We start from the raw sequence: 72,089 nt of genomic DNA on the forward strand, positions 1-72,089 counted from the left end.
AAGTTTTGGATGAAGCTGATATTTGTTTTTTTTCCTTCATTTGTGCCTCTATGACTTAATTAATAGATTGGATGTCAAATAGAAAGTACAGTGGGCCTTAGGATGATTTTAATGGCGGATATCCAATCACTATTGTTTTTCTATAGTGTCGTACACCTGAGATTTATATCCCTCTTAAAATGGATGAATGGAATGGATGAAACAAATACATCATGGTGAGGCTCACAGAGCACCGACCACCAGCGACGGGGCCGGTGGCAGGGGGAGAAGCCGATCCTTTCCCCGGATGGACGGGGAGGATTTCTCATAAACATCAAGGTTGGCCCCACCTGGGTTCTTAGCGCAGGAACTTCCTGCGAAAGGCTTTCGCAGGAAATCCTTCTCCCCGTTTCGATCTCATTTCTCGAAATAAGGGTAGAGCATCCTGTAATCTTCGAGTAAAAATCTCAAATCCCAATTCGAAAATGTGGACGAATTTTGGGGTAAAAAAACCCTTATTTATATAAACCCCACACGGCGCCTCTGATTCTGGCAGAGAGGATAGACGGCAGAGCCGCTACTTCGATTAAAGGCGTGAAACGACATTCCCATAAGGTTTTCTTTTCTTTTATTTCTGTTTGGAGAAAACCCAAATCCACAAATCCCTTTAAATCCACCTACAAATAAAAATCTAATTTTCTTCCCTTTTACATCTAAATTTTTTCAACGGTGTGGATTCTCCATCTTCCCCAAATATACATACATGTATCTATAACGTTTTGCCAGCATTCTGCTGATTTCAATTGTATTTTCTTCCCTTTTCACAGCTGTAATCCGTTGTTGAATTTTCTTCTTCTTCTTCTTCTTCTTCTTCTTCAGTCGATAGAAAGATAGAGAATCATATAATTATGATGGGGGAGGGAAGAGCTCACCCGGAATGTATAAACGCGTCCAATTCTTACCATGAATGCGTTGAATTTTGCTTCAAAAGAATCATCGAAGTAAAGGAGCGGATTGAGAGAGAACAGGTGGAGAGAGGCGAATTGGGTTTGTTCCCATTACTTTGACGCTTCCTTTTGGATCATGCGGTATGTATGTATGTATGGGCCCATTCACAGTTTTTGCTCAAAACTTGAATAACCCAATCAGTTTGACCCTGTTCTAGTACACTTGGCCGAAAATATAATGTAAACACTTTGCTAACCTGAACACCAAATCCTGTGGGATCCATTGGACGCAACTTCTGTGAAAAGGAGTTTCTACAGAAGTCTGTAACATCAACTTGCCAAAAACCAGTCAGATTGGTCTTTGGCTAGCGACCTTTCCAGCGTCTCTTTTGTCAAGCGAGAGATCAAAGGGCGGTTTTGAAAGTGCATCCAAATGCATATCTTGAAAAGAGGTTTGGCTCAAAGTTATGTCTAGGCCTCAAAACCCTCTTTTGGGGGGTGCATCCAAATGGGTCCCTGATGTTGACACGACTAAACCACACCCAATTGAGCAACCGAGCTAACTTCAGTACTAAGCAATGCTACAAGCACATATCATGGCAGGATCCAATTCTAATGAGGCAAGATCTTACTACAAGGCTGGATTACCAAACTCTAATCACTTGCAATGAGAAAGATCTCCACCAATGTTGTATTACTCTCATGGGAATATGGATAAATGTGATGGTTCCCTCTCCTCTCCAAAATGGACTTGGACCTTAGTCTTTAATCTTGATGCAATCAGCTCCCACCATCGCATCTCAGTTCAATAGGGTGGGCCCCATGTGCAATTAGATCAGCTTGGTGGACCCACAGGCAGTCCGATCTTATTGTGGACCCCACGTGTGTATTGTTGATTTGTGTGTTGTTCACATGTGCACTTGTCCATCCATATACACTCATTAGTTGGTTGACTTGTTTGTCTAATTAGTTTCCTATTTAAGTAGTACTTTTCCCTTCATTAGTAGGACTTACTCTCTTATTATTGTCTTTGTTTCTCCTGAACTTGAATTAGAAAATTAATTAGAATGATTTGATTGTAATCAATCTATGTCATAAACTATGAGATAGTGCTTGATTGTAATTAACCTATGTAATAGTGTGCCTGTGGGAGTTTATGCTATCATTGCCACTTCCCAACCTAGATAAAAGAGGAGGGTTGCATCAGATTGTGATGCAAACCCGAAAGGGGAAGCAAATAAATCAATAAGAAAAGAAAGAGATTGCGGGAAAGATCCAACAATCCTCTAGTCGAATGCTAGAGATCACGGATGCAAGACTATGAGCAAGCTCCATAGTCCTCTAGTCTTGAAATAGAGTCCCCACCCTGCAAGCAACTATAGAGAAAATAAGAGAATATCAATCAACTTGTCTTATTCTATAGGCTATAGGCCCTATTTATAATCAAACCTTACAATCTACAATAAAGGCTATGAGATCTAAAAATCTGAGAAAATAGGAAAACACTTAAATAACAAATAATCAAGAAAGTGCTTAAATAAGAAGATACTTAGATAAGAAAAATCTAAATTTATTACATGCCTAATATAAAGATATGAAAGAAAGAGGAAATTTTTTAATCTAGAGATTTAAAAGAAAATGAAAGTAGTGATGGACTAAAAAAGGGAAGATGGTCCTTTTCTTATACACACGTGCGAAGCGTGCACGTGTGGGATGTGGGGTGCTTGCATCAGATCGGTAGCCGGCATTGAACTTATGCCAAAACTTCTAACATGAATCTTCATGCTAGGACGCTCCCTGTAAGCTATTCAAAATCGGTTATGTAATGGGCGTTATGTAAAGGTAACGGTCATAACCGTTACGTGTTACGAGGTTGAAATGGCCATTACAGAAAAAATAGGTCGTAAGGGCCTTGTAACGGTCCTATAACAATTTTTTTTAAAAAATAAAAAAGGGTCGTAACGGATGATATAAGGTTCGTAATAGCCGTTACGGCCCGTATCATAATGGTAACGTTGGTAGCTGTTACGGCCACTGTTACCGTTTTGGAACACCTTGGTTGGATGTTAAAGAGAAGGCATGTTAGCTGGCAGTTGAAGAACATGAAATGAGAGCTATATTAGCCTTGAGATACACAACCGCCTCAAAGAGGAGAAATCAAGTGCAAGCAAAGATCAAGAGCATTGTCGCTTAAAGAATGGGACCAAGAATACACGATTTTTTCATAACATAGCCAACAAATGTGAGGGGCAACAAAATAAGCTGTTTGGTATTGGTGGACAAAAGTACATTGGAAAAGGAGCATATTTGTGATTCAGTTGTTCATTTTTACAAGAACTTGTTATCCTGCAATTAGTGCAAGAGACCACGACTAGATGATTTGGAATTTCTTCAATTATCAAGGAGGTGGCATCTCTTAAAATTTCGATCTATGAAGAAGCTAAAGCATCTCTTAACTCGATGTGCGGAAATAAGGTCCCAGGTCCAAATGGCTTCTTAATGATGTCCTTTCATAAAATTTGCAAGCAGCTAAAGGGGATGTGATGGCATTCATTTCTGAATTCTTTGAGCGAAGTCGTCTTTCAAATGATCTCAAGGAGTCATTCATCTCTCTCATTCCTAAAGTTGAAGGGGCCGAAAGGTTGAAAGACTTTAGGCCCATTAGCCTAATTGGGGGTCCGTATAAAATTCTAACTGAAGTATTTACTTTGAGGTTTTGTACCTTGAGGTTTTGGGGAGTGCTTTCAAAGATCATTTTTGAGACCTAGGGGGCTTTTTTTACGACAAGCGGATTCTGAATAGCATCCTTATCACTCATGAATGCATCAATTCCAGATGTAGGGAAGAGAAACGTGTGCCAATTGGCAATCTTGACATCAAAAAGCCATATGATCATAAACTAGGAGTTCCTAGACTACATGCTTGGGATTTGTTGCGGGCAGAAATGGAGGGGTTGGATGCGTTGTTGTGTGCAATAGTTGCTTTCTCCATTCTAGTAAACAGATCGCCAAAAGGCTTTTTCAAGGCATCTAGGGGCATTAGACAAGATGATCCTCTATCCCCTTACCTTTTTGTAGTGGTTGGGGAGGCACTTAGGGCCCATTTGGATACCACCAAATAAGTTACTTTTTATACTTACAGCAGTAGATAAGTAACTTATTTGAGATAAATAAGTTTGGTTTAATAAGCTACTTGAGGCATAAGTAGCTTATCTTAAGTAACTTTTGATCCAAACGCTCCCTTAGTTAGTTGTTGCATAGAGGGGAGGAGACTGGATCAAATGCCTTAAATTGTTGCTTGATAGGTTGGAAAAGTTGAAAAGAGACTTCTTATGAAGAAGGGGCCGAGGAAAAAAGAAGTTTCATCTTCTCAAATGGGATGTCTGTGCAAGCTGATAGATGAAAGCAGAGTAGGCCTAAGGGATTTTGGAATCATGAACATGGCGTTCCTTGGAAAGTGTGTTTGGAGATTCGGTACTTAAGAGGGTAAATTATAGAGGGAACTTATTGCGAGAAAATATGGTAGGTGGGCGAGGCGCGACGAGCTCCTCCCTCTACCACGCCTTTATTTTATGGAAAGTGGTAGTGTTGACAGGGCATATGTTTCGTAGAGGGATCTCCTTTTCACTTGGTGCTAGAAACTGCATCCGTTTTTGGGGTGGATGTCAGTGTTGAGACTGGGCACTTGAAGAAGTATATCCTAGAGTGGCTCACCTTGCATAAGATAGGAGCATCTCTACGGACTATTGTAACTCCATTTGCGGTGGTTTTGTGGTATGGTCTCTCCCTTATGTAGGGAGGGTTTTCACCTTCGATGATTCCTTAGGTTGCGAGTTGTGAGAACTCAAGTGCTCTTATGACTTCTTCTCTAGCACTCATTTGTAAGAATTTTCGATTTCAAAGGTGAAAATGAAAGAAATTTGGGAGAACACAGGTGCTCCTATGGCCTCACTCTTCTTCTTCTTCTTTTTTCTTTAAATTTTTTTTTTTTGAAAAGAAAATAATATTTGAAAATGTTGAAAATACATTTTAAAAAATGTATATTTAAGTAGTGATACTGATGTAGGACAATTAACCACTTGTTCTAAAAGCTTGAACTAATAGAGCATGGTGAATTAATCCCTTTATCTCATGTCCTAGGCCCCAAATCCATGGGTTAGGACCTCAGTCGAACCCTCCTCGTGAGCTCCAAATCCATGGGTTCCGCCTCACATGAGCCACCCGCCTCACACGGGCCCCAAATTCATGGTGTGGGCCACCCACCCTGAGTGTGCCCTTGCATCCCACCAGCCACCCCACTTGAGCCCAGTGTGAAAATGCCCCGACATTAGATACGCAATGAATAAAGAAGAAAAATGTGCATTTAAATAGAGATGTAAATAAGTGCTTGATTTCTATTAAAATGATTGAACTTTGTATATTGACAAATTGGTGCATTAACAACATACTAGTTAATTAATTTCTTTTCTTTTTTTTTGAAAATTGAAAAAGTAGGCAAATTTTTATTAAATTCTATATAATAAATATGTAATGGGGTACATACATATTTATGTTGTTTAAAACTATTAATTTTTTGGATAGAATTGCATAACTAATGGACACATGGTTTTGTCCCTTAAATAATGGAAAACTAATTGCGTAGTTATTTTTTTTAAAATTATAATGGTTAAGTTCCAAGTGTGTAATTACGTGATACGTGTGATATTTCCTAGGATGCTTCCGTATCCCAAGGGTGCGATCAGTGGTGATGTCAATAGACTCAATACATACATTGCCAAGTTCCTCTTAAGGCATAGTTCTACTCAAACTTCTCCTTAAACATCCTATGTTGGACCATTGCAAGCTCAATTCTCCCAAATTATGCACTAACAAAATCAGTAGTGAGCTTCCTGGCTTATTGGACCAAGGGTAATCACTCCATTGCATATAAACTCGTTATCTTGTCTTTCACGGCGAAGCAATATCTTAAATTATGTTCCAAGACTCTATGTTAGAGGCAGTATCTAGGTTTGCCCATTTTACCTTCTTCTTCAGGCCTTCAACATTTGGGCAGCTCAATCTTACACAGCCAACAGTCAATGGGAAAATGTTCTCCATCTGATCTACTTCAAACTTACATTTCCGCATCATTCATTCATCAATTGGGACCCTTCTATGCATTCCACTTCCCTTGCATTATTTGTTTGAGCTTTAAGCATCCTTGATTGCTTACTCCCTTATGCCTTTTTCCTTGATTTCTTCCTCGCTTGAGCCAACCAAGTCAACAGAGGTTGCTACAGGGTTGCCGGGTTTTGGGTAACCCAACCGGCCAACTGTCTTACATTGTAGTTCCAGTTTCGGGTACCATATGATGTCAGAATCTTGTGAAACTAGTCTTACTTGAAAGCTTATCAAATTAGCTTGCCAACAAGCCCAAGATCACCAGTTTGGATAACAAATGTGAGAGATATGGCCGATACAATGAGAGTGTCAGGCTGGCTGCGGGCCTTCTGGATTCGCAGTTGGTTGCAGGCCTCCTGAGTTAGCAGCCGCTGCACACTTGCCAGGTTTGTAGCTGGTTGCAGGTCTGTCAGGTCCACAGCCAATTGCAGTTCCATATCTTCTGATACATCAGAATGGCTCCAAACCTTACATGTAGCTTCGATGCATTCACTGGATTGTGGTCTTCGATTTGGTATAGTTTTCAGGCAAATCTGATAAGCAGGCCCCACTAGGCCACCCCATGATGGGTACCCATGCTGATTCACTTTCATTCGGTTTTGACATTAGATTGACCTCAAACTATAAAGGTGTCCTTAGCATACTGATATCTTGTCCTGGTGTGTTTTATGGGGCAAATCTGGTGCATGTGGGTCCCACTTGGCTTATGCATGATGAGGAATTGTAAATGGGCTGATCTAGCATGCTCCTACCGCTGATAAGCTTCCAACTTTACACACCTTCAGTGTGTTAATACCTTCATCCATGCACGTTTGTAGGCACAGATCCATAGGTCCACTCCACCAATTAACTTATGGTGGATAGCCGTGGACATGAAGATTTTGCACGATCCAACCATCGGATCAAACTTCGCACGTCTTTGTCATGTTATGGCCTTCAATCTGAAGTGTTCTCTGGAGCAGATCTTTAAGTGAGCCCCATTTGCCACCCAATGATGAGTATCTGTAGCCAGATCATTAAAGCATGATCTTGCCCTAAGCTTACTCCTTGACACAACACAGCGTAGGTCTATAGGTGGGCCCTGGCGAGCATCAAGTCAGTGTACTTAAGTCACAATCTCAGCTTTGTGCTTCTTTTCAATTGGGCCTCATGAGATCTCAATTGCGTCTTTCATTAGTTGTTTCTTATGTGATATCACTTGGGTCTTTCAGGAGTTGTTTCTTGACAACAAGATTCTATCTTCAACAATATGCAGTTCATTGTCAAACGGGTGCTCCTGAACAATAAATCTTTTAGGTTGTATCAAAGTTAATCAACCATGTCCCCTCTCTCTCAATTCAAGCGAATGATGTTTGTTTTTATTTATTTATTTATTATTTATTTATTTATTTTTTTTAGATTGCACGATTTTATACTTTTGGAAATAATATTGAACATAATCTACAATTCCTTGGAGATAATATCTTTTTGGAGGTAGAGAATGTCCTTTTGGCTGGTTTGTGGGCTATTTGGGCCGAAAGGAATAGTGGATGTTTCCGAGATAAATGTGGTTCCTCCAGGAGTGTTTTCTCTTCAGCCCTTGCCGATGTAGTTCTTTGGGTTGGGCTGCAGCCCTCTTAATTTTTCTGCTTTCACTTTCTGTCTTTTTTGTTGTTTGTTGTTCTTTTTCTTTCGGCTTTGCCGTTTTTAATAAAGTTGTCATCTTAAAAAAAAAAAAAAAAAATCTACAATTCCGTCATTGAATTTTGTTGCATCAAACAACTCACAATTGCCTCATGAAGACTGTATGATATTATATTCCAGTATTGTAATGATTCATCCATTTCAATCATTTAATTCTTTCTCAAATTTGACTGTTTTATGTATTGTTATAGAAACCAAAAAGGGGAGTGGTGGAGGCCCATCCTTCTTAGATGGCTCTGATCAAAATGAAGAACAAAAAGTAGGTGCAGCAGAGAACACCGGTGGTGAAGAACATGTTGATGGTGATAATGGACAGCCTGTTGAGAAAAATATCGAAGTAGACTACTCGAATCTTACTGGGAGACAGAAGAAACTGTTTGAATTGAGGCTGAAGATGGTAACTCTCTTCCAACCCATAAAAATAGTAGTATCATTATGTGAAGTTAACATGACTTGTGTCATTTCCTTCAACCTTAAAATAGTAGTATCACTTTGTGAAGTTAACATGACTTTTTTTGGCCATGGTTCTCTACTTGCAGAATGAGGCAAGAAAGGCCAACCAAATTGCAATGCTGGCACGAGTAGAAGCTCCTCCTGAGTCAAGAGGCATTTCCAAACAGAAATGGATTGAAGAGAGGAAAAAGAAAATTGGAAAACTGCTTGACGCAAATGGGTTGGATATGAGTAAGGCATACATGCTTGATACACAGGAGACATCAGAGTCAAAATATAAGAAATGGGATAAGGATCCTGCCCCGTTTGGCTGGGATGGTGAGCTTAAATTGCAGTGCTCTTTTGTGTGCGTGTGTGTGTGCGTGTGTGGTTGTATTAGCAGACTCCTACAATGATGATGATTTCTTAGGTTTTTTTTTTTTAAAAAAAAAAATCTGAGCTACATCCCCAACGATTTCTTAGGTCACTAATCACTAGCTTAATTTTCATATTATTTAAACATTTTCCACTCTCGAATATAGGCCCCATTTAGCCTTTCTGCGCATTTGTATGTAGGTTCCTTTGCCCTGCTTTCTGCTCCAAATGGTAACTGGGATAAGAATAGCACTGAGCGGTTCTGTCCCTCTTGTAATTTGGGTGGAGCACATCCAGTCTGCTGAGAATCCAGAACTTCCAAACATGCCCTTTTGTTTCTCCTTTTCTTTTCCTTTCCTTTCAATGTTCTTTACTGAGGTTTGCTGTTCATGTCCAGCTGGTGCAACCTTCAGAAACCCAATTGGGCATGCATGGACATCTATGCCCATCATCAGACCACGTTATCTGTTGTTGAATCTTTTGTTCACATGGTTTTATGTAGTTTATTAAGCCGATAAATCCCATATGTCCCAAACAGTATTCAATCAGAAGACGTTGTACAATGCTTACAAAAAACGCACGAAGAACATAGAGTGCGACATGGAAGAATACAACAAGTTGAAAGAAGCTGATCCAGAGTTCTACCGTGATGCTTCCAGTCTTCAGTATGGGAAGGTAACCATATTTCAGAAACACAACTTCCTTTCAGTTAGATGTCAATATGAGCTGCCATTAATGTCTTTGGTGGAGCAGGCACCGAAAACTTCGGAGGAGAAAATAGACAAAATGGTGAAGGAACTCAAGGACTGGGACGAGAAACGCAGGTCATTCAGCAGGAGATGAAGATTCCATGAGGAGAAGGACATTGACTCAATCAATGACAGGAATGAACATTTCAATAAGAAGATTGAAAGAGCCTTTGGCAAATACACACTCGAGATCAAGAACAATCTTGAGCGCAGAACTGCTTTGCCAGATTAGAGATGGGGGTGTATATGCTTGTCTTGTGATTCCTTTCCAGCATGCAACTGACATTCAATTTTTGCATTGTTGCCACCTATGGAATTTGTATTTGAATATCTACCTGTTGTTGTCATTGAGAATGATCGCTTATGTAAGCTTTTAGATTGCATTAGGATGTACAGTTGATTTCAGTTGAATGATCAATCTGTGGCAAACTGACATATTCACAGACTGGAATGGTCAGTCCCAGCTTTTTACTACCATATTTATTCGATTGGGAACAAAAACAAGATGGCATGTGTGACTTTGGGGAACAGTGGTTTTGTTTTCTAGAATTTGAAGATATTTTTTGTCAATTCATTTCCACTTCCTTGAATCTCGAACTTTTTTTTTTTTTTATTTTATTTAATTGTTGTTGTTGTTGTTGAAAGGTCAAGAAAAAAGAAACTTGCCTCCCTTTGTTCACAAATAATCTTTCCTCCTAGCTACAGTGATGTGAGCACGTTACCAGTGTATCCTCTACATCTTCACGAGTTCTGTTTCTTTCTTCTTAGGATGACTTTGAAAATTAGGAACTCCCAGTTCATCTTAATATTGTCAAAAGTAAGTGCCATCCTGTTTGTTGAGAGTAAAAACTCAGCCTTTAAATGTGTCGCGTTTTATGCTCGTTACTTGCGAGTTTGCTCCCACATTGGATACATGTGGGGAGAGTGGTTTGTAGCTCCTCTCTCTATAATGGGGCTCAAGTCATCAGCCTTGTGTGTGAATTGTGCATGTAGCACCTTGTACACCTGGGAGTTCTATTCTAGGTAAGAATGCACAGCCCTTTAATATAGATCTCGTGTTTCTTTTTATTTGTTTGTTTAACACAGGATCATAGCAAGTTAGATCCCGTTGATTTTAGAACCTCAAATCAGTCCTGCAGGCCTTCAGGATGAAATTCGGCTGGATGGTCAGATTTAGAGAGCATGGCTGCTGGTGCAGGTTTATGAGAGCCAAGTATCCAGCAGACGCCCACCTTCTGGAAACAGGTCCGCAATGAGGTTCCAGCAGTAACCGATCGCTCAAGATGGCTCATTGGCAGAGGGGATATGTCCTTTTGGGACAATGACTGGACGGGCCTAGGCCCCCTCTGCACGGTCAATCTGCGCCCGACCCCTGCAGTTCTGCAATTAGCAATGGTGAAAGATTGTACCGGGGTTAGAAGACATATAGTAGGAAACTGAGGTTGAGCATCCAAGTTGACTTACACGACCGTCCTAAGGAGAAGATCCCTGACCTGGACTCTCTGGTGGGCTATGGTTGAGCTTCCCCTTAATATTTAAGTAGGTTACTGACTTGCCTCTAAAGGTTGTATTTGAACATTGAGATTGAGCTCCCTTCCTTTGTAAATCATAAGTAAAATTGGAGATGACCATCCTCTTCATCTTATCATATAGTGCAAGGAATCTCTTGCAAGTCTCTAGACAGGGCGTGCTCGGTCCTGTACGGGATTGTGCCTCAGAAGCTTCTCAAAGAGATTTGAATAGCAACTCGGACATGGACGGGGCCACGAGAGTCCGCCCTCTTCCAAAGCAGAAGTACTTCATCTCCTGGCAAGTAGGGCTGTTCGGTGGACAGATTTCATACAATATATTACCATTTTCTAGCCGTTGAGAAGCTTCTTAGTCATGACTATCACTAACCAACTATGCGACGTGCATAAATGACGCAGGGATGAACGTGATGAGGATAACTACTCTGAATCCACGGAGCTTCTTTGGACTCCTCATAGAGACTTCTCGAATCCATGAGAAAGAAAGCAGAAAATAGAAATAAATTCTAAGAAATTCGAAATTGATTAATTGATGAATAAAAACGAGTTCACAACCCTTTAAATAGGGGTACTAAGCAATGGAAAAGAAATCAGAATCAAACTACAACTCAAACTCCTAGAATCCGCGACTTACTATAAATAGTAAACTTGCTATTTATAGACGGTCGTGATGTCTACTAGTGCGCAAGGTTTTTGGCCAAAAATAGTAAGTGTCCTATTTGGCTTTACCAAACTGTTCTCCTAATTATTCTAAGCTCTTTTCATGTTGGGCGCAACTCCTAAAGCCCGACGGATGAAGAGTTATAATCAAACTAAAACTTACTATTTATAGTAAAAATAAAATTAAAACAGGGAAAAGACCGTCGATCCAGGGGTTTTTCGCAATTCCGGGCTACGCAACCTGACGCAGCGGGTTGGTTGGCTTCAGTAGCTCCTTCTACCCCAAAATCATATATTTTACGTTAGATAACTCATTCCGGATTGCAAGATACGCCCGATTTAAGGTTTGATGGTCTGGATTACTTCTGTCGTCGACCGGGCCTTTTCCGATCCATCTTGGCCATGTAACTGTTTGCGACCCGCTCTACATCAGTCTCTTCCACTTCAAAAGAACTCGTCCTCGAGTTCTCGTCATGTTCTGGTTCATGATACTCGGTCAGGTCCGCAACATTGAAAGTCTGTGAGATTGCCATGTCATCTGGAAGATCAACAACATAAGCGTTGTCATTGATCTTTCGGATGATTGGTACCGGTCCAATCTTCTTATTTTTCAACTTGTTGTACGTCCCGGTCGGAAATCTCTCTTTGCGCAGATGGACCATAACGCGGTCGCCCACCTCGAACACTTTTTGTCGTCGATGCTTGTCCGCTTGTTCCTTGTACTTCTCGTTCGAGGCTTGTAGCTTGGTCTGCACTTCTGCATGGATGCCCATGATCTTGTCTGTCATATGTTCTGCTGTAATACTCGTGCCTGGATGCTTGGGCAGAGGGACCAAGTCAAGTATGTGGCGAGGCACTCGTCCGTAGATAATCTAGAACGGTGATCTCCCTATCAAGCGGTTCACTATGTTGTTGAATGCAAACTCTGCTTGAGACAAGGTCAAATCCCATTGCTTCGGTTTTTCTCCTGAAATATAGCGAAAGAGGTTTCCCAACGTGCGATTCACAACTTCGGTCTGCCCATCAGTCTGTGGGTGGTAAGCACTGTTAAATTGAAGTCGTGCATCGAATCGATTCCATAAAGTCCGCCAAAAGTAGCTAATGAACTTCATGTCACGATCAGAAGTAATGGTCTTGGGGACCCCGTGTAGCCGTACGACCTCCCTGAAAAATAAATTCACCAAGAATGTTGCATCGAGGGTCTTCTTGCATGGGATAAAGTACGCCATCTTGGAGAAACGATCTACCACCACGAACATCGAATCCATGCCGGGCTGTGTTCGTAGAAGACCAAGTACGAAGTCTATTGATAAATCCTCCCAAGAACCATTAGGCACAGGTAACGGGGTGTAGAGGCCCGTATTCTAAGATTGCCCCTTGAAGGTCTGACAAACATGGCAACGTTATACAGCTTTTTCCACATCGCGTACTAATTGCGGCCAGTAATACCGCTCTTCCACAAGAGCTCGCGTCTTGTCTCGCCCCAGGTGTCCACCGAGGCCACCTCCATGTAGCTTCTAAATAATCTGCTCCCTCAGAGAACTTTGGGGGTTGCACAATCGATTCCCTTTGAAGAGAAAATCGTCCTGTATATGAAGGTCACTGGGGTGACCTTCTTGGCGCTTCATCCAAGAATCTTTGAAGTCCTCATCCTCGACATATAGCTCCTTGAGATAGTCGAAGCTGACCACCTCATTGCTCATCGTAACAAGTAGTGATGCACGACGGCTAAGTGCATCAGCCACCTTACTCTATTGCCCTGACTTATGCTTCAGAACGAACGTGAATTCCTGTAAAAATGCAACTCATCTAGCATGCACACGATTCACGTTAGTCTGACTATTAATAAACTTTAATGCTTGATGGTCAGTCTACAAAACAAACTCTCTTTGAATCAGATAATGCCACCAATGTCGTAGCGCCTGAACAACTACGTACAACTCAAGCTCATAAGTCGACCACTTCTTTCGGGCTTCGCTGAGCTTCTCGCTGTAGAAGGCTACCGGCGGCCTTCTTATGATAATACTCCTCCAATTCCGATGTACAAAGCGTCACACTCAACTTAAAATAATTTGTCGAAATTAGAAAGCACCAAAATCGGTGTTGTAGACAAACGATGCTTGATCTCATGAAAGCTCTTGTCAACTTTATCGGTCCATTGTAACGGTCCTTTTTTCATGCAATCTGTTATAGGCACGATTATGGTGCTAAAATCTCGCACAAATCGACGATAGAAAGTCGCTAACCCGTGAAAACTCCTCACCTCATGAATAGTTGTCAGGATCGGCTATTCCCTAATAGCTCACACATTTTCATCGTCCACACGAATGCCTGTGGACATTACAACAAATCGCAGAAACAACAGGCTGTCAGTTAAAAAACCACAGTTCTTCAAGTTGAAGTACAGCTTGTTAATTTGTAGGACCTACAACACCCGTCTGAGATGTTTTCTGTGCTCCGTCTCATCCTGGCTATATATCAATGTGTCATCAAAATATACTACCACAAATCGGCTAGTGAACGATTTTAGAACTTTATTCATCAAACACATAAAAGTACTTGGTGCGTTCGATACGCCGAAGGGCATGACCAGCCACTCATACAACCCTTCCTTGGTCTTGAATGCCGTTTTTCACTCATCACCGGGTCGAATACAAATCTGATAGTACCCGCTCCTTAGATCTAGTTTAGAGAACACCTTAGCCCCTTCTAACATATCAAGTATGTCATCCAACCGTAGTATTGAGAACCGATATTTGATGGTAATTTTGTTGATTGCCCGACTGTTGAACACATGCGCCAGCTTCCATCTTTTTTTAGCGTTAATAATGCTGGTACGACACATGAGCTCATGCTCTCTCTCAAGAGACCCTTACGGATCAATTCCTTCACTTGCTCCTGAAGTATCTCATACTCCTTCGGACTCATCCGATAATGAGGGCGGTTGGGTAGGCTAGCCCCAGGGACGAGGTTTATGTGATGTTGGATGTCCCTCATGGGGGCAATCCATCAGGTAAATCCTCAGGACAGACTTCTTTGAATTCATTTAGCAACAATCTTAAACTTGAAGGGATGTTTGAGGGTTCCTCTTCCCCGCCCTTTACCACTACAGTGTATACCTCGTCGATTTCCTTGGATTCCTCCATAAAATCCCGAATGGTCAAGAGGGAACTCCCCTCCACTTTAGAGGCTTTAGGGTGGTTCTCTGGTGCCATAGGGGCAAGGATTATTTTTCGACTATCCTTGACGAATACGTAAACATTATCTCGTCCCCTATGGGTCGCATCACGGTCCGACTACCAGGGTCAACCGAGTAACATATGACAAACTTCCATATCAACCACGTCACAAAGTATTTGATCCTTATAATTTTTGCTAATTGAAAACGAGATAGTGCATTGTTCAGTTACCTTGGTATCATTCACCTTTTTTATCCAGTCGATTGAGTACGGGGAAGGATGTTTCATCGTTGGTAGCCGCAACTTGTCCACCATCACTCTTGAGACGATATTCTCACTACTACCACTGTCTATGATCACATCACAGACCTTTCCGTTGACGGTGCACCAAGTACGAAATATATTGTGTCATTGTGGATGTAATTCCTTTTGTGGGGCATACAGTAATCGCCTCACAACTAGAAATTCGCCGTGATCCTCGCCCGTCATTTCATCGCCACCTGCTATTTCTTCAGTGATTTGTTCATGTTCATCAAAGCGATGGTATTCTTCTACGGCCTCATATTTAGTGCCTCTTTCGTTTATAGTCAAGTGTGTTGCGGGACGTTAAGGATAAGTGTTTGATAAGTAGCCTGGTTGGCCACAGCGGTAACAATTGTTCGACCTTGGCCGAGCATAAGGATTTGGAATCCTACTCGGACCTGCTGTTGTGGGTGTTGCACGTTGAGGTCTGCATGAGCCGCTCTCCGTATCACGGTTTGCGGTTGTAGGAAGTTGAGGTACTGGGTTTTTTCCTCGTGGCAGCATTGGATCCTGCGTGAAACCCGTCATGAGGGTTGAGTTGAAGGATATGGACGAGTAGGAGCTCTTGCAAGTTGTGTTTCTGCCCTACCCGCCAATTGAACTGCTTCATCCACAGTCCCGACTGGGTACATCTGAACTCGGTCCTGAATTATCGGTCACAACCTACCTATAAATCGTGCCACATTCTATGACTTAGATTCTGACAGATCGTTTCGTGTAATCAGCCGTTGGAATTCTTCAGTGTAATCTGTGACTGTTCGATTTTCTTGTCTACAATTTTGATATTGTTGGAATAATATTTGCTTATAATCACTGGGGAGAAATCGAGATCAAAGAAGACGTCTCATCCGTGGCCATGATGAGATGGGCGCCTTATTTTGCCAGACTCGTGAGAGTTGTAATTGTTCTCACCATGCAGAAACACCAGATTTTAATTTAAACGCTACCAATTTTACCTTTTTATGATCTGGCACGTCCATATAATCAAAATATCTCTCTACTTCGGCTAGCCAATCGAGAAAATCTTATATACGTAATAAACCGTTAAAACTAGGAAGTTCAGCCTTACCTCGATAGTCTCTTTTAGCACGATCTAAATGATCACCTTCATGGATTGGTCGTTGACCAAAACCCTCATTAAGGTCCTCGTCGCTAGAACTTGAATCATCTGGTGTAACCCTACGGTTTGCCACTGGTAGTGCTCTACGAAAATCGGGGTTGCGTCGTACAGCAATCATAAGTGGTGGAGCCACCATGGGTGGGGGAGCAACTAAAGGTGGTGGAATACCGCCTAGGGCTCGGGGTGGGAGTAGCGCATCTGCAAGACGGTCGAGAGTTGCCTGCAGCCCTTGAATGGTCAACTGACTCTCTCAGTGGAAAGCTTCCATTCTTTCTGAAAGATAACGAATCCCTAGATCACCGTCCAAAGGATTTTGATTCATACCTTCATTATTTGCCATCGGCCCGAGGGGAATCCTCGCTCTGATACCAATTGATGCAGGGATGAACGTGATGAGGATAACTACTCTGAATCCACGGAACTTCTCTGGACTCCTCAGAGAGACTTCTTGAATCCACGAGGAAAGAAAGCAGAAAATAGAAATAAATTCTAAGAAATTTGAAATTGATTAATTGATGAATAAAAACGAGTTCACAACCCTTTAAATAGGGGTATCAAGCAATGGGAAAGAAATCAGAATTAAACTACAACTCAAACTCCTAGAATCCGCGACTTATTATAAATAGTAAACTTACTATTTATATACGGTCGTGATGTCTACTAGTGCACAAGGTTTTCGGCCAAAAATAGTAAGTGTCCTATTTGACTTCACCAAACCGTTCTCCTAATTATTCTAAGCTCTTTTCACGTTGGGCGCAACTCCTAAAGCCCGACGGATAAAGAGTTATAATCAAACTAAAACTTACTATTTATAGTAAAAACGAAATTAAAACAGGGAAACGACCGTCGATCCAGGGGTTTTTCGCAATTCCGGGTTGCGCAACCCGACGTAGCGGGTTGGTTGGCTTCAGTAGCTCGTTCTACCCCAAAATCATATATTTTACGTCAGATAACTCATTCCGGATTGCAAGATACGCCCGATTTAAGGTTCGATGGTCTGGATCACTTCTGTCGTCGACCGGGCCTTTTCTGATCCATCTTGGCCATGTAACTGTCCCTGACCCGCTCTACATCAATAAATGTTCATGCTAACCTCATACTTCTGATCAATTCCTTTTTACCCATAACAATTTTCACCGTATCCAACAAAAACAAGTAAAGAAAAAGAAAGAAAAAATAAGCACCCAATGGGCCACATTACAGGAACATTGCAAAATGGCAGTCAAAATTTATAAATCACTCGGTATATCCCACCTGAGCTTTTGATCACAATGAATTTCTAAATTGCTCATGATCATAATGGATCCAACCTGTTAACGGTTGATGGCATAGAAAATACGTGGTCCCAGGGGAAGGTTTATAGGGTGCTGGTCCATATTCGCAATTGTTCATTGTGCATGGCCTACCTGATGTTTATCTCAGCATGATTCTTTTTGGCTTAGATCCTAACATGAGGCGTAACAAACGATATTAACGGGGAGATTTCACGTACACATCATGGTGGACCAGAAAGATGATATTATGATCAGGATCTGGCGAAAGAACCGCTCGTGTGAACACATCGTTGTTTCTAGATGGCATTGTTCCACGATCTTGAAATTTTTATTAGGAATCTGAAGCGTTCAAAAAAGGTGCGCCTGACAATTAAGAGCACCTATCTTGAAAATCTGGCAGATCTTCATTATATGGGTCAAACATAGCATTAGTCTGTGGATCAACCATGGATTGATTTCAATGGCGTGCCATTTCTGATGATCTAACCAACCTGTTTTTTGTTTTCTGTGCCAAATGAGTGTTTGAATGGCTGAGAGGGGACGCGGATTGCGTACTACCCCCGTCCGTCCCTAGCTCCGAACGGGCAGTTCTGTGGGCTGGCCCACCGTGATGTATCTGTACATCCAGACTGTCTATCCCTTTTCTCAGATTATTTTAAGGCATCAAAACAAAAATGAGGCAGATCCAACGATCAAATAGACCACACCACATATGACTCTTGCATTTAATGCCGCTGACGTTTAATGCTTTGTGCATTTCAATGCAACCAAGCTTATTATTTGGTGTGGTCCACTTGATCGTTGGATCTACCTCATTTTGTTTTGTATGTTAAAGTAATATGAGAAAATGGATTGGCGGTTTAGATGTACAGATACACCACGGTGGGCCCACCCACAGACCTGCCCGTTCGGAGCTAGGGATGGGCGGGGGTAGTACGCAATCCGCGTCCGCTGATAGGGGGCATTCAGTTCGTGAGAAGCCCGCCACTGCAGAACAAGCACCAGTTGGTCGTACATTTGAAATCTCTACCTTCCTGGCTTTTCTTAAAGTTGAAGCTGCAACTTTTTGAGTTTTTAGGCGCTTTTTTTGTTTGCTAATTTTACACGTCAAGTAGAATTAACCGGATTGCGTCCTACCCCGCCGTCTCCAGCTAGGAACGGGCTGGAGCTTTGAGTGGCCAACGTGATTTATGGGTTTTATCCACACCGTCCATCCATTTTTTTAGTATCATTTTAGGTTATAGTCCCAAATGTTAGGAAGATCCAAGTATCAAGTGGATCATACCACAGGAAGCAGCGGTGATAATGATAATCACCGTTGAAAATTTTGTAGGGCCCATCATGATATTTATTTGCCATCCAATCTATTCATAAAGACCTAGTTTAAGATAAAAAACAAATATCAGATCCGTCCAAAACTTCTGTGGCCCCCAAGAAGTTTTCAACGGTAAAAGTTTAATCTCCATCGTGTAGTCCATTTGATCCTCAATTTTGGAATTTTACACAAAAATATTGATACTTAAAAATGGATAGACTGTGTGGATAAGACCCATACATCACGGTAGCCACTCAAAGCTCCTGTCCGTTCCCAGCTGGAGACGGGCGGGGGGTAGGACACAATCAGCGTCTGAATTAACCATCTTGGAGGAAAAAAAGTCAATTCTATATTCCGCGTGGACTTAGTAATCCTGGAGGAGAAAAAAAAAGTCGGTAATGGAGTGCCGGATAAGTAACTTTGAAATTTCTTATCTTAGAATAAAATAATAATAAATATGTTTAATTTTTCATTTCTCACGTGTTCTAATCTATGTTTTCTAGTAAAAGTAAGAAAGAGGCATCAAATTTGAATTTATAGTATCCATTTATTATTATAAATATAAGGTTACTAGCATCATGGGGTATCCACAAATCATAAGGAGGCATGCAGATGGAGTCTCTCCTAAACACCACCAGCACCACCGTTATCTCCTCTATATACCGCCACCAGCATCAAAGGAGGGCAGCTTCAAATTCAAATATTGCTGTACGGGGCCACCATGTTCGTAGCAAAGTGACCTGCATCAGCGGTAATAACAAAAGGAGAGATGGTGGAGATGATGAACAAGCACCATCACTACAAAGACGAAATGTGCTCATCGGCTTAGGAGGACTATACGGACTCAGCAACATTCAAAACAATGCCTTTGCAGCTCCTGTGGCTCCTCCTGACTTATCCAAATGCGGGGCTGCTGACTTGCCTGCCGGTGCAACTCCAACCAATTGCTGTCCTCCCTTTGAACAAACGATCGTTGATTTCAAACTTCCATCTCCTTCAATGCCCATGCGAGTGCGTCCTGCTGCTCACTTGGTCGACGACCATTACATTGCCAAGTATAACAAGGCCATCCAACTCATGAAAGCACTTCCTCCGGATGACCCTCGCAATTTCACGCAACAAGCCAATGTCCACTGTGCCTATTGTGATGGAGCTTATGACCAGGTTGGCTTTCCCGACTTGGAGCTCCAGGTGCACAACTCATGGCTCTTCCTCCCCTTCCACCGCTACTATCTCTACTTCTACGAGAGGATCCTTTGCAAGCTGCTTGATGACGACACTTTTGCTCTCCCTTTCTGGAATTGGGATGCTCCCGAGGGCATGAAAATGCCAGCATTATATACCAACCCCTCATCCCCTCTCTATGACAAGCTCCGCGATGCCAAGCATCAGCCACCCACGTTGGTTGATCTTGATTACAACCTCGTCGATCCCACCACCACTGATAAACAAGTAATTGCCAACAACCTGTCCGTCATGTATCGACAGATGGTGTCAAGTGGCAAGACTGCCCAGCTCTTCATGGGTTCTACCTATCGGGCAGGCGGGGAGCCAGACCCTGGTGCTGGGTCCCTGGAGAATGTCCCGCACGGTCCAGTGCACCTCTGGTGCGGGGATCGTACCCAGCCCAACATAGAGAATATGGGCAATTTCTACTCCGCTGGACGTGACCCCATATTTTTTGCTCACCATTCCAACATCGACCGCTTGTGGAATGTATGGAAAGGGTTGGGGGGAAAGCGACGGGACTTCACCGACCCCGACTGGTTGGACTCGGGTTTCCTTTTCTATGATGAGAACGCGCGACTGGTCAGGGTGAAGGTGCGAGACTGCCTAGACTCCACCAAGCTCAGATACACGTACCAGGAGGTGGATATCCCTTGGCTCAAGGCTCGACCCGCATCTGCTGCTGCTGCTATCAAGGCGAAGAAGAAGGCAGCAGCAGGAGGAGTAGAGTTCCCACGGCCGCTGGACTCGGTGATAAAAGCTACGGTAAAGAGACCCAAGAAATCCAGAAGCAACAAGGAGAAGGAAGAAGAGGAGGAGGTGCTGGTGATCGAAAACATACAGTTGCAGAGGGACGAAACTGTCAAGTTCGACGTGTACATAAACGTAGAAGATGAGAGTGCGAGGGGTCCCAGCTCGACCGAGTTCGTTGGCAGCTTCGTGAACGTACCTCATAAGCACGCAAAGAACCCCACGAAACTCAAGACCTGCCTCAGGCTGGGGATAACCGACTTGCTGGATGACTTGGATGCTGATGCCGACGATGACGTGGTAGTGACCCTGGTTCCAAGGCAGGGCAAGGGCGTGGTCACTATTGGAGGACTCAAGATTGAACTCAGTTCATGAATCGTCCACTTTTCTTTCCTCTTCCTTTCCCTGTTAATTGTGTTACTAATGAAATTAAAAAAAGGGAAAAAAATAAAATGCCTACGAACCCATGGTGTTAAAGATTAAAAATAAAATAAAATGTGACTATAGTCTTATGTTTGTTTTGCGCCGTTCAAAGCTTATTTTTATCTCTTAAACCTTACACGCGTCAATACTTGTACAATTATCCAGACTGTCCAAGCAGCCACGGACCCTATTATAGAACTCAAAATTGCACCAAGAAAATTAATAATATATTAACCGTCTGATTCTTCCCTTTGAATTTGGACCACTCACTATTAATATTCAACCAATCTTTTGATATGCAAGTTAGATGATTAGGATCTCTTGATAAGATTAATTCTACTGATGTGCTCCATCCACTTTGGGAGAAATAATATAAAGGTCTGGATTACTAGATATGAGAGCCACACTAGCAGGATAAGCCAACACCATTTTCTATAGGAAGAGTAACCGAAAACCCCTGCACAAAGGTTTTTAATATCAGCCGTCTATTATTCCTATTTTGGTTCTAGCAAACCCTTATCAATGGGAAGCCATACTGAGTAATACCAAGTTTAAGGTAGGGATTTTTACTAAAATGGCCCTAATATATGTCCGTTTTAAGAAAATATCCTGCCTTTTCGTTTCTTACCTTCTTAAGCCTCCTGAGATTTTTTTTTTCTTTTTTCTTTTTCTTTTTATGGACCAAAATGTCTTTGCTAAGCTCCAATCTCATTGGATGAGGTGGCTATCAGGTGGTAATTTGTCCCACTTTAAGGCTGATCCAATTCATTTATTCTCTTCATGGCCTACTTTAGCTTGACATGACCTCTCCGTGGTCCTAAAAAATGATAATGGTGTCCATTCACTCTCAATTATTTTCTTATGGTGTGGTCCACTTGATATACAAACGTGGCTCATTCTTTGGTCCATAGCCTTTTAGGAAATGCTGACTCTAATGAATGGAGTGGATTTGACACATACTCAATGATGGGCCCCACAGATAGTGTCCTTATGGAGTTAAGGGTCAGGGTCGAGGTTATCATGTGTTAAGGGCTCTGGTTGTTAGGGTACATGTTGTCATGTGTTAAAGGTTGAGGTTATAATATGTTAATGTCGTGCAACTTTGGACATCATTTGTGAGGCCCACCATGGGGTATGTATCGAATCACTCCATCTATTCTCATTGAAATTTCATGAAAGGTCATGGTTTGAAGTATGAGCCATATCTTCCAATCAAGTGGACTACACCACATTAAAAAGTTGACAATGAATGGGTTTTGTGGGCCATAGACAATTGGTATCAGTGTGAGGTTAGCATCTTCCCAAGTAAATGGCGGGCCAAGAAGGGAATGAATGGATTGGATCCGCCTTCCGGTGGGCCCAATGACCAAGTGGTGGCCACAAGTGCCTTGCAATCGAAGCTACAAAGCTTATCCCAAATGTATGATTGAAGCTATAAAGCTTATCCCAAATGTATGATTGAAGCTATAAAGCTTCTCCTAGATGTACAAGTATTGGGCTCCAAGCAAGGGCATTTTCATCCATTAACTTTTTCAGTTACTATTAAAGGACAAAAAATTAAAAAAAAACAAATAAATAAATAAAAATAAGGTTTTACAAAGGCAGGCCAATCATGTGGAAACAACATACTTTAGGGCCATTTTGGTAACAATTCCTTTAAAGTAATGCCTTATCTATCATCTCTTCCTTTTAGCTGCTTGCCTTTTTGGATATGTACCTCAAACTTTTAATTTTTAAATTAATTTCTAAAACTCATCAGCACCTAGCATCTATCTAATCATGCATACACAAATTAAGTTCATAAGCATAAATAGAAATGTGCTCAAATGATAATCTCAAACACAACCATATATAGTGGTTCGGTTTCCCTATTTTACTCCTAGCGGACGCACTCTCCTTAAGTATACCGGTATTCATTATCGGAAGTTATAAATCAGGTTCACCTTTAACCTTTACATGAATTTTCTTAGGTGAACCACTAATCTACATGTACACTCTCATGTCGGAGGCACATATTTCTACTCTTGTCAATGGCTCCCGCAAAAGACTCTAATTGGTTTTTCATTGGCTTAGCAACAACCACTGCTTGTTATAATCCAAGGACTTATGTTCACTCTCATTGGAGGCACCCATGGATATCAACATGAGGTCTTGGGTTCGAGTACTTACCTCAGTGGTAGACTTCGAGGAGTTTCAACACAAGGTCTTTAAGAGGAGCTTGGAATGCTCATTCAAGTGATCAACCACAAGGAAGATGACTTATTCCTATAAGTTTAGAGGCTTAGGATAAGAGATATGAGCGAGGATTCACTTAGGCTTTTAGTGCATCAAAAACGCATCATGAAGCCAAAGAACTGAATGCTCTTTTATAAGAAACGTGTTCCAATTGATATAAAATGGCTCTATCGATCGGATTGAAGGGCCATTCGATGGGATCGAAGGTCCTTCAATAGGATTGAGGTGGTTTTCGATGGAATCAAGCAACAAGTTTTTCTAACTGAATTGTTGCCAAACAATTTTTAAGTAGCCTACTCGATGCCATCGAGAGGGACTTCGATCCCGTCGAGTCTTATTGATAGCCCGTCGATATATAAGATCGAGATCTACTTGAAAGCTATTATTTTTAGGCATATGATTTCACAACAACTTAGCATCTCTTTTAGCCTAATAAGGCTTAAACGATGTCCATTATCTATTTCACAATGATATGATATGGTTCAAATTAAAACTAAACAATTAAATCTTAATATAAGTCTAAGTGAATATTTCTACCGTTGATTTGATGAATAAGAAAGTTCAAGGATTAGATTTATAAGCTAGATTATGGATTAATGGTGGTCTCGTCGATGTAAGTGGCAAGAGTGTACATGTATATACATACATATAAATATATTCACAAAATCATATAATTAGAACATATCAATAGTCACAACTTGTACAAATTGATGGGATGCATGGATGAACGCATGTGTACATGTACACATGTACACGAAAGCTTACAAAACCCTGGGTCGTGACAGTTTTCCATTTTCTTTACTGTCTCATTCAGGTAAACGGGTCCTAATGGATCACCTGTGTTTCGATCATTCACTCTTATTCTTGAGTTTGACGAGTTTGACATTGCACTACTACATCTCATATCATCAATCCAATTCATTATTTAACATTAGGCTAATTAAATACCTTAAAATTCATTGAATCTTGCAAATTAAATACCATACTAGCATGAGGGCAGAGAAGGTGCCTGGCACATAGAGGTGGGCATCGAGTCGAGTCAAATCGGATTGGGTCCAATTCGACTCGATCCGATTTTTCAAGAATCTCGAACTCAATCCGATCTGGGACCGAGTCCAGTAGGACTGACTCGATCCGATCTGAATCCTTCCTGACCTGACCTGAACCTAATCCGACTCGGTTTGGGAAACCGAATCGAGTCGGATCGAGTTGAGTCTAGAGAGAGAGAAGGAGAGAAAGGAGGAGAGAAAGAAGGAGATGTGAGAAACTGGGAGAGAAAGAAGGAGAGAAAGGAGGAGAGAATGAAAGAGAGGAGGGAAATCGGGAGAGAAAGAGGGAGAGAAAGGAGGAGAGATGGGTGGGTGCGGTACCTCCTTCGGGTAGAGAAAGAAGGGTTAGGGTTCATTTGAATTTTGGATTGGATTGGTCCGGATTGACCACAATCTGATGTACGATCGGATCTGAGTGGTCCTACTCTATCCGCATCAATCCAAGCCTTCGGTTCGGTTCATATCGGGTCGGATTCGCCGAATCGGGTCACATTCTACCCAGTTCTACTGGCACGTTCCTTCTCTATTAGGAAGGTCCCTTACTCAGAATCTTAGGTAGTAGATAAGGAGTCTTATAAAATGTGAAACTCTCATATTCTTTGATTTCTAAAGATTTTGCAGGGTGTAATCAATCGTGAAAATTTGAATTTACCAGTTAGTGGATATTCCAAATCTAAGTATTTCATACCCAGAAGCAAACCACATTGGTAAAAGAGCTTCCTCTCTGTTATTTCTCTTTCTCTAATGTGATATTTTACCTGTTATTTCTATGAAGGATTCAGGTTAACCATGCCATTTGAATCATCAACTCAGGATAATGCATTCTGTGGTGCAGCTTGTTCAGAGAGTTGGGATGCTGAGGGTAGCATATCCCATCAACAGGTAAAATATCAGAGCAAGTAGGCTGTTGGTTCCCAAAACCATCACAATCCTCATGGGTTGTTGGATCTAGAAACCATCACCATCCCATTAGGATTGGGCGACGACAAGATCCTCCCATCCAAACGATCCAGTCCAGGTGGCAAACGGGTTCTTTACTCATCAGGAAGCAGCATGGTACATTCGGTCCTTTTTCTTTTGCCTGTTTGGATCTGAACTTCTGGTAATTGGAAAAGTGGTATATCTATCAGAGGCAAGCCTGACTAGTTCAAAATCGGAGCCTGAACCACCCCCTGCTCGTTGCCAGGTCTACTGGTATATCTCTACTGTATGTAACATGAATGGCTATGGACAATTTTACCCATGTTATTTATTCTTCGAAGAGTCGCAACTTTGAAGGGATTCAGAATATAGAGAAGGGTATTTATATCAATTTCAAAAATCTTGATGCTATTAGGCCCTGAAATGAAAAATCACAACATTCATGTAACCTTTGGGCCACCCATTTAATGATGGGGTTGGATATGGTGTGAGATTTGAACCTCCCATTTTAAATGATAAGATTGGATAGGTTTTGAGAGGAGGAAAGAAGCGTCCACATGCCCTGGATGTGGATGTGTCAACCTGGCACCGTTCTTTTTGGATCCTTACCCTTGCTCCGGCAGTAGACTCTCAGGAGTTTCAACACCCGGTCAAGGGTTCGAACATCCATAGGTGGTGAAATACCACTACCGCCTGAGTGTGTGGGGGTGCCTGTGCGTGTGTAAAAATCATCAGGCCAAGACCTTACTCTTGTCTACTGTGAGACACGCCGTACGCCGACAAGACGATTGGAAGACACTAAGGGCCCGTTTGGCCGGTCGGATTGGAAGGGCTTGGATGGTATTGGAAGGGATTGAAAGTCAAATCCTGGGATTGGCCTAGCGTGCCAAACAGAGTCGGTGATCTGATCCCAATCCCATGGATCTTAAGACAATCCACTGACAACACCATCATTACCTTTAAATCCCATCCAATCCAACCTAATCCTTTCAAATTTGCCTGGGACGTGTTTGGTTTGAGGGATTGGAAGGGATGAGAAGGTTTAATCCCAGGATTGGTTCCACCCTAATGCCGTTCAATCCCTCCCAATCCACCCAGCCAAACGGGCCCTAATGGATACCTTTATACTATCCATTGTTTCGTACTATGGGTCCCACCTGATAGAAGACTCCAGTGCCAATTTAGAAATGTGTCAATATGTAGGGCCTTAGATTGGGTGTTGTCCTTTCCCATGCCGAGGATTTGATTGTACCGTAGACTTTTGTCAAAGATGGATTCATGCAAAACATACTTGAAAGGAACTCCAATTGCGTGGTGACATCAACACCATGACCATGTAGCTTGGTGGTGTTAGGATGCAGCAGGATTTGATTGGGCCACCATGATGCTGTGAAAGGTGGGCGCAGTCAAGTACCAACTTGACCTAATAACTTTTCAACATGCTCTTCGATGATGGCTCGATCGATATGCCAGCACGTGGCTTAATCAAATCCTGCCACGCCCCCAACGCCAACGAGCTATCTGATTCGTTTGGAAGTCGTTGGTCTGAGTACTTCGTTGAGCTTAATATCTGATAGTAGTCAATCATCCAATCAAATCTTGTCATACTGTGACGTGGGTATTGGCAGGACAGTACCCAATCTACATCTCACATGACGAGGTGACTGTTGGTTCATGAGCAGGGGAAGTGTCTGTGTTTGAAAGAATGAGAGAGGCCAAGACGTATAATTACTCTTACAATCAGCTGATTATCAGCTTTACATATCAGTTGCTGCAAAGAAAGAAAGTACTATTACAAAACAGGTCTTAATGAAACTCGTCCTCATCCACCCAGCTCGTAATTTACAATTTTCCATGCATGGATGACATCCAACCCATCCAAAAGGTTAGCCTCACCATGAAAGTCACCTAGTACAAAAATAGGCCGCTCTACTCAGGAGGTGGGCCCCACAAGTACTTTGGATCAACTTAAATGCTCCACATGCTTTTCTTATGCTGTAGCCCACATGGTGATGAACTTGATCTGATTTTTGCATGATGTGTTCTTCATGGTGGGGCCAACCTTTTGGATGGGTTGGATGTTACATGTATTTGGTACGTTGAGAGTTATGAGCTAGTTGGACAAAAGATTTCTCTCCTCTCCCCTGACAAGAAAATCAATAACTAGAATCTATGGAGATGAAAACCAAGCATTTCATGCTCATTCCTATGACCTGGACTCCGTGGCTCTGGGCCTTGCAACACGCCTTCTTGCCTTCCATGGTTGCAACAGAAATCAGAAGACCCACCATCTTTCATGGTCTGTTGAAATTGGGCCCCCTTGAATTCTGTTTGGATTGAGAAATCCTTCTTCTCGTTGTGTGTCTTGACCGCAGTCGAGTCCCTTCCTTTCGGCTGCTTATCATCTTCCATCTTCTTTTGGCTGCAGATTTTTTCCTTAGGGGCTGTTTGGCTGTGAGGTGGGACATGGTTTTTAATAGAACTCTTAATTCTTTTTGTGTAGACATGGTTTTTAATGCTTCATGATCCAATGATCCTATATCCATCCGAAAGTCAGTCATAGTTCTAATGATAAATGATCACACTCAACATTGTATGTTAACATACAACATCTTTATATCCGCTTATGTATCACTTCATTGGAACATCCAAATCATAAAAAGAGTGGGGCATACTGTGAAGATCATATGGAGAGAAATGGAATGATCCACTCATCAGTCGGGCCACAAACATACGTTGTTTAATCTCCTTAATTCTATCCTGAGTCGAGTCAGGAGGAATGGTTAAATGACTCAGGTGACTTGGACCACCTTGTTTTGTCTCAAGTAAAGACACGACTCACTCAAGCCCGAAGTGACTTGGGGTGTTGGACCTGATCAGGTCCGACCGAATCTGAGTTGACTCGGATGAGTCCCAACAGACTCGTTTGATTCTTAAGACCACATTGGGGGGTGACTCGTCCGAGTTGGGCCAAGTCAGGCATATTTTCAGAACAGACTCGGCTGAGTCGACAATCAATTCATGAGAAACGATTGCAGCCACACAAATCGACGGACATTGTTGGAGAAAACTATCATGAGATCTCCAAAAGGTAAATGAAAGATGAATTATAGGGTCCTGATGCACGTAACTCAGGCATTTGGGCCATTTCTCGGAAATCCAGACAATTGCGCTAATGGTCCATCCATGGATGGGGTTTTCCTTCCAGAATCTCCCTGTTCTTAAGATCTGCCCCTCCAATTAGTGGACCACAAATTGACGATAACGAGAAAAGAACACTTCAACGGCCTGGGGAAATGGCCAACGATTGGATGAGTAAGATCTATTGATCCATGATATTTTCATAGAATCGCCACCATCCACGGTAGGCCCAATCAGGTTAACCGTCTGGATCAGCAACCACAGCGTGCATAGCTCTTGAGAACCGCCATCAGATCATGCAGTTGATGAAACACAGGGTTATCGTACGGATTACCAATACCAAACCATAGAAAAGAGATTTTTCTGAAGATGAAGATTAGTTACGCACCTGCGCACGGTAGACTGCAGAGGAACAAACACCTGAATTGCTGGAACGGAACCGAGGATGATCGGCAAAACCCTTTTTTAATTCGGTTCTTATATTGGTGGGGCAGAAGAACCGGAAAGGGGCCACACGCGTTAAATGGAATGAGTCACGTGTGAGGGGTCCGTTCATAGGGTGGGGCCCACCACAAAAATGCCATGATTCAAGAAAACACGCGCAGACACATCCAGTGGATCAGACTCGTGTAAAATAATCCAGGCCGTCTGAATAGTGGGCCACATCCTGATTTCGGTATAGATCGAAAATCAAAATGAGTGGATGATCTTAACTATCTAATTCCACCCTTTCGGATCTGCCGTCCAATACTTGGCTCTGATTACCAGAGATTTCATTTGAGCCGGCATTACTTTTGCTTCTACGTCCCTCAGTGGACTCAACCGTTATTTTCGCATGGGGCCCACTGCAAGTCATCCGGTTGGATGGCTAGGATTATTCAATTGGATGAGAGAATCTACTGTAGCCTGTAAAGCTCTGCTCGTGATCGTCCCTTGTTTTAGAGCAATGAAACAACGTGACCAGTCGAGCATTTGATTGGCTGACGCAAACTGGACATAGATGGCCTACCTTTCGGTGGTCCAGATCGTTCACACGTGATGCTTAACCAGTCATGATGTGTTAAGTGAGGGAGACCCCACAAGTCTTCCGCAATGAGGGGTTTCCATTTTCATCCGACGGCTAGGATCATTTGCTAATGGAGAATGGGGATGGGTCTATCAGAAGGTGGGCCCAAAGGTAGGCCCCACCAGAAGAGTACCATTGCTTGGATCGAACAAAAACAAAAGGCATTTTTTTTCCCATCTACAGGATGTATGAGATCTGAACCATTCATTCAGTGGTTCCTAACACAGATGGGTTGTAGCCAAAAATAAGCACTGATCAGAGACCGTTGATCTGGTGGGTCATTTCACGAGACCACTCTTCTCCTACCGTTTCAAAATTTCAGTTACAAAAGCTTACAGAACCAGGAAATGATCAATGGTATGTGAGTTTCCACATGTTTCAGCTACTTGGGACCCACTGAGATGTTTCTGTACCATCAAAACCGTCCATCAAACGTGCCCCCCGATTTAGGCCTAGATCCCAACAATCCATAATCCAAAACTCATGTGAGTCCCAATGTGGAGGGGGAGGCCCACACCATGCATACTTCCGAATTGCATTAGCTACCATAGGGATTTACATACACCATCCAATCCAATCATCAGACACTTCCCACCAGGACAAAGGCGCATCTCAAAATTTAGACCATTCCATATCTCAGGTGGGCCACAATGTGGAGGGGGAGGGCAACCATAGATGCATACATGCGCCATCCAATACAGTCAATCAGACACTCTCCACCAGGACAAAGATTCATCTCAAAATTCAGACCATATCATCCTTAGGTGCGCCACACCATATGAATTTATAGGTTTTCAGTATAAATTTACATTGATCTCTGTAGTTTGGCCCACCTGAGTGTTCGACAGGTCTTCTTTTTTTTGGGATGTACGATGAACAAGAGTAACCAACAAGATGCACCGGTTAGGATTCTACTCAAACATCACGTTGGTTTCACTAAACCGCACGGGAACACATGTACCTTCTCGACGGATGTGATCATTCCCGCGGAAAACAATACGACTTTGAATTTCAAATTTCAGTTAGAATAGAGAAATGCTTTCCCCATGTTTCAACTAGCCGTTACAGTCAAAGCTAATTAATACTTGTTGTTATTCCGCGTCAAATTCAGAATCGTCAGTTGCATCTTCTTCTTCACCCTCAGAGTCGCTCACAACATACTTTGCGGGTGCACGATTCACTCTCTGTGACCGGGCCCTCGGTGGCGGAATGACCATGTTCGTCTGGCTGGAAGAAGACGAGCTGCCTGATTCCGGGGATCCATCATCACCCTTCTTGCCATTGATCCTGCCCAATACGGAGCTGCTCTTCTTGTTGAAAGGCGAAGCTCTCATCTTCCTCACCTTCTTCTCAGGGGAGTTTGCAGCATTTTCCGCAGCCTTCAGCATTCCAGTTGCCAGCTTCTGGTTCAAAACAACCGCCTTTACCACTCTCTTTCTTCCCCCTATCGTCGCTGGTTTAGCTTTGGCATTTGCAGGTTTAAGTGCTCCTTTCTTTCCTCCTTTTGGCATTAGCTCTGGCTCAAAATCTACATCATCGTCGTCATCGTTGTTCTGTTTCTCTTCTGGGATGGTTTTCATGGCTTCATCTTCACCATCGGACACCTCAACAAAGGTTGATGAAGACTTTTTGGCCATATTCCTTCTGCTTGGCTCCTTCCTTGGTTCTTCAGTACTTTCTTCGGTTTCCATAGCTATAAATGCAAGTAGATAATTAACAGGAACTCTCCAATGCAGCAGATTTACAGCAAGAAAGATGCAATGGAATGGCATTGTGGTATGTTTGTGCAAGAACCAGGTTATTAGTAGGCCCCATCATGCACACGAAAACGGCTGCTTAAAAGGAAATGACGGATGGCCTGATGAACAGACTGGATCTCATGTGGACATCCACATCATACAGTTGAAAAACTGCAAAGGGACATGGGACATGGATCATCGATCATATACCTGTTTGATCTGAAGGAGAATCAATGTTATACGCTGCCAGTCGTTCTTTCAGCTCGAGCACCTCATCATCTTCCTCTTCACTATCAATGGCAGTCGGCTTTTTCTGCTGAAAGACCCAAACCAAAAAGGCAATGAGAAGTCCACAAAAACAGGAAGATACTTGGGAAATAAGAAGTTTCAGGATTTGCAAGTACACCTTTCTAGCAGGAGCCTTCTTCAGAGCTCCCCTGCCTTTGGGTTTTGCCCCCTCGGGAACATGTCCTACGGAGAGAAAAAGATAACATGCATTGAGATGAATGAAATCTTCAAGATGGGAAAAATGGTAACTGACAATCCACCCATTTCGGGTTTCAATTTCTGTGTTGCCAACTGGCGTGTACGTCCAAACACTGGCTTACTGACAAAGACGATTTTTTATTCATCAGAAAAGAATGATGCTTACCAGTTTCAGTTGTAGTATTAACTGATGCTATGGATTCAACAACAGTATCTGCTTCATTAGCTTTCTTGGTATTATTCTTTCTTGGGTCCTTACCTACTTGTCTAGAAGCCTTAGCAAGAGGCTTGCCTGCCCTGCCCTCCATCTGTCCTGTCACCTCCTCCACCTGAGCTTCTTCCTTCTCATGCTCCTGCATCGATTGAAAATTAGACAAGAAAGACCCTCCGAGAGAGAGAGAGAGAGAGAGAGAGAGAGAGAATGGATAGTCATGTCCTCAAAATTGGGATGAGACGAGACGTACATCAAGTGCCCTAATGAAAGCATCAAGATCTTTCATCCATAGAGACTTTGGAGTTTCCTTCTTCAATTCCTCCACCTCCATTTCTTGCTTTCCCTTTTCAGCCAACAACTCTTGAACCTTTTCCAGCGTCAAGGTTCCAATCGGCATCAACAGTAGATACTCGTAATCACTTGCTCTTGCAACTCTTCCCACCTCTGGTGTCTCTTCATTTTCTTCTGATTCCATTGCCTCGCCGGTATCAACACCTTTCGTTTTAGGGAACGGTGTGAAACCCTTCTGCTGCAACTCGAGGACCAGATCCGCTCTCTTCCTGTTACTCACAATAATGTCTCCTTCTACCACCCCGATGATGAATCTGACTTTATTAGACAATCTCAACAGCTTTATTTCAAGATTATCCAACATTACTTTCTACATGAAAGTATCAAGCAAGTCAATACCAGCATCTTCACAATTACCCAAAAGAAAAAATGGGGGGCCTAGATCAAAGCTCACCTTTCTCTTTACATAGAACTCGAGTCTTAAATGAAAGAATTCTTCAAGAACTGCAATAAAAGAAGGCACGGTGACAAGAAAGCACATATAGATTTAAGAAATTCATAGAAAGTACATAGAATAAGCAAACATACTTTGTTCAGGACAGTCATATTTCTTGATGACACCCCTTGCATCGAATAGGTGCATGTTGGTTGTGCTGATCGAGGTGGTCATCTTAAATTTTTTTATTAATCCTTCTTGCTTGGCAATATTCATGTTCTCTTCAGACAACACAACCTCAAAATGGACTGTTGTAACACCACTGTTCTGTCTGTAATCCTGCACAAGGAAACTCTCAGATGAGGTTCCAGATTCAGGGAGAGTTATGATCTGATGCTCGATTAAGAGACTAAGAAATGGTATAAATGGGACCCTCCTTTCAGAAACCTGAGGTGGTAGGATCTTCATTGGACAGGCCATGCCTTGCCTCCCCCTATCAGATGATCCTTGTAATCCGATAGAGAAAAAAATTGGAGAGTTTAACCATTTCCTCTTTTGTGGAGTTGTTAGGCCAAACAAAAATTCCATGGAGCATTGGACATTTCCACTTTTGTAAAAGAGGCTTCTTATGAATGATAAATGAATTGGGTTTTCATAAATTACCTTGATGAATGGATCCTTGATCTTATCGGTCCCAGACATCATGGATTCCAAGAATTCTTTGTAATCCTCCGTCCATCTACGGATTGGCAGCTCCGTAATCCTCAACGTCGTCTCATCAACTTCTTCTATGATCCCATTTACAGTATATGTCATACCGCCTTCCTTTGTTGTTGATTTCTCAATCAGCCCCTGATTTGGATAAGGATACTCTCCCAATATTAACACCACAAAACACGAATTCCAAACTAAAGCTATTGAGCAAAGCTTTCCAAGGGTAAATTTTGAATTCTGAACAAAAGCTATTGAAGCGAAGCTATTCAAGGGTATGCTGAATTCCGAACTAAAGCTATTGAGTGAAGCTATTCAAGGGTAAGTTAGAGGAACCTTGAATCCTTTGTACCACGGATCCATCGGCTGCATTGGCTCGTCATTTAACAAGCATCTCAGGTTTGCAACAATGTCTCTTGGATTATAATTAGGAATGTAGGAGCTCCAACCTGTTCCAATTCCTTCACTTCCATTAACCAGAACCATAGGCAGGATAGGCATGTACCTGCATCACAGAAAAGGAATAGCGTGTTAAAAGATAAAGAATTCCTTCATGGTAACTAGTAGAGGCCCCCATGTTTAAAGATTTTACCAAGTGGGTTCAATAGATTGCCCGTCTTCATTCATGTAGTCCAGAAGAACATCGTCGTCCTTTGGGAATAAGAACCGTGTGAGAGGCGATAGACAAGTGAATATGTACCTGGCACTCGCATGATCTTTGCCTCCCTGAATGAAAAAGCATGTGATCAGTGCTATAACAAGGTGGGTGTATAAACCTGAAGTTGCAGATGGAGGATATTGCATGCCAATTTGGCATGTGTGCAGGATCCAGGTTGTTCATCTTGTCTGCTGCTATGTTTGCGCCTTTGCCCAAAAATCAGGCTGGAATAGTCAGCAGGTGTGCCATACATTTATAACAAATGGATGGTTTTAAAGAATCCTGATCAAGACCCATGACTCACCTAATGACTGGAACGGACAGATTTTCAGATAAAGGCGTACAAATTGTGGGGACCATATTGGAAGAACGCCCCCAAGATCTTGTATGTGCACATGTATATTAATAACATGATGAACAGTTATTATTCTTATTCTTTTGAAAAAATCACCTGGTGCCGGGTGCCAAACTGGCCGAGCGGTTGCATAAGGTTTATGTTGTTACTACCCACATAATCCTGAGCCATGCCGATTATGGTACTAGCAAGACTCTGCTCACCATGATGGTAAGCTGAGTGCTCAGATACATAACCAGAAAACTGTGCAACCTGCATCAGGAAATAAAAAGGATGGTTAGTTAATTAATCATCCCTCAAGTTTCTAAGAAATTTCTTGAATTTGGATGTACTGACAGTAAGCATACCTTCGCCTCTTTGACAAAATTCTTCTTGAAAGAACTAAAAAGGATCTTCCTTTGGCCTGGTTTCAGGCCATCAACCATGGATGGGATTGATCGTTGCAAATCCGCCATGGAAAACAATATAAGCTCCTTGTTAACGAAGTCACTGTACTTGATGCGCTTATCTTTATGCTCAAGGTGGGTCCCCGGCTACAAAGATGAAATCTCCATCAGACACTAAAACCAAAAGATGGATTTTTCAATTGCAAAACTTAGATGGTATTTATCTTTTACCTCGAATTGGAGGAGCCAGTTCTTCCTTGCTTCAATCTTTTTCCTGCTGAATGCAAGTTCAATCGCATCCCCATCTTGTTCATCCATCCACATAAACTCTTTCTTGTGTTTATCAATCTCTCTAAAATATTCCTTTCCTTCATTTGCTGTACTTGTACCCAACCCCTGCAGGAGAGAGACTCAACAATGAGGTATAGCAGAAAATGAATCTCTGAATGAAAATGGAATCATCACATTAGGATCAGTTTTGAGTTAATATAAAGACAACAGACCTTGTAGTACTTGGTAGACCAGTCTTTGACATTTTCTCCCAAGCTTTCCTTCCATGATTCGAACTCTGGCATGTTGTAGAAGGGCAATACTTTCTTACTCTTTTTGTGAGTTGCCTGTGCAACAATCATGCAGCAGGATTTAGACGTGCTTGAAAACCCAAAAGAAAAAAATGACTCAATTACAATCAGATCCTCATTGTTTGTATTCTTATTTCATCTTTTTTGCAAGTCGTATTAGCTCTAATCAACTGAGACCAACCTTCACAATAGGCGTTACAAACTCCACCAAGAATGAAGGAATCTTGAGCAGCGACGGCCAGAACATATGGAAGAAATTTATCAGCAACCCCTTAATGTGGGACCCATCATGATCCTACATCAGCATTAGATTCAAACTTTAATTATGAAAGGGAAGGAATTACACTACTACAATCCTACACTAGCAAGCTACAACAACAATTTCTGTAATCAAAGGAGAAAAAAAGGAATGGATCTTTTGGAGCTGAACCTGATCGGTCATTATCATTAGATGGCCATAACGCAAAGACTTGACGCTGTCATACTGTCTGCCCTGCTGCAACCCGAGAATTTTCTTGATATGTTGAATCTCGGCATTATCCATTATCTGCTTAGCACTCGCTTCTCGAACATTCAGGAGTTTCCCTCTCAATGGAAACACGCCATAGTGGTTGCTACCTACAACAGAGATCCCGGCCACCTGTGCACGTAGAAACCCAACTGTAAGCTACAAAGTTGAGAAACCATAATAACTTTGTGAACTCATTATACCACTTACAGCTAGAGCCTTAGCCGAATCTCCTTCCGTCAGAATCAAAGTACATTTCTCGGCGTTTTTCTTCCCAGCCTCATTAGCATCATTGAGCTTCTTAATATCAGTAATCCTTCCAATATTGCTTCCATCAGTTTTCTTCATATCTTTGCTCTGCTTGAAATCTGCCCATGAGAGAAGATTTTCCACGACTCCAGATTTGGCCACTGAATCACAAGGTTCAAAACAGGCCACCTAAAACTTTATACTAGTTTCATTACATAAGAAGAAAGAGGTATGGATGATGATTGGGAATCATATGAGACTGACCCTTTTTCAGTAATTCTTGAGAAAGCTCGCATTTAGATCCGAAACTGCTTTGACGAGTCATCAATGTCTCTTTCGTCTGCGAATCGAATGCAGGGTTGTCAATAAGTGCATTGACGAATACCCACAAATGGTTCTTCACGGTGTGAGGCTTCATGTTCGCATCCTTGTTTTTTTTGTTTACTATGGCCACTAAATGGTTTGCGATCTGGTTAGTCACATATTCGACATGGGTTCCACCCTTGATAGTGGCGATTCCGTTCACAAAGCTGACCTGATAAAACCATCCAAAAGAAGTTCCAATAAATTCATTTACAATCCAGAAATGCTAATATGATGGCCATTTGAAGACAATCTGAAGTGCAGTTCCCAACTATTGGAAGAGTTAATCTGGTGGACCATAGGCCAAAAACTGTAATGATTGGAGAACTCATTGCAAGTTTTGTTTCTTGATTGTAGATTAAGCTCATTTTTTTAGCTAACCATCCATTGTCAAGCCACTGTTCAGATGGTTACAATGATCCAATCACCTTTGCTTTCGGTCTATGGGCAATCCATGAGGTGTCCCACCAAGTCCACAGTCAGGACCAACAAGGAGCCAGTTCATTAAAGATATTCCGGCCTGCACTTCATGAAGCTCCATGAAGTGCCTCCATCATAGTCGCAACGAGCGTTGCATTGCATTAAACATGTTCCGGCCCACACTTCATGAAGCTCCATGAAGTGCTTGCCTCCATCATAGTTGCAACCCTTCACACAGTGCTAGTCAAGCAGAATCAATGGATGGAAGTAGTTTCTGAATACCTGTTGAAAGTGCCCATCACTCAAACTCACGCAAATTTCCCACCTGTCACTGACCTTCTCCGTGATCCTGATAACATAGCCAGGCAAAGCAAAATGAGAAAATTAGCATCCGAAATTAGGAAAACTTGGACAGACGGGTAAATTTCTCAAAATTTTAAACACCAACCTCGGTACGGATTCAACCTCACGGGACTTGGCAGCAGATTTTAGGAAAAGATTAATATAATCAAGGAACGATTTCACGGGCACCTTCTGTCCGTTCAACTCAACCTTTACTGTCTTGCCGAGGCATCCAGCCACATCGACTACTCGTTTCTTCATTAAAGCAACAACGTCATCTTCCAAATGGGCCATATTGAACTTCGCCAAGTCAGGCTTAAAAGTAACTTTGGTCCAGTTTTCGCCTTCCTTGCACTTAGTAATGGAGGGCTCTGATTTATTTCCCATGTTGTTTGTGAAAACCTTAGCAGCAGGAAAAATCAAAAGGGCAGATGTATGTAAGCAAAATCGTGAAAGCATCATAAGTTTAATTCAGAGAAATGAGTGAATAATTGAAATGTTGAGCCTTGATTTCAATTTTAATAGAAAGAAAATAAGGTTGTTATTGCAAAGAGGAACGGCGGCCTGCAACCCATTGTAGGTTCACCTCAGCTGCAATGAATTACACGTGCCAATGTGTCAAGTGTCTATGATATCCAAGCAGCGCAAAAGGTGGAACCCACCCGAAGATAGCCAATGGAAAATCGGGCCAGCGAAATCATCAAGACAGCCATATCTCAGATGAAAACAATGGAGGTCTTGAAGCAGTCCCAGCCAACAGACTGATCCAATGTACACATGTGACCTCCCTGAGGATGGGACTGACCTGATTTTCTCAACCAGAAATCTTCATGGTGGGGCCCATTTTTTGAATGGTGGTTCATATCTGGATCACGGTTGCCACATTGGCATGTGTGAAAGGGGTTGTAACTTAAGCTCACCTAGGTACTCATTCCTCATTGCTAAAATATCCAAATGTCAATCCCACCTAAAAGGGTGAAATCCATTGAGTACATTTTCTGTTACATGAACATCAAGAAATGGAAGTGTTGCTATAACCCTAACCAGATCGTCAGACAGTAAGTGGAAGATCCAGACCGTTGATCTGATGGGCATACACTTGATAACCAATATTTTCCAGATTGGAATATCCTGACCTTTGGACTAGCTGCCCACGAATTGATAATTAACACAAAACAAAAGCCAGCCATCCTCATTTAATTGATGAAGGCCAAAGATCAAATGGTCAAGATCTTCCAATCAAACAGATCTTTGGACATTCTCCCATCAGATCAACTGTCTGATCACCACTAAATCAAGGGATCCTATCATTCCTTGACCCAAGAAATGGAAAGAAACAAGAACATCAATCTTAAATCATCAGAACCCACAAATGGAAACTGAAAATTAGATCCTCATTTTTAAAAAGAAAAAGAAAAGAAGAAAATGAAGAAGAAATTCATTACAACAATATCAAGAAACCCAGATCTTCGGATCGACAGCAATACCAAAGAAACAAAAAACAACAGAAGTCTAACATGTGATTGAAACAAAAGAAGATAACAAATCGACCCAAGAAATTGAATCCAAGATCTCTAAAATACCTGTTTATACTTTTTCTGCCTCTTCCCATCAGCAGTTTGAATTACAAACTCTGTCGAGAATATATTCGTCAGCTTTGCACCATACCCATTCCTCCCGCCCGTTGTCTTCTTCACATTATCATCGTAATTGCTGCTCGTCAGCAAATGCCCAAAGATCAACTCAGGCACATAGACCCCTTCTTCCTGGTGGACCTCGATAGGCACTCCGTCCCCATTGTTGTAGATGCTGATGCAATTCTCTTCGGCGTTGATTTCTACCTTGACAGAGTCCATCGAGGGGTCCCTCTGTTTGTTGTCTGCTGCATTGACGAGGATCTCATCAAAGATCTTGTAGAGGCCCGGGACGTATGTGATGGAGCGGTGGACCATCTCACCACCCTCGTAAACCCAGAGGGTTTGGGTGTGTTTCTCGACCGACCCAATGTAGGTGTCAGGACGGAGGAGGATGTGCTCCAGCTGGGTCTTCTTCTGATAGGTCTCTTCTATTGTTTTTGCAGGCGGGCGGCCGGTGTTGAAGGCGCTGCTGGTTTGGAGCGGGAGCTTTTCGGCCATGGCTAAGGGGAGGACAGACACGGAGATAGTGTCTTTGAGAGAGAAGGGACTTCAGTTAGAGAAAATGCGACCCCGTTGGAAGAGCGTTTGATTTATAAAAGGATGGAATGACGGTAAAGAGATTTGAATTTTCAATTAAAGCGGGATTTGAAATGGACGGTGAAGATGGGGTTGAGGGAATCGGACGGATGCGTTTTGTTGGTTTTGGGATGGGTAAAATAGAGCCCCTGTACGAGCCCCTCTACTTGGATTGAACTTGGGAGGAAGCGGATTGCGCACTGAGAAACTCGGTACGCTAAGCGTACTGAGTAAACTCCGTGGGGCCCATCGTAATTCATGCATTGTATCAACTCCGTCCATCCGTTTTATCATATAACTTTAGTACTTTAAACCAAAAATTAATCATATCCAAAGGTAAAATCGATCACACCACCTGAAACAGCGTGAATTGAAGTCTACCGTTGAAAAGTTATTGGGGCCCACAGAAGTTTTAGATCAAAATAATATTTGTGTTTTCCCTCCATCCATGTCTTTGTGATCCTATGAACAGTTTAGATGACAAATAAACAGCACTGGGGGGGGGGTTAGAAATGTTTCAATGGTGGAAATCAATACTTCCACTGTTTCCTTTGGTATGGTCTACTTGAGCTTTGGATATACTATAATTTTAGGTCAACCCCTAAAATGATCTGGAAAAACGGATAGACGGCATGGATAAACTACATGAATTCATAGTGGGCCCAACAGAGTTTACTCAGCACGATAAGAGCGTACTGGGTAACTCGGTACACAATCCCATTTCGGGAGCGGATTAGGTGTGGCCCTTATTGTGGGGTCTACTTTGATGTATGTATTCCATATACAAGCAGTCCATCCATTTTTCCAAATAATTTTAGGGTATTATAACAAAAATGAATCAAATCCAATTCTTAAGTAAGCCACAAATGTAAATCACAAACAAGCAACTTGCCAACTTTTTTAACCTTCCATTTATATGGCCATCCTTTGGATGGTTTGGATTATTCTTTTGGTATGATTTTAGTGATGTAGCCGGTCATTGGACTATTTCGAAGTATCATTAACATGGCACATGTGTGTTGGACATGTGCATAACGGCACCTTTGTTTACACGTGTGACTCTCCAAGGAAGCTCAAAAAGACATTTCACCCCTGTTTACTTCCAAAATCTCTCTCGTATGAAGGATTTCATTTACATGCACACTTACTTCCATTTCATTTCATTTATATGCATTTTACTCTCATCCAAACACACTTCAATTACCATTTACCTTCGTTTACTCCAGATCATACCTATTTACCTCCATTTACTCCTATCCAAACGACCCCAGGGAGTTGAAACTAATTCCAACTCTCTATCATAATTCAAAAAACCTGAAAACTTGACTCGATGTTCATGTTTCATACCTGATGGGATGGTGCTGATTTCCCACCAGCAGCAAGCATGGCAGACGCTTCTTTTGTCGTTTTCATGTTTCATGCCCAAAAATAGAAAATAGCTCTATTTTACATCATTGACTGCTATATTAGCTAGTGTTAGATAAGCTACTTTGCCAAATCATCACTACCATTTAAAAGCTGCTTTTAAACTCACCATTGCATTGCGAATGTATTTTTTAGCTATTTCCAAATCTGTCTATCCTAGATGTGAATTAAATGTTGCTTTATTTTATTTTTATCCATTCTGAATCGCAGGATGAAGTGAAGAAGCATTCAAGTGTTCCCAGGGAATATTAAGCTGGCACCATGACTGGAATGACATCTATGAAGCAGATATGGGCCCTTTCTAGTCTATCAGTCGCTGTGAGCCTTGTGAATATAGGACACTCATGTTTCAATTGAAATCCTTTAACAGTTTTTGATGGGTGCTGAAAACCATGATGTGGTGATGAAAACTCGAGAACGATGTAGGGGTCTTGTGGTGGTCTGTTGAACGGACCATTGCAAGGACACGTTTAAAGTTTAAACGTCTTATATTGTGTGCAGGTCTTGGTCGATGAAATTACATTTTATTTGCCTTTTCTTGAGCCTTGACTTTTGGGCAAGTAGGGTCCATGAATTGGTGATCCATGCGTTATTCTGGTGGGTCTTGCCATTTATGTGAATTCCCCAAAATCCTGCTGATTGAGCAATTCTAACTCTTCTAGAAGTTACCAGAAGGGGAGGGGAAAAAAAAGAGAGGATGATTCCCACTGTGGACCAAAAAGGCCAAATAGTGGATGGTCATTAGCTATGAATCAGGAGGATTTTTGAGGCATGGTCTGTCCATGTCATGGCCCATTGGATCAATGGTCTGGATCACAGAGACTTGGTGCCCATTTTTCCATAGTCATTGTTAAAAGATTTGTCAGACGCCTTCATATTTCTGATTGGGTTTTTTTTTTTTACACACGCACCCGACATACACCCATGCATGCATTAGTGGAATTTCACCACCGGTGGGTATCGAATCCTAGACCTCGTGTTGAAACTCCTGAGAGTCTACTACTGAGGTAAGGACTGGAACCCTCTCGTTGGTTCTCATCCTTGCCTATTCCCTGGAGCTTCTCATCTTTTGACGGACCCTTAGACCTTAATCGATGTTCCACTTCTCATTAGAGTTGTCTTTGCCATAAGATTATGAATATCTATATTGTGGTGCACTGGTGTATATCAACTATATCGGGAGCATTTCGGCTGGGCCTAAAAATGAAATGACTTGATGAGTGGCCATTTTTATGCACTGATCAGATGCCTATACGCTTGCCATGTTGGCACTTGTGCCCTGGGTAGAGGTGATGGTGGAGCGTGCAAACCAATCCAGGCCATTTCCACATATTATAACATTGTGGACGTTACTCCCCATTACAACAAAGAGATGGAGATCGACGCCGTACGGTCGGAAGGGCCAGAATATGTTAGATCCATCATGCTACATTTAGGATCATCTTTCAATCAGGATTGTCCATCTAGTGGGACCAATCATGGATGGGAATTTGTTCAAGAAATGCATAGATAGGATGATCCTAGCCATCTACACAGTGGCCTTTGAATCAACAGTGGGAAAGAAAAACAGTTAATGGCCGATATTTAAATGTTTGAAAACAAAGATGAGTGATGGTTATGGTGCTTTTGACTGTATGATTTTAAAAACATCATCCTTCCATAATGAGGCCCACCAGTTTAACAGTTCGGATTGATGGATGATACTTGTGACCATATTCTGGTTCATCCAACTCAACCCCTATCATCCCCAGTTCGAAGCTCATGATTAATCCAGTTTTTGAGGGAGAGGATTAGCTGTTAACCGGTCAACAGCTTTGTGGGTGTTACGGATAACGTGTGGGGCACACCTTGATGAATAGGTTTCATATCCATGCCGTCCACCCGTTTTTTCAGCTCATTTAAGGCGGTTACCCCAAAACTTAAGAAGATATAAATCTCTTATGGACCACACTACTGAAAAAAGTGGTGAGAAAAGTTTTCTGTAAGCCACAAAACTTTTGGATCAATTTGGTCTTAGTATTTTCTCTTCATCCCGTTATTGTTGACCTTATCAATGAGTGTTATGGAAAATAAACATTAGAGATCTTCTACCAATCCACCTTAGGAAGATTTCAATGGGGAGCATTCAATTATTATTGTTTCTTGTGGTGTGGTTCTTAATTTTTGTGAATAAATCTTAAAAATGACTATAAAAATGGATGTACATAGTGGATATACAACATATGATTAAGGTGGGCCCTACGGCATAGGTAACAGCCACTGAGCTATTACTTGGGTAACACCAAGCCTGCGCCCACTTCTGGAGTCGGTCTCACCATCCACATCGCCCCAATCCTTTTGTATTAACTAGCCTGAAAGTTGGTTGGGTTGGTTTTTAACCCTAGCTCAACTCAAGGTTCTTCTTATATATGTCAACCCTAATCTAACCCAACCTAAACTTGGGTTACGAATTCTCGACCTAAGCAAGCTAGGTTGAATTGGTCGGGTAAATATATGCTAATATTTTCATTATTACATTAGTCTATTATATTTTCAATACACATTATTTTTTGTAACTATAATTCTATTAATCATATAAGGAGTTATTTATCGTAAAAAAGTTCACATTTTTTTCAAACAAATAAAATAAAAATATAAGACAACTAATATTTTAAAAGTCTAAGTTATATTGTGTATCAAGCAATCTATTTGAGAGAGAGAGATCCAACATATCTTATTAACTTGAATCATTGAAAATGATGTGGACCAAAGAAACCGATGGCATTAGAATTTCATGTGCCTTTAAAACAGGCAATGCATTCTCAATTATAATTAATTTATAAGGATCTTATATATTGATTGGGTTTAAGTTAGGTCAAGCAACCCGAGACCTTAACGCGAGCCCAATTCAAAATTTATTGATTGGTGTTTGTATAGTCCAAGCCCGAGGCCAAACCCAATATATTCTACTCAAACCCAACCCAATGTCAATAGAGGCCAGTCGGATTGAACCGGCCCAACTTTCAGCCCTAATAGTAACTGCCCAGCAAGGTTTGAAACATGGGCTCGTTCTTGAGGACTGGAATCCTCTGCCACACTCAAGTATGTGGGTCTACCATGTTGAATCGGTAGAATCCACTCCGTCCATCAGGTTCTATCATGTATTTTAGGCCCACGAAGAAAAACTCAGCCAGGTTCACTACTTAAGTGGATCAGGACACAGGGACCCATGGAGATGGGATGCCAACCATAGATTTGTTCGTGGACCCACCATGATCCGTACCAATCATCAAATCCGTTAGTCAAGTTTAAATCACTAGGACAAAGGGATGGTACAAAACTTAGGCTGGCCACAACGTGTGAGCTTAGCAATTTTCGTAGATTTTAAATTGTTTCCATTGATGTTGCCGTATGATTTAAATCCGGCTTCTAACCTGTATATACCATTCAAAGAATTGCTTCAACCTGATGGATGGAATGGATTTAACATATACAACGTTGCGGACCCCACGTAGCTTGCGTTTTTTAGGCGCTGTATAGAAAAGGTGCGGTAGGCAATCCCGGTCCCGTTTCTCGAAGTGGCCTGTCAGTTTACCAGGACGCGGATTGCATGCTGACAGCGCCATCATGATGTATGTTTCTTATCCACACCTTTCATCCATTTTTTCAGAATTTTTTATAGCATGAGCCCAAAAATGAGAGAGATCCAAATTCAATATGGACCACGCTACATGAAAGAATTTTGATTAAAAACTCATCATTTAAAACTGGTTGGGAACCATAGAAGTTTTGAGTTAATTTGATATTTGTGTTTTATATTCGTAGTTGGATGGATCCTTACTCTTACTCGGGTGGTAGACTCCCCGGAGTTTCAACACCGGTGAAGGGTTGGTATCCATATATAGGTGGTGAAATCCCACTACGGCGTGAGCGTGTGGGGTGTGTGTTCAAAATAAATAAATAAAATAAAATAAAATCAACCGGTTGGATGCCAAATAAACATTTCATTACGCTCTAGAAAGTTTTTAATGGTGGGCATACAATGTCCGTCTTTTTCCTGTGGTGTGGTCGACTGTGGCTTCGGATCTTCTTCATTTTTGGGCTCACGCATTATAATAAATTTTTTTAAAAAAATATGGACGGCTTGGATAAAACACATATATCATGTGGGCTCACAGAGCACTACTGACGCTATCAGTACGCAATCCATGTCCGATTGACCAGTCCTTTCACCGATCACCATTTTCTTGACCGTTGCATCCGTTGCAATCCCTACCGTGCAAATTATGGGCCCCGTGAATGATTATATCAGGAAAAAAATTAGTCGAATTAGCTAAACCATCTCTCTGTATTCTTGTTGAATGGGGGCTTTTGATCAGTTTTTTATAGCCATCCATTCGTTAGCAAAAAAACATTGATGGTCAGGATCTCCTGAAGTACCAGTACGGATTCTGGGAACTCCACATTCAAAGTAGACATAGGGTCCGCTGATAAAGGGCTAAATTGCGCCCGACGTGCACCGAATCCGTTGAACCAGGGACATCAACGTCAACGGCCGGTCGCGCGAACTCGGAAGAGATTCGAAACGGGACGGCAGACAATTTCAAGCTTTTTCAAGATTCTATTAAACGTCCTGCGTGGCTTACCTGTACAAGACGTGGCAATCTCCTCCTCTGTTTCAGGCCTACTCATCGAATGGTGCAGAACAGCACGAGCCCATCGCGATACGGAGCGGAATCTCTTCGAGTTTCATATTTGTCTTGAACAAGTAACCCGACTTTCAGCATAATATTACAATACTGCCGGTCATTCCCGGAAAAATTGGAGGTCCTTGAAATCGATTTAACTGCAATCGTGATACCAGAGTTCCTGTGGCCTAATCTCACGCGGATTGCCTGGTGACGCTGCCAGTAGCAAGATAGCTATTAGACTGTGTACTTTGGGCCCCACCATAATGTATAATGTATGCATTTAATCCATATTGTCTCTCTATTTTTTCAGACCAATCTATGGAATGAGCAAAAAAATCACCAAAACCAATGGCAGTTGCCTATTCGCTCCGAAAATGTCTTTTGCCTTTTATTATTAGGCGGAAAAACGGAGGGAAAGAAATTCGTTTTGCCTGTGTCGCGATTAAGAATCTCCAGCATGTGTCCCCCCGTTGGGACATATGATGAGATGGTCCATTGATTTGGACTGTCCGTTTTATCCGTCATCACATAACCTATCTTCAAATATCCACTTTTTATCTACGATCTTGATCCTTGATCTTTTATCTTAATTAGAGCCACTGAAAGTTTCATTTCATCGTTTTAAATTCATCCGATAATAGTGACAGTAAAACCAGATATTTCTAACATAAATATTATACTAAATAAACCAGAATTTTAACGGATCTGATCACTAGATAATTTCATAGCGTGGGCCCAATGGTGCGACACACGCCGGCTAGTCCGAGTCACGACGTAGGCAAACGAGCGCGAGAGGACAGAGACGAAGGTCTAAAAGGCATATGAAACCGATAAGAGAGAGAGAGAGAGAGAGAGAGAGAGAGAGAGAGACCGCTTTTCGATCGTTGCTATATATAGAATTCTGGGAGAGGGGGAGAGATGTGGGACATCTGGTGCTTTCATTCCTAGCTTGTTCGGGATTTCCAGCCTCCTCGTTTCTCCCTTTCTCTTCAAGGAGACGATTCGAGGTAAGAAAATCCTCAAATCCGTCTCTCAATCTCTTCAATTTCCTTTGAAAATCGGCTCTATCAAATTCTGATTCTCTGTTTTCGTTGATCGTTTTCATGGAATTCTGATCGTATTAATCGAATTAGGGTTCTTCCATCAGGAGATTTAGTTTTTTCCGTTTTTTGGCCTTTGCGTTTGTAGGCTGGTCCCGGGATTTGAAATCTACGGTTTGAAGCTGAAATTCCTGGGAATTGGGTTCGATCAAGGAGAAGAGGGAAGAAACGAGGGGGATCTTTCAATGGGGGTGATGTCAAGCCCATGTGTGGGAGAATGTGCTTCTGTTGCCCTGCATTGCGAGCCAGGTCGAGGCAGCCAGTGAAGCGGTACAAGAAGATTCTTAGGGTTATCTTCCCTCGATCGCAGGTGAGATCCTCTGTTTGTTCTTCTCTGGTTCATTTTGGTGTGTTTGGTTTCTGATTAGAATTTTTGTCTGGTGTTCCCAGTTTGAAATTGGTATTGTTGGCAGTGACTTTTGCATGAATAATTGTTAATGCCTCATCGCTGATGAAATTTAGCGAAAGGGAGTCCAAATGTGGTATGCCATTGCTGAGAACAGAAGTATATAACCAAGCATCGACGTCCTATGTGAAATGTTATGATTTAGCTCGTTATGTGACGGAGCATATAAAACTTACGGAGCTAGTTTCTTGTGAAGAATTGCCATTGAAAGTGGGATCTCATAAAGACATTGATTTCCTAGTTCCTAAATTCAAGCTTTCATTTGGTGAATAATTTACTTTTCTGATTACAAGCAACGCCTTGACAACATGAATCTTTTCTGTTTGTCCATTAATATGTCAACAAATTGTACATGTCACGAGAAATTCAACATCTCCGAAGGCACATGAATTGCAGCGGTGAGTGGGAATTCACTTTGTTAAATTTTCAGTAAAAGCATGTAGTGAAAACTATTTTAATCATTCAACCATCTTTTCATCGTCTATCTAAATGAATGACCTAACATTCATGTGCTGTTGCACATGATGATTAGAGCACGGTGATTGACCAAGGGGCCGGGAATCACCCCAAAGAGGCAAAAGGGTAGAAGGAAATGGTAACTTGCTTCAGGATATTCTGCATGGAGATTGGTGAGATTAGGAATATGTCACCTTGTCAAACCTCGCTCTAAGGGATTCATCAGCTTAGGTCAAGCCTTAGTTGTAGGTTGTGCCTTTGGGTGAGGTAGCTTTTTGTTTTTAGTGGTGGATGGCCTTTTTAGGCTTAGGTGTGAGTTGTCGAAGGTTGCAGAGATCTTGATGATTGGCTAGCTATCTCCCTTGCTATGGTAATTCATTCTAAAAAAGGCTTAGTTCTCCACACACACACACACACAAAAAAAAAAAAAAAAGAAAGAGAAAAAAAGAAGAAGAATAAAAAAGAGGAAAACTTAACAAAGGCTCACTTGAAGCTAGTCGGCACTAGAGGTTGCTTGCTCTTGAGCAGCCAGTGGCCTTTGACTTGGTACTACTTATCCAACTATTGGTTGACCTTTAGCTAGTCAACAAATTATGTTTTGGCTACCTTCCTACAATTAACACTCTTGATATTCTAACAACGGATCTTTGCCACATATGCTGCATTCAAATCCATGATGCTTATGCTTTTCAACTTAAGCTCAAACCCTCCAAATAATTGAATATTGATAGAAGCACATGGATGTGAGTTTCTCACTCATTCGTGCAATAGCACTTGCAGCAATGGAAGTGTCATCAAGGCCACCCTAACACTGCAATGAGAAAACACCACAAGTATAGTGTAAAGTTACACTATGGCAACAAAGTGGGAAAGCATCAATTGCTACGTCTTACTCAGTTGATCCTTCGAATGGATTGCAGCTGGAGAGGCTACCGTTGAATGTATATCAGGCTGATAGTTCTCAAAATCTAATGAAATCTTCAAGAGGTCTCACATGCCAATGGAACTTATATTTCCTTTGATCGTCCAATATTGGACTTTCATACTTAGTCCATAACTAGTGATTATGTTTCTCGTGAGAAGTCTCCGGTTAACTTTTATGATCCATTTGGAGAGTGGAGCGTGTGTTGCAGTAGGGGAAGTCAAGAATTACTAGTCATTGGTTACTATCTTTAAAGGATGTTAGTTCCTTTGAACAGTCATTGTGTATGTATTTCGGTTGTTAGTCTGATGCAGTTCACGTGAGCTCCTCTGATCTAGAGGGCTGAGATTAAGCGGAAGGGCCAAAACGGGATCATCTCTATTTTGGTGGGATTTTTGGTTCTTTTTAATTCCGATACCACTTGATGTAGGAGTGGGCATGCTGAATCCATGGCGCAGCCTCCCATGGTGAGGAATCCAAATTCAACGAGCTTCTCCAGTACGAACTGTCAGAAATCCTCCAAGATCTGGTGATCTGCGAGTTTCCTAAGGGCCCGTTTGGCCGGTCGGATTGGAAGGGACTGGATGGCATTGGAAGGGATTGGAAGTTAAATCCCGGGATTGGCCGGGCCTGCCAATTAGAGTCCGTGATCTGATCCCAATCCCATGGATATTAAGACAATCCACTGACAACACCATTATTACCTTTAAATCCCATCCAATCCACCCTAATCCGTTCAAATTTGCTGGGACGTGTTTGGTTTGAGGGATTGGAAGGGATGGGAAGGTTTAATTCCGGAATTGGCTGGGCATGCCAAACAGACTGGATATAGCAATCTAAGGATAGAGCAATCCCATGGATCCCAAGACAATCCACTGACAAAACCATCATTACCTAGAAAACCATGCCATCCACCCCAGTACCATTCAATCCCTTCCAATCCACCCGGCCAACGGGCAAGAAAAGGAGAATCTCCTTTCCCTCTATTGGGAACAAAATCAATTTTCATTTCAAAATTCCATAATTTTCTTACAATCTCTCAAACATAGCATTTATAGAACAACCATAACTAACTTTTAACTAATCTTGGTGATTAGTGCATAAATCACAACTAATCTCAACTTATCAAAACTAACCCTAACAACCTCATCACTTCCTCACTAAAAACTAACATTTAAAAGAAAATGACCAAAATGACCCCGTTAAAGCTTAAAATTACAAAGAACTTGAAATCCTGTTAAAATACTGTGAGGCCATTTCTCTCAATTTCAGCTTTGAGATAAGTGGGGCACGCGTTGGATTGCAACAGACTCCTTGCTAAAGAGAATGCACCTTTAAACTGTTGTTGTCATCTCCTTTCGTAAAGTCACCATGGTATGGGATAAGACCTTTGATGCTGAATACATTTGTAGGTTAGATTTGAGTTTTGAAATAGAGGTGATTGATGCAGGGCAAATGATTTAATTTTAGCATGCAAGGTGAGAATTATGAAAGAGTCCATAAAGTAATTTAATTAACAAAAGATGCTAATCCATTAAGTAATTAAAAGTAAACAATAGGAAATAAAATTTGATTTAACCTAAATCATATACCCGCCTGTGAGGAAATTATATAAATCAATTAAAACTAGACCTGATGGAAGGATATAACTTCTAATTTAGCAGAGGCATGTTCTACACTCAAGGGACATATTCGTAAGTTTTATGATTAGGGTTAGGAAAGGGAAAATATGAAATTTGAAAAATTAGGATTTATAGAAATTGGGAATTTTGGACTTAGGGTTTTTAGAAATTAAAAAAAAGTAGAAATTTGGGGATCTATGGTTTAGGATAGGATTATGAATGAGAATTTAAGGGGTTTTGATAAGGGAAGTAAGGGAAAATCAAAGGATTGAGCGGTTGTCCATATGGTTAGCATAGGGGCTCGCATGTGTGGGTCGTTGGCTAGGGTTTTTGGGTCCTCAATGGTTGATTTCAGTTGGTGTTAAAATTGGTTGATGAAAAGTTGAAGAAAAAGATTATTTGAATAGTCTTGGATAGAAAGGGAAGAAGAGAGATGAAGTTTTTTTTTTGTGGGAAAATACCTCTTTTGGGTAGAAAGGAAGAGAGAAGGAAGATGATAGATAGAACACTCTCCGTTGAATGAGGAATAGAATCACACTACACACAATCTCTAAATCACATGGAGTATTCTTTAAATCACATGAAGAAGAGAAAACATAAAGCTTTTTTTTTCTTTTTCTTTTCAAAATAATGGCATTATGGCTTCACACACCCATCTTTCTCTTTTATAGTTTTAAAAAAATATTTTACAAAAAGACGCTCTCAGAAAAGATTCTCAATATAAAGACGTTTAATAAATTAAAAATTATTCCTAACCCCTAATCTCAACACAAATATAAGGTATACTAAAAATAATGAAGCATGTAAACAATCTAAACAACTAAACTATTTTGTGGCCCACGGGGGTCCACAATCAAGATTTCCGATAATGATGATCCAACGGGCTGATCATCGTGTCCACCCAATCTAATGGTCTGATGTGTCCATCAAGCTCCTATATGTAGCTCATGTACATCTTTCTAGTGTAGGGTCTTTAAAGATGCATGAACATGCATGTGGGGTCTCCAACATTACTAGGAATGTGAATTGGGCCAAGTGGGCCTCATGTAATAGCCGTCTAACAATAAGCAGTGCTCAGAGTATCAGTATCGCTACAAGTTGCCGGCCGGGGATACAGAAACAATATTGATATCGATACAGAAACAATATTGATATCGCCAATAATATTGCTGATAATTGGAAATGCGGGGAAACATGGGAAAAATGGTTGAATATTCAATGAAACTTCAGGAGATGTTAAAATGGACATATTTGCATATTTAGAAATAAAAAATTGCAAAAAGAATACATACATAATATCGAGTCCAATCATCCCATCTGGCCTATTTAAAAGCATGTGTTGTTGTAAGAAATTAGTCCAACCATCCCATCCAGCTTGTTTAACCATCCAAACATTCATCGATAATGCAAAATATCAACAACGCATGATATTTCACCACGAAATCATCAATAATTGAAAATGAAATGAAAGATTGTGGTCTCGATATCACCCCATGTTGCGATATCGATAATATCGAGATCTTATCAATGTTATCAATGACAAAATGAACACTACATACAACCATGTACTCATGAAAAAAATTAAAATAAAAATTTACTATTGAAATATTGTTGATACACTTATGATACAAGCATTACCTAGAATTTACATAATCAAAAATATTGGTGATGCATTGACGATGTTGATGCATTATCAATTCATGCGACACCTAGAATTTACATAGTTAAAAATATTGGCGATTACAATAGCGATATTGATATGTTGGCAATACTTAGCGATACATTGCTAATACCTGAAATTTCTGATACTACCAATGTTATCGGTATCGCTACCAGTGATAGTTGTATCTTTGGGTCTTTGTTGTTTCTGGGTGTCTAGACATATGGCGATCGGCCCCATAACAAAGGCCTCTGCCATTCTCTGGGATATAATACAACATTTTGCCTTTGAATCTCCAAAAATCTGTCACCCATTGGGTCATGAAAGGTGAGGTATAAATGTCACTCGATGACTGCCCCTCCTGGTTAAAAAGAACTTGCCCTCGAGACTTGGTGGATGGGCAACTTCCAAATGCCGCTTGTGTTATTTAAGCTTCCAACATAATTAGCAATATCATAGTCAACACCAACCCTAGGGAGGCCATATGAAGATTCATCACCAATTACCTTTCGCACTTTGATATGACACTGATGTTTTTGTGAACAACATCGAGTGGATTGAAAATGTGGAGAAGACATTCACCTTCCTCTTATATAGGTTGGGGTGTCATTTTGACACTCATTAGCATAAATGAATGTCTTATGTTGTTATAACACATCGCATCCACTTCTCCCAGCTAATAGAAAATGAAGAGGGCATATCTTAGTGGAGTTTACTAGCATACGTTAGCTTATGTCACAACTGGTCCACTCTCAATGGTAACCCATCCTTCCTTCATGGGGCCTTGTGGTTGAATCTTACTTGTTGTGGACAAGTGTATTACGATTACAACTTGAACATGACCCTTGTCAAAGCATAGGGTTCCCATAGATAAAGGCTTGCGACCAAATCATTTGCAAGGACTATAGCTTCATCGTCTTCAGTTTCTCCTTTGGCATGTCCAATGTCATGCTCTTATTCCTTGTTGAAGATGCCCATAAAAAATGGGAAGCCTTTCTGGCTTGGATTGCTCTAGCAATAGAAGGCTCTTGTGACACACCAAAATCTCATAGTTGTTACCATAAACTACCTCATCTTTTACATCATCGTCATAACAATAATAAATTGGATCTCTAAAGGCTCTTGGCGACTTGATCAACTCTGCATCAAAGATCGGGTCTCCTATGATGTTTTGAGACTTGACCAATTCCACTTTTTCATAACAATATACACTAGCTCTAAATCTTGATAATCAAGATCTCCAAATTTAAATCCATTCTCCATCACTTGTTTCCTTTTGTCTTGTTGTATGGGTTTCTTGTGACAAGCAATGTTCATATGCACCTACTCACACCACACTAGAAGCACTTGAGAGAGCAAATTTGTTGTCACCTCATGGTGCTAGAGTTGCTTGCATATCACCTTGTCAACGCCAATCGATCTCGAATATTCTTGGATCATACATGTGTCACCTTCATCAGAAATCAAACCATCCGGGCTATCTTGTGCAACCCTAGAACCCGCTCAACCAAGTTGAGGTTCCACCATAGAGGCTTGGTGAATTGCTTTGATAACCAACCATTAGGGTTGCACATTGTTGAAATGAAAGAATACATCTATGATAAAATGGTGCATCTTTAGCCACATGGCGATCTTGGGCTGCCCTTGCTCTTTTGCATAGGGTGGATTTGTTTCCATGACGTCAATGCTTAGCCCTTGAATTGGGTTGTCAATATCTTCAGAAGATGTTTTCTCTAGAATTTTCATAGGATTCTATATCCGTTCTATCATATCAAGCCATTCTTCAAAGTCTCCGACATCGATTGTATTTGAATTTTGGGATGTCATCCTCTTCGATCTTGATTCCAACCATGCTTCTGTTCTTAAAGTGTGGTGTTAATTACTTTAGTTGTTGTCATAGAGAATTAGAGATTCAATCCATTGTTTATTGCCTCGGGTTCGGGTCTTCCACAGCCCAGAACTTAGGGTATCGAAGAACTTATGACCGATAGGTTGATGAGGAGGGGGTGTGTTGGGAGAGGTTCTTGACAGATTATTGGTTGGAAATTAATTAACTGAATTGGGTTATAGGGGTTTTGTCGCGGTTGTTGTTATAAGTGTCTTGAATCTTGATATGGTTATTATTATTATTATTTTTTGTTAGCTTGTTAGTACACCCACCTTAATATGGTTATGATTAGGTAGAGAATGGCCAAAATAAGGTTGAAATGGATGATGATACCTTGGAACGAGCAAGATATCATTTCAAAGTTTAACAGATTCGACGAGCAAGACACAAATCCAACAAATTTTTGACACTTGTGGACAAACTTGCACTAGCAATCGATCAAAAACCCGAAGAAGGAATTGGTATCTGATACCAATTGATGCAGGAGGGGTTCTTTAATTTGAATAATAGTTCTTTGTTATAGTTCTACCAAACTCTTTTCTGTCTGAATGCATCCAAAACGACTCGCTTTCTAGATGATCCCTCTAGAGGAGGGGGATTCTAACAAATTCTTCTAGTTACTTCGTTCTCTATGCTAATTTCCACACCAAATCTTCCATATTAGCGAACTTTTGGAACCTATTGTGCTAACACCCACATTACTACAAGTAGATGATAAGAAAAATGCACATTATGATACCCTTGTACCAATGCAAACATTAGCCTTGGCACTATGGTAGAAGCGGATTGCAAACAAGATTTGGTAGTTGGTTTTTGACTTGATGTTTCTTATTTAGTTGGAAGATTGGGACTTATGATACGTAAATGTCACGCCCCAGACTCGGTAACCGGACTCACCAGGAACCTGATGGCCGGTTCTGGCCGCAACAGCCTCCGTAGTGTCCCATTCTCGGCTCCTGAGGCAAGTTCCGATCCTATGATCTTACAAGGAAGATTTCTATAACAGTATAATCATTTCCAATACGAGTATACTCAAGATCACAGCAAGTACATCTGAGAATAATAAGGGGCACATATCACAAAATCCACTAAGAATTTGAACTTTTACAAGCTTATATCAGGTCCGAAAGGACATACATAAGATAATAGGCAAAGAGGAAAAAGTCAACAACACTGGAGTCCTCATGCTCAACTCTACTCCACGCTCTGCTGCTACAACGCCTGCTTAGAGTCTCCTGTACTCATTAATTGTGCATAAGCTTATAGAAGCTTAAAGGGTGGTGAAAGTGTATGACAATGGTGCACAGAAGAATAGCAGGAGGTACAAGAAGAGAAACATGCTCAATGAGAATATAACTAACATTACCAAGGCTTATCATGAATACGCTACAATGAGTACTGGGCGCCATACCAAGGCAATGCATGAAGGGGCTTATGTAGCTAATGCTAATGTAATGCAAGTAATGTCAGTGCTCATATCTAAATCACATATCAAGTACATTTTCATCATAAGAAAATCACCGAGGTCCATTACACTGCTGGATGACTGCCGCTCTACAGACCCCACACAGTTAAACGAGCGTAAGAGACCTCACTACCTGCCTGTGGACAATCAATTACCAGCAAGGCCTGATGGTAGCGGACCCATTCACGAGCTAGTTAGACTTAGCCTAGCAATGCCTCCTTACATCAGGCAAGTAAGGCCACACCCCTATCCAACCGACTACACGACAGTGGGAGTCACGACCTTATGGTATAAGGTCCTCGTACGCTCATATATTCCACCCAGTCACAGTGTTGGAGCAGATCCTTGGTACCATGGAAGTTTTGGAAATTTCACCCATGGGCATCCTATGCACCCGGTATGCTCAAGTAACATTTTTGATGTCCAAACATGGTCATCTACGATGTATCTGTGGAGGCTACAGCCCTATGAAGTAAGGGTGATAATGCTCATATGTTATGCAATGCCAGATGCATGAATCACACAATCAACCATGCATCAATTCCAAGCATCTAACGTGCTCAAGAGGGAATACTACGTCCCTTGGAGAAGGTAACATGCAATGCCCGATGATACAATATGACTACATACACAGTGTCATCCAAGCATACAATGATATACATGGGTCATGAGGATGAATTTAATCACACTATATGGCGATATACAATGTATATTAATTCCTCTTATCCAAGAAGGGACCAAGACTAGGTACTTAGACAATATCTTTAAGGAATCCAACTTCTAGTGGGGCCCCATTTATCTGGGGTAGCCCACGAGACTAAGTATACAAGCTACGGGTCCAAGTAATATAGAAATAAGCTTAGCAAGAGTCTAAGATGAGTATCTAATCACTCTTAAATACAACCGGGCCTAAATGGATCTATAATAGGGACATTTAACCATCATTTCTCAAAAAGGCATATCAACTATGAACTATATGGATAGAAGGCCCAAGGCCTATATTTAAGATAAAAATAAAGGTAACCACATACATATATTCCTCATAATAGGCCATAAAAAGATATAATACCACTTTTAACAATGTGGGCTCCAAGAGGGGAATTAAGGCCAATGGCTCAATTCCCAATGATCATAGAATCCATGCACTAAGTTGGACTCGGTGGGCAGCCCACGTACACAATATACGGCCCAAAAATAAGTTTAAGTTTAGATGAAATAGGCCCCACTACATCAGCCTAATAACTAGCAATTTAAGTGAGCAACTAAGGGCCCAATAATATTCTTATCTTAACCCACAAGTCCATCAAAATGGTGAAAGTCAGCCCAATATATGGCTGGGCCAAGCTGGGACGTCCCAACCCACTCTGGGCCCATAGGATGCCCCAAAAATCTGATCTAAGATGGGGTCCTTATATAATTACTAAAAATGACCCAAAAGAATGCACTGATTAAGCCCAAAGATTATAAGAACACATAAGCATGCAACATGCACACAAGTTCTCAATATGGTGGGCCCCACGGCCAAATAAAGTTTTAACCATAAAATTGTACATTTAAGGCCATTTGATAAACTTTTAGCTCGTTTGACTTCCTTGACCTGCTAAGGTCTAGAAATTTGTTGACTATGTGGAAATAATCTCATGAAGGCCAACTATACTCACTAGGGGATTCCACCAGATGGAGAGTGTGTATATATCATGAAAAGATCAAGTGGGCCTGTTACTGGATTGTGAGTCCAGCAGCAACCCAAGGTAGAGAGTGCTTCCATGATCGAGCGATCCAAGGCTTGAATGGCCTGGACTAACATACGTTGAGGTAGGCTCCACATACATCCATATTTAGCCTCAAATGAATGGCCTAGGGTCTATGATGGGCCTTTAACCATCCATAGAGAAACCCATGGGCATATCTTAGGATCACCCAGGAGGACATCCAACCTCAACTGGTTTCCAAGAGGTAGTCTGCCACTACTCGAGCATGAAATAAGGCCCAAGGCCTAAGCAATCCATGGCCTAGTGGGCCATGCACTAAGCCCAATACTTAGGTAGCATGGTGGGCCCTTAAGTAAAGTTTGGGCCAAACCATAAGGGCCATAAATCCATCATTGTGGTGGGCCTAATGGGCAGCTCAGTAGTTCAACCATATGGGCAAATTTCACACTTAACACAAGTGAGTTGGGCCTCTCATCTTAGCCTAAGTACAGGGTTAATTTGGTGGGCAACCAAGGGCCCAACTTCTTGCATATTATTGCCCTTAAGTCCATCACAATAGATAGGAGAGTATAGGCCCAAGATCAATGGGCCTATCTAAAAGGACTTAGTCCATAAGGCCTAATTACCAACATAAATAGGGCGGCCATATATATTAAATCACATAATGGGCCCTAAGGAAATAGCCCAAAAACAAAAGTCATCCAATTCTTACATTATGGCGGACTTAGAGGGCAGCCCATAAACCCAAGAATACACATGGGCAAGGCCTAAACCGACAGTGTGGGCCTTGTTACATCAGCCCAAAGACTTAGCAAGGCCCTCCACAAAATGCATCAATGTGGGCCTTGCAAGTCAGCCCATAATTAAGCACTTCATGAGGGCATCAAGGCCCATTAATACACATGATCAGCTTATAGACAGCTCATTGGGCCCATAAATCAATAAGGTCAGCCCTTACACAATCTTGGGCTCAAGGAAGAGGTTTCCAGCTCATTGGGCCTATAAAACTACCTAAAAATCTGGTTAAGGCTAGCCCACAATATCACTACAAATGTGGGCCTTAAGAGGCACTAATTATGCCCAAAAATGTCTAAGGAAAGAAGGCAAAGAGTGTGTCCAACACTCCCTTAAATTTGGTGGGCCACAACAGCTCCAAAACAATCAACCATTCAGCAATTTTGGGCCCCTTGCTGGAATTTCAACCCACCCATTTCCTGGGCCTGCTGGAGTCCAGAAATTTATTTAATCTAAATGGGCTACTGACTCGTGATGGCCTACATATATCACAGTGGGCCCCACCAAATAAGAAGGGGGATATACAACACTTACTTTAAGTGAGCTATGCCGTTGGAATGCAGGCCCAACAACCCAAGGTAGGGGCGTCCTATGGTGGTTAGTCCTATGGGCCTGGTATTTGGCCCAAAACTGATCTAAATTGCAGGCCACACCACAGTCGATATACAAGCCCGATGGCCCTAAAAAGTTACAGGATGGTCCTTCCATGGGTGGGCCACACCTCCACAAAATTTTGTAATTTTTAGATAACTAAAAGTATTTTAATTAATTTAAATAATACAGTCTATCCAGAAAATCGGACTGACCTGGACATCCCAACGTGGTGGACCGGTCCAGCCCTTGCCAAGATGTGCACAGGGGTCCATTGGCCCTAAAATTTGGTAGGTGGGTCCTACCATGGTGGGTCACCTCTCTGTAAATTTTCATAATTTTTAGACACTTAAAATTATTTTAATAAATTTTGAAATTACAATCTGTTTAGGGTGGAATGTTGCTGGAAATGTAACTGTCCTAAATTTGGGCTATCCAAATGGGTGGGTTCTGGGCCTCCAAAATTCTTGAAATTTGGACACAAGGTCTCTCATCAAGCCTACAACAAGGTGGGACCCAGAAAGATGGTCCACCTTTTAATAAAATATTTTTAAAATTTTATTTTTATGAAACTATGCTACTGGACTGCACAACAAAAATTTCTGGCAGTCCACTATGTTGGCCCACCCTTTTTGGATGCCCAAATGGGATCCATTGGCCCTAAAAATTTTCAGGTAGGTCCTAGCATGGGTAGGACACCTCTCTGAAAAATTTTATAATTTTTGAGGTAATATAAGTATTTTATTTAATTCATATAAATTATGGACAGCAAGGTTACAGAAATAATTCTTGCTGAAACAATGCGGTTGCCCCTGACTTGTGCACCCCATTAGAGTGAGCCCAGGTCTGCCAAATTTTGGGAAAATATAGGGCCAACATCCTTGTACAAGTACACAACAAGGTGGGATCTACAAAGGTGGCTCACCATTTCAAAAATAAGCTGATATTTATGTTTTTACAGCAAGCAGAGTGGCTGGACAGTCCAGAAAATCTGGACCGTCTAGCCTCCTTGGCCCACCCTTTTGGATGATCAAACAGGGATGGATGAAGGTGAAACTTAACATGCTTCTAGGTGGGGTCCACACCTCTAGAAATAATCTAACAATGGAGGTAAAATAGCCCTCAAATCAGTCCATAATCCATGCCAAAAACAACCCAGAAACATTCTAGAATTTTTCTGGATAGCAAGGTAAGTCTGAAAATAACTGAACATAACTACTGAGTAAAGGAGGAAATACCCCATAAAATTGTGTTATGGTCCACCTTAGTGGGCCCTACAAACATCCAGGCCATACCCCCTTCATAAAACTCATTGCATGTGACCAATACGGGGCAAATGGGATGCCAACGTCCATAGAATGGACAGCAATGAGTGTCCACCTTGCTTGGATGGTCTGGATATTCCAGGGCCACTAAGTGGGCCACACACATCAAGAATTAAGAATAAAATAATGAGAAAATAAAAAAAATCTAGCCACATGAGAGGAAAATGACATGCATCAAGGAAAATGCCATGATGGGGTCCATGGAGAATGGCCCTACCCATGGAACATACATGCAAAGAAATGGGCCATTGGCCTCAATCATGGAGACATGGGGGACCTCCATCATCACTTGATGAGTCCCACAAGTCTCTAAAGATGAGATGAAGGAGGATTTAAGAGCACCCACCTTGATGGATCTTCAAGATTCTTCAACCACCATATTCCTCAAGCTTCAAAGAAGAAGATTCTATGGTGAGGATGAGATTTAGAGGGTTGGGATGGGATAGATGGAGCATGCAATGGGTTGAGATGGGGTGGAAGCCATGGACCTTAGCTTGCTAGAAATGAGAAGAAAGAGAGGGAAGGAGAGAGATAAGGATTATTTTAGAAAAGAGAACTCATAATTGCTAGGCTAGGCTAGGCAATCATGGTAGCTTGCATAGGAAGTAGTGCACTAGGGTAGGGTCCACATGGGGAAACTTGTAAGCCAGGTGGGTCCCACCAAAATACAAATCATCGGTCCAAATAATGTGCGGCCTACAACTTTTGATGAACACGTTGGATTTATGCACGAGACGCGGAGTTGGAACCGCGGTGACGATGCGGTCGCAATGGCATAGGTCTTGGGTCGATCCGAGTTGGGTTTACGTGACCGAACTCAAGGATGATCGCAAATACTATCTAAGGGTCGCGGGTCGTCGAAATTTGATCGGTAGGACAGCGGGACCAAAATTAATGAGATGCATACTCACACACACACATGCACACATGCGAACTCGGGTCGGATCTCACATAAAGTTGCTTTATGTAGAAGGTGTCTATCAGCTGATTTAGTAGGTTGGTCTTCAACTATAGGTCATGTACAATGTTTATGGAGATGTATGAGGAATGAATGGATTATTTTGTTGAGTAAACATGATCAAGTGGTGGTCATGATTGAATTTTTTGTACTCTAAAATTTTGGCTCCTTGTTGGTCTTTTTCTGGTTATGTGACTTATCTTATATTTTGGCAGGATAAAGAACCAAATGATTGTAAGATTGGAAAACTATGTGAATATGCTTCAAGAAATCCTACGTGCATTCCAAAGGTATCTCTATCTTGTTCTTCTTTCAGTTAAACTATGTGAGTGGTCATTTGTTTTGGTTGAGTTTACAAGCCGGTTGAGAGATAATTTTAATTATGCTTTTGAGTGTTTTTTTTTTAAAAGGTTATTTTAAGTCCTAGTCATGCCCCATTCAAGAACATGCTCTATTTTTTTATTTTTTTTCCTTCTAATGAGTACATTTGCATAACACACATAGTGCTTCACTTTTGCTGGGAGAAGCATTTCATGTTAGCAAAAACTCATGTAATTTCACATGATATTAGGGAGTGTTTCAAGAGCAACAATCCAAAATATGGATATGGAAAACCCCTAGAAATCTGACAATACTAAAAATAGTGGAATTGTTCAAAGGTCAATGGTGAACATACATTTTTTGTCTTGCATGTTTGGTTTCCAGGGATGTTGAATGGTCAACGGTCAATGGTGAGAAGCATCTCTCATAATCGTGGAAATGGCCATGGATTAGCTTTTGATGAAGAAAATAAATTAACTTATTTTCTGTGGATAAGTGTAAATGTGTAATGGTATCAGTCAATTTTCATGTTCAAGCTCATAACTCATTAGTGAACAAGGCATGTTTAAACATCGAGGTCTTGGGTTCGAGCCCAATTCGCCTATAAAAAGAAAAGTCAATCAATATCCAACGGCTACTTTTTTCAATACAAACAACGAAAAACACCAAATCCATGGAAAGCAATTTCGTTTCCAACCATTTCTAGCATCCCAAACAGCCCCTTATAGGACACATGCTTGCATAAGATGATATGAGAGGTTAATGGTCTCTTCCTTTTCTCCTAGCTATTTACTATATGAAGGAACTCATTATGTGCCTGTATTTATTAATAAGTGTCCTGCTTTCTTGCAAGTTCTTGCTGTTTTCAGTGCAAAAACCGAGATATGCTTCTTTTTCGTTCTAAAGAATTTTCTTTTTAATAAATTTGTAGGATGATGGAAACTACCCTATGATGCAAGATGAGAGATTAATTTACATATGAATTTAAGCAATCAACTTGTAAAATCAAACATAACCATATAATAGATTCGCATATTCAGATTTATAATACGAAGGTCCTAGGTTATCACATACGTGGTGCACGAAAATATAAAATAATTCAAGAGTGGCCCACTTGGAAGTAGGGACTTCCAATCTAGCGTGGGTAGTGCAACAACCACGTGGATAGACAATGATGCAAGCAAAATTCTAATTTGGGGAAAGATTCATAAAAAAATCAGATTTTCATTAGGGTTTTGTATTAAAGGATGGAGATTTAGGAATGATGTTTTTTATGGATTCAAAGGATCTAGGGTTTAGGGAGTTCTGAAGGGAAATCAAAGAGGGAAAACCTCAAACCGGGGCCCACATGTAGCTGCCCGTACGGACGCACATGCATGTGTGTGTGCACGTGCGAGTCCACACATGGCTAGGTAAAGGGAAAGAAAGAGAGGGAGGATCAAGGTGTTCTGTATCAGTTACGATACGCCCATAAAGGCCGATACGTATAGATAATGGCTATGACCGTTACGCGATACGAGAGTAAAATGGGGCGGTTTGTTTTTTGGGACCGTATTGACCGTAGGCCATTACAGCGCATAACGATCATTAGCCTCATAACAGTCGAAAAATGGGCAAATTTTTTTCTATTTAAATTCCTTCCCCCCCCCCCCCCCCTTTTCTTTTATTTTATTTTATTTTATTTTTACTTTTCTCATTCCAAAAACTCTCTCAGATAATTTTACAATAGATTTTGACCACTCTTACTATAGTTTTTAATATTAAAATCGTAAATTGAAGTGATTTAATTGAATAGAAGCTAAAATGGCTTTTTTTTTTCTTCAAAAAATTAAAAAAGTAGTATTTGTGCCTTTTTTCTTTTTTCTAGTTTTAATGATTGATTGTGAGGTGTAAACATTAGATACGTACAATCATGTTTGCAAATTCACTAGACAGCCCGATACAACACTCTAGAGTGGACAGTTACACTACCATAAACATGTTCAAAAAAAAAAATGAATACATATTCGGAATATTTACATTAATCTTGATTTTCTAAATATTTTTTTTACAATTTTTCGAGTAAAAGAAAATTTTCAACCATTATGGGTATCGGACGTACAGCCGGTACCCGTATATCGGTAATGGTGGTGACCGTTACGGCCACCGTTACCGATACTGATTACCTTGGGGAGAATTGAGTAGTGTTTTAATGGGTTTAGAAGGCTATAATGGAAGGGAAAAGAGAGACAAGAGAAGAAGATGAATACTTTTTGAAGAAGGGAAAGATGACAAATGTACCTTGGAGTCCAAACAAATTTTTACCCTTCCACAATTCAATTGGAAGGAATGGTTTTTCACAAACCTTAATACACAAGGAGGAAAATTCTTTCACACAAGAGAGCTATCATTTTTCTTTTTCTCAATAACTCCACTAGAGTTGGACGTCCACCCTTTTATGCTTTTATAATTAAAATTTTAAAATAATTACAACTATGCCACTCACTTAAGTGAAATGGCCTATCATCCAAAATAAGAAAACTAAAACACTTATTATCAATCTCATCCATCAAATAAATCCTAAAAATAACACCAGTGGTAGACTCTCAGGAGTTTCAACACCTGGTTGAGGGTTTGGGTACCCATAGGTGGTGAAATCCCACCATGGTGTGAGTGTGTGGTGGTGTGTAAACTAAAATAAAATAAATAAATAAAACTGTTTATAGCATCAGAATAGTTTGGATCATCTGGAACAACCATGGACCTAACGGCAATAGTTTAGATCGCCAGAAATGACCCTGCACCCATTAGTAATGGTCCCAACATACGGTAATAGTACCTAATTAAGTATTGTAGTAGAAGAAACGAGTATCATGTGCTTTAAAAAATATTATTTTCATCAACTACACCTCACCCAACTTTCAGCATATACTCGTATATCTATTTTGAAAGGCAAGGTTCATGAGTACTAAAATCCGATTGAACCCTTCATTACTATATATATATATAGAGCAGTGGTTTCCTATGAACAGTACGGCATGAGATTTCGTGCGCACTAAGGCATTCGTACATGAGCCGTAAGAGACTTCGTGCACATTGAGGCCAGCTTACTAGCTTGTAGGCTAGGGGTGGGCCCACCACAATAATTTCGTGAAATCCACTATGACCACAAGGCCTGTGATGAAAATTTCGCCACATAATTCAAAACCCAGTTAGATTCATGATTTAGGTGAGCCACAATAAAGGAAAAAGTGGGAGAAGGGAATACTTACCGTTGAATTTTTAAAGGGCCCCACCGTGATGCACTCTAACCATTACCTGTCTCATGAATATTCATGCATGGTTATAAAAAATTAGGCACATATATAATTTATGTGGGCTACAACAAGTGAATTAATTTGGATGGTAAGCATCCTCCCACACTATTTCCATTAATGTGCTCTACCTAAATTACGGATCATGCTGATGTTTTGATACCTACTGATAATTGTTTATCACCCACCTCATGGTTGGAGTGGATTTCACATACACATCGAGGTGGGCATCCCCAACACATCCTATTGGCATAAGATGGCAGGACTAGTAGGACGTGGATTCTATTATGCATGTGAACGTCTACCATTAAAAATTTTAAAGGCCACGTAAGTTTTGGATCAAGCTTATAATTGTTTTTTTCCTTTCATCCATGTCTTTAAGATCTTACTATTAAGTTGGATGACAAATAAACATCACTATGGGATCTAAAAAGGTTTCAATAATGGAAATCATTATCCCCACCATTTCCTATGGTGTGATCCACCTGATCTTTGGATATGCTTCAATTTTGGGCTCAACCCCTTAAATTGGATGAAAAAAATGGATGGACGGCATGGATAGACCACATACATTCAAGGTGGTCCTAAATGAGTTCACTTAGTAAAATAAGAGTGTATTGAGTAACTCAATACACAATCCAATTTCGCCGATACGAACCTTGTTATTGGTTGTGCTAGCTCGTGGCCCACACAATGATCCATGTGTTTTATCTAAGTCTATCCACTTTGCTAGCTCATTTTATGACATGAGCTCAAAAAATGAGTTAGATCCAATCTAAGGTGGACCACACCACAGAAAACAATGGTGATTAAACGCAAACCATTAAAAACTTCCTGGGTTCCACTATAACGTTTATTTGATATCCAACTTGTTGATTATGTCATACAGACTTGGATGAAGGGAAACACAAATATCAACTTATTCTAAAACTTTTGTAGCCCTTAAAATTCTTTTAATGGTGGGCGTTCAATAACTACATTTTCATGTGGTGTGGTCACATCAATAGTACATACGTATAAATTTTTCATTACCGTGCATGAATTTTAACAAGGCAGATAATGGTTGGAATGGATGTCACAAACGAATCACAGTGGGGTCCACCCTTAACCTACTGTCTGAGTAAGCTGGCCTTAGTGCGCACGAAGTCTCATGCGGTACGGTTCGTAGGAGACCACTGCTCTCTCTCCCTCTCTCTCTCTCTCTCTCTCTCTCTCTCTCTCTCTCTATATATATATATATATATATGGGAAATGGTTTATGCCGTTGAGCTCATGAGAACTTCCCATGAGGTCGAGCTATGTGGGCCCCACCATAATGTGTGTTGAGCATCAACACCGTGCATTTGGTGGGTCCCCTTTAAATTATGGGATATCCTAAAAATCGGCCATATATGGAACTCAGGTAGGCCATACCATCCAAAATCATGTGAAGACATGCCTAAAACATATAAAAACACTTGGTGGGGCCCACCTTAAATTTGGATGCATTTGAAACTTGTTCTGACCCCTCATCCAAGTGGGACACACATAATAGATGGGCTGGATTTGTGAACCACACCTCAGTGGGCCCAACAAATGATTATGAATGTTTTAATGGGAGGGTAACCCCTCTCAACTTTTGCACGTGGTGTGGCCCACAAAAGTCATCGATTGACTTGATTTTTAAGCCTAAGGCCCACCATAGAATGGTGCATAACTGATGGGGTAGATGTTCACCACGCATTACGGTGGGCCCACATAGCTCAGCCTCATGGGAAGTTGCCATGAGCTTGACCGCATAGAACCATTTCCATATATATATATATATATATATATATATATATATATATATATATATATATATATATATATATATATATATATATATATATATATATAAGTGGTAGCCACACCATGATTATCACCCATCATTAAAACCTGATTAAACCCTTCATTGCTTGAGCCACATAGCCACAATAGTACAATAAGTCATACAATCGTCCGTTCATAACTTAGAATATAGCGGTTGTATCTGATCATTTGCCAAAATCCATATCCATGTGTATCCATTTATCAGATAGGGTACACTTTGAAAACGTCGTGGACCAAAGGTAATGCTTGTTTGCTGATCAAGCCAATAAATCTTCTACCAGAAGAATTAACAAGCATAAGAAAAAAATTCTAACAGTCCATTTTCCTTGCATGTGAGTGGCTCATTTGATAAGTGGACCACTAATTTTAAGTACTTGGCATGTTCACAGTGATCACTGTCTATTGGATGACCTGAATGTCTGATACACATGTCTTCTCAGACATGGCTGCTTCACTTGCTCCTGCACCTTTGTCTGTGCATTTGTCTCTGCATAAGTATCATCTTTATCAATCTGGATGTTTACGATCAACCTTTTTAGTTCCTCTTGCTCCTCTTGATCATTTTTACGTAATATGGAGCTTTCATTGAATTTGACATCATGACTAGTGATGATCTTGCGTGTGACCTTATTGAATAACCTGTAACCTTTCACACCAACACCATAGCCCACAAAAATATACTTTTTGGCTCTATGGTCTAGCTTATCCCTCTCAACTGACGGTACATGAGAGTAAGTCTCACAACCAAATATGCGCAAATCTGAGTAGTCCATCTTATGATCACTCTATACTTTCTTTGGGATCTTACAATCAATTGTCGTAGAAGGGGGACCGATTCACCAAATAACAAGTCGTGTTAATGGCCTCAGTCCATACATCCTTGCCCAACCCAGTATTACTTAACATGCATCAGGCCCTCTCCAAGAGAGTCCGATTCATCCGCTCAGCCACACCGTTTTTTCGGCCGTGTGGTGCACCATGTTGTGCCTAATGACCCCTTCATCTTTGCAGTATTCATTAAAATCAGTGGAAGTAAATTCTCTATACCGTTGTCAGTCCTTAAAGCCTTTATCTTTCGCCCTGACTGTTTTTCCACTATTGTCTTCCATTGTTTGAATATGGTGAAAACTTCGGATTTATGTTTCATGAAGTAAACCCAAACTTTTCGAGAGTAGTCGTTAATGAATGAGACAAACCATGACGACCCTCTAACAAAAACCTCTGGCAATAACCCCCATACGTCAGAGTGCACATAATCAAGTACTCCCTTACATGTTTTCCATATTTAAAAGATAATCTAGATTATTTACCATATATATAATGCTCGCATATATTTAAATTAGAATTTTTAAAAGCTGAAATCAAACAACGATCAGAAAGTACCTTCATGCCCCGCTCACTCATGTGGCCCAAACGAGCATGACACATACGTGCAGACGTGGAATCCCTAATAGTCATTGTTACTCCACATACTAAAGTGTTTCCGATCAATCTATAAAAGTTTCCGTGCCTTTGCGCTCTTATAACTACGAGTGCCCCCTTTGTTACTTTAAGGACACCGTTGACGCCGGTGAACTTTCACTCTATAGCTTCGAGTGCATCGAGAGAAATCAAATTCTTCTTCATATTAGGAATTTGTCTGACATCAGTCAAGGTACGCTCCATCCCAACAAACATCTTGATGTGCACCGTATTAATTGCCACAACATTATAGGCATTGTCATTACTCATAAAGACCTGTCCACCATCGCACTCTCTGTAACTGGCAAACCAACTCCGATAAGGAGTAATGTGATATGAAGCTCTTGTGTCAAGGATTCACTCGTCTTTACAATCATCGTATAAGTGTCTAATCATAGATTTTTTTCTGAAAAAAATTACAAATTCAATCATAAATACTAACAACATATCACCTGTGTTTGTCTCTTCATCAGATGTGACAATACTAGCCTCCTTAGAAGAAGCCTCCGAGTTTTATTTCTTCGCTTTAAGATTTGTACAATCATTTTTCATGTGTCCAGTCATCCCATAATTCCAACACTTTAATTTTCCTAAGCCCTTACCCTTAGATTTGGATATAGGTTTTGAAGATCATGTACCTCGCTCAGTATTCCTTCTTCTCGTAAGTAATGCATCAAAAGAGGTCCCTATGATACCGTCTTCCTTTTACGCCATCGCCAAACCGGCATTGGGTACAAAGCATCTTATATAGCTCCAACTACTATCAGTCGTCTGTGCTTAACTTCGGTTGACCGTATAAGTTCGGGATAGCCAACCCAAAAAGGGTCATCCACTTAACATTTTACACGGCTCAATCCACACGACTATAAATCAGATTATTGATGTAGAGCGGGGCGCAGACAATTTCATGGCCAAGATGGATCAAAAAAGGCCCGGTCGACGACAGAAGTGATCTGGACCATCGGACCTTAGATCGGGCGTATCTTGCAATCCGGGATGAGTTATCTGACGTAAAATATATGATTTTGGGGTAGAACGAGCTACTTTAGCCAACCAACCCGGCTATGCCGGGTTACACAGCCCGAAATTGCGAAAAACCCCTTGATCGATGGTCGTTTCCCTGTTTTAATTCCGTTTTTACTATAAATAGTAAGTTTTAGTTTGATTATAACTCTTCATCCGTCGGGCATTAGGAGTTGCGCCCAACATGAAAAGAGCTTAGAATAATTAGGAGAACGGTTTGGTGAAGCCAAATAGGACACTTACTATTTTTAGCCAAAAACCTTGCGCACTAGTAGACATCACGACCGTCTATAAATAGTAAGTTTACTATTTATAGTAAGTCACGGATTCTAGGAGTTTGAGTTGTAGTTTGATTCTAATTTCTTTCCCAATGCTTGGTACCCTTATTTAAAGGGTTGTGAACTCGTTTTTATTCATTCATCAATCAATTTTAAATTTATTAGAATTTATTTCTATTTTCTGCTTTCTTTCCTCGTGGATTCGAGAAGTCTCTGTGAGGAGTCCAGAGAAGTTCCGTGGATTCGGAATAGTTATCCTCTTGAGGAAGACGGTGCTCGACCTCACGTCCTCCCCTGCGTCAGTTTGGTATCAGAGCGAGGTTTCTCCTCGGATTGATGGCTTCTAACGACGGGTCGGGGAACAATCTCATGGACGGTGCTCCAGGAAATTTTCCTTTAACGGCAGCAGCTTTCGAAGTAGCGCAACGAGAGAATCAGCAAGCCATGCAAGGGCTGCAGGCTTCCATCGACTGCATAGCGGATCTCTTGGCGAAAAATCTAAGGCAACTCCGTGTTCCTGGTGGCAATCCTCCACCCCCAATTAATCGCCCTGATCGCAGGATAGTACCGGCAGCACATCCAAGGGTCATTCCTGAGGAAGGGGGGTCCAGTGAGGAGGAAATTGACGACATAATCTTCCAACACCCCAGACATGATGGCAATCGAGTAGATCGAACGGATCGAGAATTCAAGATGAGGGTTGATATTCCTAGCTTCAATGGCCAACTACACATTGAGGATTTTCTCGATTGGCTTTTTGAAGTTGAACGATTTTTTGACTATATGGACATCCCTGAAGCAAAGAAGGTCAAGCTTGTGGCCTATAAGTTGAAAGGAGGAGCTTCAGCTTGGTGGGAACAACTGCAACTCGCGCGAACCAGGCAGACGAAAGCACCAATCCGTACCTGGCAGCGGATGAAGCAGCTACTACATGCCCGATTCCTCCCTAGCGATTACGATCAGCTATTATTCCAACAATACCAAAATTGTCGACAGGGTAGTCGGTCGGTGAGAGAATATGCAGAAGAATTTTACCGCCTGACGGCACGTAACGATTTGGTCGAAACTGAATCGCGGCAAGTCGCCCGATTCAACGGTGGATTGCGTATGGCTATCCAGGATCGGGTTCAGATGCAGTCCGTCTGGACAATGAATGATGCGATCAAGTTGGCTACTCGGGCAGAAGCGCAACTTGAACGTCCCAGCACACGGACCTATCCTACTGCAAGGATCCCTATGGCAGGTCTGCCCCAGGGAACTGCACAGCCTAAGGGGAAGGAGCCCGTAAGAGTACGTACTCAACCTCCTACGTTTGAGAACCGAGATCAGGGAAGCGGGCAAGCTAGACCCCAAAGGGGCGTATCGACTGCTGCTGGTCCAAGTAGAATCCCGAACCCTTATGCTCGGCCAAGGCCCGATAACTGCTATCGTTGTGGCCAACCGGGACACCTATCAAATACTTGTCCTCAGCGAAAAGTGGCAAACCTCGCCATCAATGATGGTAGTGCTGATAAGGCTTATGAAGATCCAGATATTGAAGAACAGGAGCATACCACCGAGGACGAGGTAGATGATTCAAATTGGATTCAACAAGATCACGGCGAGTTGCTCGTCGTGAGGCGACTATTATATATGTCAAGAAAAGAAGTGCATCCACAGCGACATAACATCTTCCGCACTAGATGTACGGTGAATCGAAAGGTTTGTGACGTGATCATTGACAGTGGGAGCAGCGAGAACATCGTCTCCAAGGTTATGGTGGAAAAATTACAATTGAAAACGGAGCGTCATCCTTCTCCATATACAATCGGTTGGATTAAGAAGGTCAGCGAAACAAAGGTAATTGAACGGTGCACCATATCCTTTTCAATTGGCAAACATTATAAGGATGAAGTAGTATGCGATGTAGTTGACATGGAAGCATGTCATATACTACTCGGTCGGCCCTGACAATCTGACCGTGACGCCACTCATAAAGGGCGAGATAATATATATATCTTCGTCAAGGATGGCCGAAAGACCATATTAGCCTCTATGGATCCAGAGGGACCACCTGAAACTTCTAAAGTGGAGGGCCGTTTTCTCTTAACCATACGGGACTTCGTGGAAGAATCAAAGGAAACAGGACAGACTTATGCATTAATTGTAAAAGGGGAAGAACTCGAGCCTACCAACATCCCTGAAAGACTAAGGCCCCTGCTACATGAATTCAAAGAAATCTGGCCCGATGACCTTCCCGATGGGTTACCCCCCATGCGGGATATCCAACACCATATCGACTTTGTCCCTGGGTCCAGTTTACCTAATCGTCCCCATTATCGAATGAGCCAGAATGAGTGCGAGATTCTACAGGGACAAGTAGAGGAGTTGATCCGTAAGGGTCTTATTCGAGAGAGCATGAGTCCATGTGTTGTACCAGCTTTATTAACTCAAAAGAAAGATGGGAGTTGGCGCATGTGTGTCGACAGCCGAGCCATCAACAAAATCACCATAAAATACAGGTTTCCTATACCACGGTTGGATGATATGTTGGACATGCTAGAGGGTGCAAAAATATTTTCTAAATTGGACCTAAGGAGTGGCTACCATCAGATTCGAATACGGTCGGGTGATGAGTGGAAAACAGCCTTTAAGACCAAGGAAGGATTATACGAATGGATGGTCAAACCCTTCGATCTTTCGAATGCGCCTAGCACATTTATGAGATTGATGAACCAAGTTCTGAAACCTTTCATTGGGCGGTTCGTTGTGGTTTACTTCGATGATATTTTGATATACAGTCAAGACGAAACCACCCATATGGAACACCTCAAGAAGGTTCTTCAAGAGCTCACTAAAAATAAGTTGTACCTCAATTTTAAAAAGTGCAGCTTCATGACTAATAGCCTATTGTTCCTGGGTTTTGTCGTCACATCCACGGGCATTCGGGTGGATGAGGAAAAGGTGAAGGCAATCAGAGAATGGCCGGTTCCTACAAATATTCACGAAGTGCGAAGTTTTCATAGACTGACGACATTCTATCGTCGGTTCGTGAAAAATTTTAGTACCATTGTGTCACTAATCACAGATTGCATGAAGAAAGGGCAGTTTCAGTGGACTGACGAAGCCGACAGGAGCTTTGCCGAAATCAAGCGCAGATTATCCACGACCCCGGTTCTTGTACTTCCCAACTTCGACAAACTTTTTGAAGTCGAATGTGATGCCCCATATGTCAGAATTGGGAGAGTTTTGTCTCAAGAAGGTAGGCCGGTAGCCTTTTACAGTGAGAAACTTAGCGATGCACGTAAGAAATGGTCTACATATGAGATCGAGTTATACGCGGTAGTCCAAGCACTGCGGCACTGGCGACATTATTTGATTCAAAGGGAATTCATACTTTACACGGACCATCAAGCTCTC

The 72,089-nt window shown here is 41.4% G+C and overlaps 3 protein-coding genes across 3 annotated transcripts; 2 read left to right on the forward strand and 1 right to left on the reverse strand.

The window, feature by feature from the left end:
* Positions 1-345: 345 nt before the first annotated feature.
* On the forward strand, positions 346-9,801 carry LOC131228817 (uncharacterized). Its single transcript, XM_058224699.1, has 6 exons — positions 346-594; positions 859-1,026; positions 7,960-8,192; positions 8,308-8,539; positions 9,114-9,250; positions 9,329-9,801. The coding sequence occupies exons 2-6, from the start codon at positions 888-890 to the stop codon at positions 9,416-9,418; spliced, it is 831 nt and encodes a 276-aa protein (XP_058080682.1). The 5' UTR covers positions 346-594; positions 859-887; the 3' UTR covers positions 9,419-9,801.
* Positions 9,802-19,094: 9,293 nt separating this feature from the next.
* On the forward strand, positions 19,095-21,069 carry LOC131239803 (polyphenol oxidase, chloroplastic-like). Its single transcript, XM_058241122.1, has one exon. It carries the CDS (start codon positions 19,311-19,313, stop codon positions 21,054-21,056), a length of 1,746 nt encoding a protein of 581 aa, XP_058097105.1. The 5' UTR covers positions 19,095-19,310; the 3' UTR covers positions 21,057-21,069.
* A 9,538-nt stretch (positions 21,070-30,607) lies between these two features.
* LOC131240345 (DNA topoisomerase 2-like) lies at positions 30,608-39,426 on the reverse strand. Its single transcript, XM_058238540.1, has 21 exons — positions 38,839-39,426; positions 37,362-37,657; positions 37,196-37,262; positions 36,395-36,665; positions 36,092-36,291; positions 35,804-36,013; positions 35,555-35,668; positions 35,296-35,409; positions 35,024-35,188; positions 34,754-34,939; positions 34,503-34,658; positions 33,986-34,119; positions 33,730-33,898; positions 33,346-33,534; positions 32,835-33,021; positions 32,701-32,750; positions 32,206-32,616; positions 31,908-32,094; positions 31,662-31,726; positions 31,466-31,571; positions 30,608-31,209 (listed from the first exon to the last, which is right to left on the reverse strand). The coding sequence occupies exons 1-21, from the start codon at positions 39,388-39,390 to the stop codon at positions 30,608-30,610; spliced, it is 4,431 nt and encodes a 1,476-aa protein (XP_058094523.1). The 5' UTR covers positions 39,391-39,426.
* Between the last annotated feature and the right edge of the window lie 32,663 nt (positions 39,427-72,089).

Source organism: Magnolia sinica, chromosome 1, assembly GCF_029962835.1.
Source record: "Magnolia sinica isolate HGM2019 chromosome 1, MsV1, whole genome shotgun sequence".
NCBI lineage: Eukaryota > Viridiplantae > Streptophyta > Magnoliopsida > Magnoliales > Magnoliaceae > Magnolia > Magnolia sinica.

Coding starts and splice junctions, on each gene's coding strand:
- LOC131228817 (XM_058224699.1), top strand. CDS start 888: ATGATGGGGGAGGGAAGAGCTCACCCGGAATGTATAAACGCGTCCAAT. Junction 1,027..7,959: donor GGTGGAGAGAGGCGAATTGG/GTTTGTTCCCAT, acceptor GTATTGTTATAG/AAACCAAAAAGGGGAGTGGT. Junction 8,193..8,307: donor TCTTCCAACCCATAAAAATA/GTAGTATCATTA, acceptor CTCTACTTGCAG/AATGAGGCAAGAAAGGCCAA.
- LOC131240345 (XM_058238540.1), bottom strand. CDS start 39,390: ATGGCCGAAAAGCTCCCGCTCCAAACCAGCAGCGCCTTCAACACCGGC. Junction 36,014..36,091: donor ATTCGGCTAAGGCTCTAGCT/GTAAGTGGTATA, acceptor CTACGTGCACAG/GTGGCCGGGATCTCTGTTGT. Junction 31,210..31,465: donor TTCTCCTTCAGATCAAACAG/GTATATGATCGA, acceptor TTGCATTTATAG/CTATGGAAACCGAAGAAAGT.
- LOC131239803 (XM_058241122.1), top strand. CDS start 19,311: ATGCAGATGGAGTCTCTCCTAAACACCACCAGCACCACCGTTATCTCC.